This window comes from Castanea sativa, chromosome 5 (genome assembly GCF_040712315.1).
Source record: "Castanea sativa cultivar Marrone di Chiusa Pesio chromosome 5, ASM4071231v1".
Classification (NCBI taxonomy): domain Eukaryota; kingdom Viridiplantae; phylum Streptophyta; class Magnoliopsida; order Fagales; family Fagaceae; genus Castanea; species Castanea sativa.
In genome coordinates, this window is record NC_134017.1 from 47,150,816 (window position 1) to 47,222,904 (window position 72,089).

Below are 72,089 nucleotides of genomic sequence, written 5' to 3' on the forward strand. Positions count from 1 at the left end.
GTTAACACATATAAATCATATCATTGTAAAGTGCGGAAAATAAAAAATAGAACGATATGATAACCCAGGAAAACCAAACTGGTAAAAAACCTGGGGAGGATTTAACATAACTATCCTCAAGGTAAAACAAATCCACTATGAAAGAATTGAAGTTTACATAATAGCGACTTAGACCACTAACATCCTATTGCTACCTCGAGTAGGAAACTTACTACCACAACCACGTGACAGCTCTGAGTTCACGAACTACTTCTTTCTTGGATTCCCAGCAAGCACAATCACTTCTGCTTGTATATCTTTAAGCTCTTGAATCTGCATTTGAATTGATCATCAAGTTCTTGACATCAATCTAGACCTTGATAACCCTAAGTGTATGTGAAGGCAAATACCTCTAGATTTCACAAGAGATTCACACACACAGCATAAAGAGCCACCATAAAATATGGCTAGGGTTTTTTCTTTTATACTTAAGACAAAACATAAAACCCTACACATAAAATGGGCTTGGACTTAGTTGGAAAATTCTGTAGAAAAACAATCTATACGAGCTTCGATCGATTGAGTTTAATTTTCGATCGATCAAGCCAGGCAGATTTACACAGTAAATCCTGCAATTCACTTGATTCCAACTTTACACTTAAACATACTTTGAGCAAGTCTAAAATAAGGATAAACGTTTTGATCATGGTTTGCCAACATTACAAATTAAAGTTCTAATACATTTAAACCTAAAGTCTTAGAACTCAACAAACTCCCCCTTTGACAATCCGTGACAAAACACAAAACTTAAATAAAGTGCTCAAAGTTACAAAAAAAACAGCCCATTACAAAATCATTGCCCAATGTAACAAATTCAACCTACTACTATCCATTAGTTGCAAGTGTAGACAGCAGCACGACTGAATCAACTTGTATATTTCTGTAATACTTAACAAACACATAAACGCATGTGTGGAAAATACAAGCAAACAAAAATTAACTTCTTGATTTCACATAACACAAAATAAAGACATATATCATGAATAACCTCATAAATATAAATCAATAAACAATGTGAAACAAGAGACATATATAATCAAAGTATCTCCCCCTATCATGGACAACCCAACAAAATACATCATGAGCCAAAAAAGGAGGTAAATATAGAATGAAACACCTAGATACAATCTAAAGCTCCATAACTCCAAAACAACAAAATCTCCCCTTAATAACAAAAACTCATTTACATATGTACTACCCCTTTTTGTGACGAATTGCCAAAGGGCACTCACTTATCATCAAAAGGAGGTGGCGGAGGTGATCATATAATACACTCCAAATCCGCTCGCAAAGTACGAAACTCATCAAGCATGTCCATCAAAGGCTGACCATGAGCTGCTTGAACGGTCATGACAGTCTCCAACGTACGACGAATGTCTAAATCATCCGAAGTAGAAGGTGGAGGAACAACAGTAGCAACAGCAGTTGGATCGACAGATGCCTCAACAGAAGTATCACCTGTAGAAGATGGAGGAGGAGGTGTGATACCAGAAGATTTAACCCTATGGCGTTTAAAGCTTGCTCTCATATGAGCAGTCCTCTGCCTAAGAAAGGTGGCACCTATAGGAGCAACTATATAGACAGGCTCAGACACAGGAAAGTCCTCTAAACCTAAATGCAAAAGAATTTGATGAATAAAAACCGGAAAGAAAAGAGCACGAGAAACAGAACTACTCCGATGAACCTCAATCAAAGAACGAATGAAGAGATGAGGAAAGCTCATAGGAGCATCGGTGATAAGAGCATACAAAAACGCAAATCTCTCTATAGGAATGGTGTGCAAATGAGAGATATGCCACAAAGAATGACAAGCAATCCTAAAGAAAAGATAATGAATCAAGGTCAACTCGGCAGGGGTGATCCGAGGATCGAAACCCCACTAGATAGAAGTACTAGTAATGTATGACATGATGTCATCAAGGGATGGAGACTCATCGTAAGGATAAACAGGATGCTGGACCAAAGGCACCCCAAGAGCATTAGCCACTACCGAAGGAGTAATGATGTACTCTTCACCCCGTATCCAAATTCTCACAAGAGTGTTGGAATCATAGGAGTAGACAGAGAGGTTTGAGTATAACTCTTTGATCAAGGTAGCCGGAGGGGGATGAGAAATGTCCAACAACGGTAACCAACCCCTACGCTTAAAGTTTCTCCTAATCTTAGGGTCAAGCTCATCTAAAAGAACCTTTCTCTTAGCCCAAACATTTCTAAAAAGGTTCACAGTCTCATACGTTTCTTGGTTTTTCTCACTCGGAAATCTATCACTCTCAAAGGAAGGAGTAGAGGATGATGAGGCTTTCCTATTAGCTCTAGTCTTTCTAGTCATGATGCTAAAGAGCAGAAATGAGAGACAGACAAGAGACAAAAGACACAAAAAAGAAAAACCCAAGGGGCAGACTGCAAGTTAGCACAAAAATATAGAAAATAACAATCTATATGATGCATGAACAATATCAACATATGATGCATGCTCTAATGCAGTGAGAATAAGTTCAATTTTACTTCGAAATCACAAAATTGGTTTGAGCATAGAGTTTATAACAAAAACCCCAAATTTTGAAAAACTCACTTTCAAAAATCGAACAAATTGACCAAATTAATCATTACACAAGATAGATAACATAAAATAATGATCAAATTAATCAATCTAACAAGCCAATTTCATCAAATTAAGATCAATTGAACAAAAACCCCAAAACGGGTAGTTTCAAGCCCTAGAATTTTCAAATTTTCCCAAAACATCAAATTGATCAAATTAATTCACAAAGATCAGTTTTATATTGTTCCACAACAAAAGCCCATTGATCAATTTCCAAAGAAAAGGCTTAAATCAACAAAATCCCCAAATTTCTTAAGGTTCGAAATATGCCTATGCATGACAAAAATGCATGAAACATGAAAATAAATGAAAAAGGGAGGGCAAAAAGGTCTTATTGGCCTTAGAAGACAAAAACCTTGCAAAAGATTCGAGGGAAAACGACAAAAAATTGATCTGACTCCTTGACCGATCGAAGAGAGAGAGAGAATAGCTTTCGAAAAAGTTGAAAAAGTGATGAACACGTGAAAAGCTAAAGGTTTTAAAAAACTCTCTATGCGATTTTAGATTGATCAAAAATTAGATTCGATCGATCGAAAATTACATTCGATTGATCTAGCATCAATCGAGCATCGATCGATCTAGCATCAATCGAGCATCAATCGAGCAGGACAGATTCAAACCAAAATTTTAAACGCAATTTCGATTGGTCGAGAAACAGGTTCGATCGATCGAAAATCTGGAAAAAAACATTTTTTTTTGTTGAAAAAACAGAGAAATTTTATACAGAAACTCCTTAAAGCATAGAATTTTATGAATAAAATGCATGAGTATGAGATGAAATGCTTTTCAAAAACACTTATATTGAACCCTGATCTCCCAAAATTAAGATTTTCAATCATTTATCCTTAAATTCTCAAACTTCAAACACATTTTGCATTTAAACTCAAGGAAGTTTCAATCTTGGATGGCCAAAACAAAATCACACACAATAACATGTACAAAGTTTAGCAAAGAGTAACTTGTGTAGTGTGTGCAACTAGCAAAAACTTGAGATACATGTGAGGTGATATGTGAATAGTAATCAAGTACAATTTCTACAAAATTCATCGCATAATTTTGAAAGAAACTATCACCTAAAGAGTTGCATTATATAACTCTCACATCTCCTAGAACAAAAGCTTGCAATTATGTAAATTTCTTGATTTGCCTCATAATGTACACATAAATTTTATTTGATCAGAAACTATTTAGAAATAGTCAAGATAATGTACACACCAATTTTATTTGATTGATTTAATTATAGTCCAATAATGTACACACCAATTTTAGCATTTAGACCGAGGCTACACCTTATGTTCTTTTTGTGCATGTGCTATACTTTATTGAACACAAAATCTTACGATATGCACTAAGGTGTTCGTGATTGGCTAGTAAACAGTGGTGAGATGATTATTTATGCCTTTCTCATTAAGATCAATTCCAACAATATAAGGCATGTGACTTTAAGATCAAGACAAAGTGATCAAAAACTATAAATATCTTCCCCACACAACATGCATTACAAAGCTCAAACTAGTAAAGTGCAAAAAAAAAAAAAAAAAGCCCATCCAAGTTAAACAAGGTACATAGACATGTTATGTAAAAGTAAATTGGCTAATCTTGATTTCAAATCCAAGAAAAATAATGCAAAACACATTTTGTTTCCTTTTTTTATATTATATATATTGAAAAGAAACAACAAAGACAATCCTAGAATGGAATGCATGAATGTTATGCAATGCAAGAATGTTATGCAATACAAATCATAGAAAAGCAAAGAAAACAAAAACAACAAAGAACAAAGGTCGCAAAGAGTAGAACGATGAAGCACAAGGACCATGTTAGAAAGACTCAATTAGATCGAGCCTTTTGCATCCAAGACTTTTTAGATGCAACTCTAGCATTGGAGTTATTATTCAAATTAGAATTCTGAGCAACTCTAGGATTGGAATAAAGGTTTAAAGCCTTTACCAACTCACCAATAAGTACCATAGGATCTTGTGCTTGAGGCACAAGTACTTTTGGTTTATTTGCTCGCTTAGCAGCTTGCAACTTGAAATAGTTTGGATGAATGTGCCCAGAATTTCCACAAAAATGACAAACTCATGCAGGTCTATCATGTAGCTTTCCCTTAGGAGGATTAGAAGGCTTAGGTTTAGACTTTTGAAGATCAACTCTAATCTTCCTAGGAGGTGTAACTTCTACAGGTTTGACAACCTCACTCATAGGGGCTCAGAAGAAGGAACAAAGTTTATGGAATGTGTTTCAGGAACAGAGATGCTTTCTACAAAACTTAAGCCAGTTTTGTCTGAAGGAGACTTTTGAACACTCAGCATATGATCAAGTTTGGAACTAGCAAACCTATTAGTTTGTTCTTTAGTAACAGATAATTCATGTTCCAAATTCTTAACTTTATCAAGCAAAAGCATGTTCTCAAGCTTCACATTATTTAGCAATTCATTAGCATCAAACAGTTTCACAAGCAAATTTTTCTTATCAAGTTCAAGAGATGAAATTTTCTTTAAGCCTAAATCAGCACTCATAGCATCCTTTGCAGCAACTTTGCAAAGTTTATTATAGGCTTCTTGCAAATCTGCATCCTCAGAGAGTTTCCCATCAGAAGAGTTCTCCTCAGCAGCAACACTTTTATCAACTACAGCTGTAGCGGTGAAAACAATGAACTTTCCATCCTCATCACTACCAGACTCATTGTCAGAAACTTCTTCATTACTAAGGGTTACAACCATAGCCTTACCCTTAGACCTCAAGAATGTTGGACATTTAGATTTCACATGACCATACCCTCGACAATCAAAACATTGTTGACCCATAGAATTATTAGAAGGTTGACCTACTTTCTCTTTAGGTTTCTCATTATTGTTCACTTTAGTGGGTTCATTCTTCCTAAAATTTCTAGGTTCAGCATTGTTTTTACCTCTTGCCATTCTGTTGTTGTTCCTAAAAGAGTTTCTAAAGTTTTTGGCAAGATAGGCAATTGATTTGGATTGTTTTTACCTCTTGCCCTTCAGCATTGTTTTTACCTCTTGCCCTTCAGCATTGTTTTTACCTCTTGCCCTTCAGCATTGTTTTTACCTCTTGCCTTCTATTGATATTCCACTCACATCAACATCATCAACAGACTTAAGAGCCATTGATTTGGATTTGCTAATCTTAGGTAGGTTCAACTCATAGGACTGAAGAAATCCTACAAGTTCATCAACATGGATGAAGTCCACATCCTTACTTTCAATGATGACATTTACTTTGGGTCTAAAATCTTCAGTTAAAGATCTAAGTATCTTCTTAACAATTTTAGGTTGATCATGGATTTCACCCAAATCATAAGCAAAATTAATAATATCATTAAACTTAGCATAGAATTCATCAAAATTTTCATCATCAGAGATCCTAATACTTTCAAATCTAGTTGTTAACTGCTGCAACTTATTGATCTTAACTGCCTTTGTGCCTTCATGCACAGTTTGGAGAATATTTCATGCAGTGTGAGCAACCTCAATATTAGAGATTCTCTTGAATTCCTCCATAAAAACAGCATTAAAAATAGTATTCATAGCTTTGCTATTAAAAGCGGCTACTTCTTTCTAAGAAGTTTGCCACTCACTCATTGGAGCAGTGGGCTTCTCCCATCCATATTCAACGGAGTTCTAGACTTTCTCATCAATAGATTTCAGGAATGCTTTTATTTTTACTTTCCAATAAGCATAATTATTCCCATCAAAGTGAGGTGGGATCACAAGAGAGTGACCGTGTTCCATGACAAAAGGGGTCAAGGACCAACTCTTAGATCAAAGGATCTAAACACAAGAGCTAACCCGCTCTGATACCATTTGTACAGTTTTTAGACCCCTTAAACACAACCAGATTAACCTAGTTATTTAGCAAAGTGATTAACTTAGATAAATTATGTAGATCTAGGTTAACACATATATATCATATCATTGTAAAGTGCGGAAAATAAAGAACACAACGATATGATAACTCAGGAAAACCAAACCGGTAAAAAACTTGGGGAGGATTCAACCTAGCTATCCTCAAGGTAAAACAAATCCACTATGAAAGAATTGAAATTTACACAATAGCGACTTAGACCACTAACATTCTATTGCTACCTCGAGTAAGAAACTTACTACCATGACCACGTGACAACTCCGAGTCCACGGACTACTTCTTTCTTGGATTCCCAGCAAGCACATTTCTGCTTGTATATCTTGAAGCTCTTGAATCTGTAACTGAATTGATCACCAAGCTCTTGACATCAATCTAGACTTTGATAACCCTAAGTGTATGTGAAGGAAAACACCTCTAGATCTCACAAGAGATTCACACATACAGCATAAAGAGCCACCATAAAACGTGGTAAGGGTTTTTCCTTTTATACTTAAGACAAAACATAAAACCTTACACATAAAACGAGCTTTGGCTTAGTTGGAAAATTCTGCTGAAAAACAATCTGCACGAGCTTCAATCGATTGAGTCTAATTTTTAATCGATCGAGCCAGGCAGATTTACACAATAAATCTTGCAGTACACTTGATTCCAACTTTACACTTAAACATACTTTGAACAAGTCTAAAACAAGGATAAACGTTTTGATCATGGTTTACTAACATTACAAATTGAAGTTTTAATACATTTAAACATAAAGTCTTAGAACCCAACAACATATGTTTGTGATTTCAGATTCACAAGCGCACAACGGCGCGAGAAAGAAGGGGGAGAAAGAGACTAAGCAGACCATAACCATCGCTGGCAACGCCTCTGCCCTCCACTAGAGACGGTGGCATCCTGACTCCAGGGCTGGCCCTAGACATTTTGGGGCCTAAGGCGAGAACTAAAATGGGGCATTTTTTACTTATGCATTAATTAAATTAATATTTATTTAATATTTTTATATTATAATATATTTCATTTAAAATCTATTTTTCTTGCCTTTTGAGATGCAAATTGACTAATTAAATTTTTGTATTCAAATTCTTCTAACATCTCATTTTCAATCGATAATATAGCTAATCCACTTAATCTTTCTTGAGACATCTCTAGATGCATATTTTCTAATAGACATTTCTAATCAAACAAAATATTTATAAAGACTAAAATAAAAAATAACTTTCAAGTGTAGAGCAAATGAGAAATAGAACATGATTTATATAAAAAGTATTGTTGTAATTTCACCGAATAATAACAAGTTTTTAGCAATCTCAACCTGCATAAATAAAGATTTATTCATTAAAACGTCTAGCCCACTGCCCAGAGAAAACTTAAGCCTTTAACAAATCTAAAGAAGAGTATAGAGAAAGGCAGAAAATAAAAAATCCAAGTACCTTAAAAGTCAAAAGTCATTAAGTCATTCTTCAGTTCTGCAGAATCAAAACTGTTGGGTTTTATGCCCTAAAATCCAATTTATTGGCATGTTATTGATAATTAAATTGTTTAATTATATGGGACTATCTGTAAATGATCTAATGAGACATTATCTTAGTCCATGAGATGCATTGTATGTGATTTATGTGATTTAGTCACAGAAGATATAAATCACAAGTTCCTTGTAAACTCAAAATGTAGTTCATAGTCGGTGATGAAATTGGACGTTTCATCTGCGAAGACTATAACATATCAACTAACATGATTTGTCTTGATCATAGAAATGGAGATTTCTAGTTGGTATGTTGATATGTTTTAACAGTTAAGACGTATTGAACTGGACCGCTGTGAGATTTATTATTCACCTAACGACTGTCAAATAAATAATAAATCTCACAACTTTTATTTATATCAACTCTAAATCCTGAGAGAATAATGGACCTGATCATGAGATGTAGGTTGCTTTGAAATATCAGGAGTGAGATCTATTAGTCACGGTCAAAACCTTAGTATGTTGGGCAGCCACATTTAGTGTTGATGGAATATGTATTCTCAAGATGGAATTCATAGTCTCTTAACGGAGATACAAAATATTCCCTTGAGATAAGTTTAATGGGCTTGGTTATTCAGAGAGTTGGGCCCAACCACTTTAGTAAAGAGTTACTAAATTATATATATATATATATATATATATATATATATATGGAATATAATTTATAGATAAGGCCTAGAGGGCAACTATATTTATATAGAGGTATTAAATATAGTTAATGGTAACTTTGGACTTGTCAAGAATTAACAGAAAAGCACAAGGCCCATTAGAGCTAGTGTCTTATTGGTCTCTTTTGGTCCCACTCCAAACCACACACAAGAGCCCAATTGGAATGGCTCAAAAGGTTAGCCCAATTAGATAATCAGTTATATACAAGGAGAGAAACATATAGAATTTCATGAAGGTTTTCAGATGTCTCTTTTCATATGTGTTTTCATGATGAACACACAAGGAATGAAATGGTTTGTATGTAAGTGTTGGACACTCTTCTATTCTCTCATTGGAAACTGATTGAGAGACTACACATCTTGGGCATTAAGTGGAACTGGAGTGAAGATTAAAAGTGTTCCCAAGTTCTTTTGATCTTTGGTTTTTGAATTTCATTGCACCAAGGTACGCTTTCTTGTTCTTAAATTCTGAAACTTACGTATTACATGTTATGAATTGCGAATGAAGTAGATCCGTTAATTTTCCGCTGCGCATGTTTTATATAAGATACAAACACGTATTTTCATGTGTTTTTCCAACAAAAACCCAAACGAAAAGCAGAAAAAAGAAGATGAGATCGGAGGAAGCTTGGTCTAGGGCTGGCCCCGATAGTGGGAGTGGAGAGAAAAAATGAGAGAGGCGGAGAGCAAGAGTTGAGAGAAAAAAGCAGAGCAATAATTAGAAAAAGAAAGGTAAATTTTTTAGGGATTTGAGGTTTTCTATTTTTTTGATTAATGATTGTTTTGTGGTTAATTTTTTAGACCGGATTTGTAGTTTATTTTGTTGAATTTTGGTTTGTCTAGAGGATAATGATGTTATTTTTGGGAAAATTGATTTTATTTAGACCAAATTTTTTTTTTGTGCTACCAATGTTTAACCGGGTATAACAGAAATTTTGTTTTTTGGTTAAACGGATGTGCCAGATTATTTTTGATTCATCTGAAACCAAAATTTTTCCCCCTACTACCCCTTCTTTTCTAAAATTTTGGGGCCTCCCTTCCACTTGGTGACCTTAGGCAATTGACTAATTGGCCTAGTGGAAGGGCCGGCCCTGCTTGACTCCAAGCGACGCCAGCCACTTGTGTCTTCTTGCTCGCACAGCCACCAACACTGCACCGCTCCTCCCCTCTTCAGAAAGCCTCACAGGTATTGCTCTTTTCTCTCGTGTTGTTATGCTCTCAATTTAAACAAATAAGCGTTTCTATTTCTTAATAATTTTGAATGGATATTATCATTCCATTTGAAATTGGGTTTGGAATGTTCAATTATTCTTTGTTGGTTGGGTATGTTTTTTTAATAAAAAAAAAAATCTGGGTACGCACTGACTCACAGCAGAGGACAATATCATACCTATAAAATGGTTTGTACTTACCTTAGTTCTATTTGCATGGCGAAGGACATTTCGGACTTCAATATAAACGAACTTTTCTCAAAGAAAGTATAAACACAAGAAATTTTGGCAGCATTTTGGTATATGCTAACTTAGCGATTTTTTTTGATTGGAAAAGTCTGCACTCATTCAACTAAAAATGGAAGACAACAAGGTCCATATACAAAGCTGGTACAAAGTTGATACACGGCCCAAGTACATAAATGATACACGAGCATTAAGTCTTATCAAGTTGGATAAGGTGTTGCACCATAGGGGGTGGAACTCCTTTCTAGACCTAACATTACAACACACCGGTTAAGACAGAAAATAGCAATACCTGAAAGGGTTTTCAATGAAGGGAGGAGGAGCGGCATTGGTGAGGCCTCGGTGGCTGTGCTAGCATGAAGACACAAAAGTGGCTGAGAAGGAAGCGTCGCTTGGAGGCAAGAGGCCACCGTTGTTAGCAGAAGGAGGTAGCGTCACGATAGGCTAGGGTCTGTCAATCTCTCTCTTCCCTTTCTCTCTCGTGCCGTTGTGCGTTTGTTAAACAAAAATCAGATTTTTTTTTATTGGGTTAGTATGATTTAGATTTGGTTTCAACTGGTTAAGTTTGCTTTAGATTTAATCTAACGTGGAAACTAATTATTTTAATTTTTTAATTAAAAAATGCCACATCATTAAAAAAATACCAAGTCATTGTTTTATTAGCCACGTTAGTAATATCACTAATAGCAGTTAGTACAAGGACTAATACAACTTATTTTTAAACTTGAGAGACCAATTGTGCTCAATTAAAACTTAATGGACTAATTGCGCATACAAGGTAAATTTGAGGGACCAATATTGTAGTTTCACCAATAATAAATTATCTAAAGTTCCATCATTTACAGGTTACTGTAACTCTGATCCCTGCAGGCCAGTTCTCTTGTAAATTTCATTTGGCCTACTAAGATGAGTCCAAATATCTTGAAATAACACAGGGACACCCATCTAAGTGTAGCATATATCATAAAATATTTAGCTCTAGATATATTGTCTATAATTTATAAGGATTCCCACGAGTCAGTAAACTCAATTTTTTCTTGACAGACTTAAGGTCCTAAAAGAAAATTCATTATTCTTTTAATACAAACTCAGTTGCTGCAAATCTTGATTCTAAACTTAAGCCCCACGTGTTAAGTTTCATTATATTTATTTTTACCCTCTAGAATCAACAAATTTGAATTATTGTAGATTTTTAATCATCAACAATACAGAAACTGTAGAAGTGACAACTTTGCCGCATTTTCTTGTAAATTCACAAACAATTATCAAACGATGGTATTTTCACATGAACTGTAATTCTCACATGCTAGACACTATATGATAATCTCCAACAAACATTGTAACCATAATTGTCCTAGAAAAATAAGGATTTCGAATAACCAAACAGGTTAACCATTGAGTGCAAACTTTTAATAAGTTCATGAAATCCCTATTAACTAACTCTCAACAAGCACAAATCATTGAATCAACTACACACTCAGCACCTCAAGTAGAATTCCATAAGTTCATGTAGCCATTTTACTCATTTTAACAATTACCCATTACACATTTTACCTTAGTCCATCATCTAGGAGCACTTGCAACCATATATAATAACTCAATTCACATATGGGCAATCAATAGTCTCTAGAATCCAACACACCTATATGAAAATTCATATAACAATCACTTAAGTTTAAATGAACTATTGAATAAAAGAATTAGATTTTCCCTTATCCTAGACTCGGGTTCTTGGAGGGATGGAGTTAGAATCACTCTAGCTTTAAGTTGGGAATAAGAACTTAAGAAGATTTGAAGGAAATTCCATTCTTTGCTGGTGGACCCAAGAGGAGATATGGAGAGAGCTCGAGAGTATTATAGGCTTTTCCTAGAGAAAGTAAGGCCAAATGAGAAGATTCTTGGCCTTCGCATGGGGCAGGGCGTGGAGCGGTGTGGGGTATTAATTAAGTGGTTGTTAGTGGGCTTGTCACATGTCCCACATGCATGGGCAAGTGGACAAGTGTCCACCCAAAGTTGGCCCACACACATAAGGTCTTTTCTTATCTTATTTTTATATTTAAATTTTTTATCAAAAAAAGAAAAAAAAAGTGCAAAAACCTAAAGAAAGCACCTACAATATTCTCTTTGATAGAATAGAAACTAAACTGTGAGTTTCTCGTAGTAAATCTCGAACTCATGAGAGATTTCTTAAATCTATAAGGTGACAAATCTGGAATCCACCAGAGAAAAAACAATAGAAAAAATATGAAATATAAATCCTAAAAATACAAAACTCTGGGACAAATAGGAAAACTTCCAAACCCTAATTTGCACTAATCATAAGATAAGGTGGCAAAATAACGAATTTTATAAAAAATTGCAAAATTGAGTTAATTGCAAAATCATAAACTGCCAACATTAAGAGTCATCCCAAAACAAGTGGAAACGTATTCGAATTTTGGACAAAAAATTTATTAAAGATATAAAAATTACTTAAAAACAGAAAAATTACTGTTTTTGGGCCTAAAACTAAGGCCATTCGAACAAGAACGAACATCTAATTATGCTGATATATATATATTCTAGTATAATTTATAGCAGTCACCTAATGTTGTCTACTTTATATCAGTCTTAATTAACTTGGGGCATGTTGGGAGCCCCACGTTGGTTCTTACGACTGTTTTGTATTTCTATGCCACTTACAGTGTGCATGCTAGCTAGTTCAACTTTGAGAAAAAGGCATGCATTATAGGCACATTTTTTATAGTACTTTAAGCTTGCTGCCCTATATCCAGTTTAACAAACAAATATAAGTGGGCATAGTTTATAGGAAACCAAAGAAATGCAATGTTTTGTTGCATCTTTATTGCCTGAAAGGAACTTGTAGATTTGTCCACAAAATTATTATTTTCTTTGAATTACCTAGCCTGCGTAAGAGACCATATAGCCCTTGCGCTTACGTATAGGCTTGGACATTAGGGTAGATTATGCAATATGTTACGCATTTTGATGATCTTGCACCCAATTGGTATAGAATCATGGGACTGTCTTATTACATATGGTGCATAATCCAACTTGAGAATGCGTGAGTAGTGAAGCTTTAGAATGTACTGAGGGTTAGAGACCAAGAAGTGGTTGAATTGTAAATCATCTGGCCCTATACTCCCTCTAGTAGAAAGTACACGGATTTCAATTTCTAATGATGGCGAAGGAAAATCCACCAGTTGTCACGTGGTCCTCACTTTACTCGAAACAACACCTGCACAACAACAGACAAGACCAACAAAGGGCATCGGTGTGATGCCGGCCAAAAACCCTCCGAAGGTCAAGTTAGAACTTCTTTTCTTCTTCACAACCCTAAAGTGCTAGAGCTGAAGTGAATTATCCGTACCGTGGCTTATGAGGGTTTTTGGGGTATATATAGTAGTGTGGATCTGAAATAAGCGACTTGGTGATGAAGTACTTTCTTTCTAGGAGAGTAATTTATGGATTTTACGTACAACCTAGAGCCATTTTCCTTATAGGAATCTTCTTGACTAAGGCCAAACGTGTAGCGTAAGAACTTTCTTTATATGCGCGTATGTGGAGGACAAGATAGGTTATGGACGAAGGTAGGCTTATCCCTTTCAGCTTTTACTTCCTAAGGTCGTCAGCCTACGTATGTCTCCGGAAAGGTCGTCAGCTTAGGACCTTCAGCTTTGACTCCGTCAGCTTTCTTTCTTCAGCTCAATGTCGTCAGACAAGAGGCGGAGCCGCAGATGTCGAAAGGAGATGGTTTAGTGATCAGAGCTGACGGGCCTGCTACTCCCATCAGCCTCCTTAAGGTATTAGTAACTTGTAAAATTATCCTCATCAGCTGCCCCCTACTCCATGACCCCGTCAGCTGTAGCTGACGGGTTATGGAGTTGACGTTATTGGGAAACCACTCATGCGTTGTAATTCGTGCCATCTTCATTAAATGGTGGGACACATGGCTTGGACTGATTAGCTCCGTGCCTGGACGAGCGTGTCGCTTCGTCTTCCGTGCCCCCTATATATATATATATATATATATATATATATATATATATATATTTCATTTTCCCTGTTATTTCCAACTTTTCACACCTTGCTGATTTCGAGAGACAGAGAACGTCACCGCTGATCTTTTTACTCCGTCAACCAGATTGCCGTCAACTTCTTGAGACGGTCCTTTTACCCGTAAGTTCTCTTTATCTCAACTTTTTTTTTCCTAGTAATGCCCTTTAGTGAAGTCGTCTGCCTAGGTTCTTAGAATAAAACCCGTCGTTTGTAGGTAGTCAGATGTCTAGGGAGACGACGAGTGATCAATCGTCGATCCGCGATGGGGCAGGTTACGACAAGGTATTCCAATTAGGCCGTGAGCCCGAGGAGGGCCTATCTTGGTCGTCAGAAAGGGAAACGTCAACTCCTTCTTCTGACGAGGAAGTAGGGAGTTCTAGAGAAAGTAAGGTGAGCGAGGACGGTGGAGAGGAGAGGGTAGGTGACGGAGACTAGAGGATCAATGAAGAAAAAGGAAGTACTAGTGACGGGGGTGGGAGTGACGGTGACGAGGAAACCTTAGAGAGTACCTCAGGAGCTTCTGGTGATGATCGTCCTTTCATCCTACCCCCAGAATGGTCCGTTAACAAATTCCTTTCGATGATGTCGAAAATTTTTTCAAAAGTTTGCGGTCTCGTTACCAAATACCAGACGATATCCCAATTCGCCTCCCTGAGGAAGGTGAGAGATGTTATTCGGGACGAACCGCGGATGTCGGCGTGTATGATGCCATGTTTGTTGCCGAATTAAGGCTACCACTGACGGCATTACATCGTCAGCTGGCTAATTTTCTGGGGATATCCGTCAGCCAGATTGCCTCTAACGCCTAGCGAACCTTTATTGGTGCCGAGATCCTGTGGGGTCGTTTGAGTGGTAGGAACCATTAGTTAACCCTGGACGAGTTCTTTTGGTGCTACCGTCCTTAGCATATCTCCTCGTCAAAGGGGGTGTATCATTTCGCAGTGAGGGAAAAAGAGTTAAAGTTGGTATCAGACATGCTCGATTCCAATAGGAAGTGGAAGGGCATATATTTCTTTGTAGAGGGGACGAACTGGGTATGCCGTCAGGAGGAGTGGGAGTCAATGCCTCATGGCTTTTTTGATAACACCTGGGCATATGTTAGAAACTCAGGTTGGTCCCCTCGGCTTTTTTACTTCGTCTACCTGTTCGGTCCTTTAACCCGTCTCCTTTTTGTTTCAGCTAACAACCGTCCATGTATTACCGCGGAACAAGAGGATTTTATCCATCGAGTGACAGTTATCCCCTTAGACGAGCGGAAGTGTCGGGACCTAATCACGCTAGATACTTTACATTTGTATTGTGGCAGTCCCGAGCCGACGGAGGAGGCTTGCAAACTAAACGCTTATTCTCGCCGGCATGAGTATCTCCCAATTTCTTTCGTCTGCATCCTGACGCTGTCTCTTTTCTAACCTTCTCTATCTTTTGCAAAAATGGAGTCAGCTAGGCAAAGAGTACGGGTTGCTGCTGTTGCCAAGAAGAAGGAATAAGAGAAGGCTAGGGGTGAGTTGACACCACCGTCTGCCCCGAAGCCCGTCGGGAGGACAGGAGCCAAGAGGAAACATGAAGGTAAGGATGACCGTCCGGGAAGAGGGTTACCCTGACTGCTGGGGATAAATCTTCAAAGAGGCCGTCACCTCCCAGGTCCGTCCATGGGGTAGGTAAAGGGCCGATGACCTCGTCAGGCCCCGTCACCCAGGGATCCGTACACCACCTTTTAACCCACAAAGACTATGCTGTGGAGGTGACGGAGTCCATTTTAAAGGATGAAGAGATGGACCCTTGTGCTGAGTAGGCCACTGACGAGATAGGGGCGTCAGGCCTGTTTGATCTTACTAGGGTATGCCTCTCTCTTTACTTTGGTGCCCGACCAGTTTTAATATTCTGACGTTATTTTTTCTTTGGCCATGCAGTCTATGGTTCACATGAAGGCTTTGTCAGAGAGGTGCTCTGCCAAGGAGGGGGTGATTGCCCGTCTGTATGAGCGTATCAAGTACTTGGCTGACGGCCAAGCGCAATTCAAGGATGCGAACCGTGTCCTGGGTACAGAGCTGAAGGATTTAAAGGAGAAGCTGGCGGAGGAAAGTCGTCAACGGACACTAGAAGAAGAAGCCAAGCTGACGGCGAAAAAGGAGCTGAAGTCCATCCTAGTCCAGGTGGAAATAGCTAGGAGCGACGCTGTGACGGAGTTTAAGGACTCGTCATCCTTCATAGACGCTTGTGCCGCCTACTATGGTGACGGGTTTGAGGATTGCTTGAAACAAGTAAAATCCGTTCATCTTGACTTGGATTTATCCAAGATTTCCATGGATGAGTCTATCCCGTCAACCCCTGCAGGCGACACCGTCAATGAGGAAGGTGACGATGCTAACCAGAGGGATGACATCGTCGTTTTTGCTTAGCCAACCGCGGACAAGCCCGTCACTTTGATTCCAGCAAATCCTCATGGCGACGATCTAAATGCCGTCAGCCCTTCTATTCCTTGCGCACAGCCCTTTATTGCCAAAGATGACGGAAGGTTTCAAGATCCCCCCACTTCATGAACCTCAGCACTTTTCCCTTTTTTTTTTTATTTTTTTTTTTTTAAAGGTGTAGACGAATTTTAATGCTTGACGCCCGTTTCTCTGGGCTTTTGTAAAGACATTGTTTGTGTTAATCTTAATATGTTTATATTCAAAGTGTGTTTCTCTCTTTTTATATTCTAAGTTAAAACTACTTGCTCGTGATGAACCCGTTAGCCTATGGGTGACGGTGTTGTTTCTCTGTTGTTTATCAAAGTAATAACGGCGTCAGCCTCCCTTTAGCTGAGACCTCGAGCTGTTTTTATCAATCCGTTAGCCTTATGGGCGACGGCGTCGGATCAAAATGTAGCTGTATGCCTGTCAACTTTTAATGGCGTCAGCTTTCTTAGCTGATTCAGTACGACTTATTTGTTTGCCATATATCTGTCACTTTTATGAGCTACATCGTCAGCTTTCTTTTAGCCGATTAATAACTTATTTTAAGATGTTTGCCATATATCCGTCATTTTATATATGACGGCGTCAGCATCTTCGGTTGACGTTGGTAGGTGACGGGTTCAGCTTTTTCTCTTTGCTGACTATTCATCAACTTCATGGATTCTAGTTTAGAGTTTATTTATTTTGTAGGTTTTATAACAAATTTGTCCTCTTTCTGGACGTTATACTGAACCCGTCACTTTGTTGCCCCTGTCCACTTTGTGTACTTAGTGATAAGGTCGTCCACTTTGTGAACTTAGCAATAAGGTCGTCCACTTTGTGAACTTAGCAATAAGGTCGTCCACTTTGTGAACTTAGCAATAAGGTCGTCCACTTTGTGGACTTCGTGGTAGACTCGTCCATTTTGTGGCCTCAAAAGATAGGATCGTCCACTTTGTGGACTTTAGTGATAAGGTCGTCCACTCTGTGGACTTAGTAATAAGGTCGTCCACTTTGTGGACTTAGCAATAAGGTTGTCCACTTTGTGAACTTAGCAATAAGGTCGTCCACTTTGTGGACTTCGTGGTAGATTCGTCCATTTTGTGGACTCAAAAGATAGGGTCGTCCACTTTGTGGACTTTAGTGATAAGGTCGTCCACTCTGTGGACTTAGTAATAAGGTCATCCACTTTGTGGACTTAGCAATAAGGTCGTCCACTTTGTGAACTTAGCAATAAGGTCGTCCACTTTGTGAACTTAGCAATAAGGTCGTCCACTTTGTGGACTTCGTGGTAGATTCGTCCATTTTGTGGATTTGCTGTCTCCTTAAAGACATAACAAGTTTACTAGTCGTTTCTGAATAAAACTCCTCTTATTATGATGAATGCATAAGTAAAACTTTGTTCCAAAAAGAATAAACTTTCAGCCCCTTGGGCTTAAAATATATTGTAGACAAGAATAAACTAGGACAAATAATTAAAAGACATAAACTGGTAATGAGGAGTAGTATTCTGCTTGCTATCTTTTACTGGTAGTACTTCCTGAGATGCTTGGCATTCCATGGGTGTCGTAGCCTCTGCCCGTCAAGTGTTTCTAAGTGATAGGTGCCCTTTCTTAGCCATGATGTAATCTTGTAGGGTCCTTCCCAGTTTGGGCCAAGCTTTCCTTGTGCGAGATCTCTGGCAGCACCTATCACTTTCCTTAAAATGAGGTCTTCGACTTTGAAGTCTCAGTGCTTGACTCGGGAGTTGTAGTGCTTGGCCATGAGGTCCTGGTATCATGTGAGTCTCTGCTTAGCCATTGCCCTTACCTCGTCAACTAGATCCAGCTGTAGACGTAGCTCTTGGTCATTTCTTCCCTCGTCATGATTGTCCACCCTGTAACTCGTGAGTCCTATCTCGGCTAGGATGACCACTTCACTCCCGTATGTTAGCTGGAATGGAGTTTCTCCCGTGGGAGTCCTTATTGTCGTTCTGTATGCCCATAGTACGCTGGGCAACTCCTCAGGCCATATGCCCTTTGCCCCCTCGTGCCAAGTCTTGATGATTCGAAGCAAGGATTGGTTCGTGACTTCAACTTGTTCGTTTGCTTGAGGATGGGCTGGGGAGGAATAGTGGTTCTTGATTCCTAGCTCTGAGCAGAAGGCTCAGAAGGACTCATTGTCAAATTATTTACCGTTGTCCGAGATCAAGACTCTTGGAATTCCATACCTGCAAATAATGTTTTTCCATACGAAACTCCGTACATTCTTTTCAGTGATCGTGGCTAAGGCTTCAACTTCGACCCATTTGGTGAAGTAATCGATGCCGACGATGAGAAACTTCAGCTGCCTTGCTGCTATTGGGAATGGTCCCATGATATCCAACCCCCACTGGGCGAACGGCCATGGGGCGGTTATGGGGGTCAATTCTTCCGCCGGTTGTCTAATGATATTGCTGAACCTTTGATATTTGTCGCAAGTTTTTACATAAACTTGGGCATCATTTTGCATTGTCAGCCAGTAGTATCTGGCCAGAATAAACTTATGTACCAATGACCGTGACCCTGAGTGGTTGCCGCATATCCCCTCGTGTACTTCTTTCATAACGTAGTCTGCTTTTTCGGGGCCTAAACATCTTAAGTACGGTCGAGAGAAGCCCCTCGTATACATGATGTCCTTTATCAAGACGAACCGTGTTGACTGGACCTTCAGCTTCCTTGCGGCCTCCTTCCCATTAGGCAGCGTACCATCTTTTAAGTAGGAGATCAGGGGGGTGGTCCAATTGTTTTCGGAACCAATCTCCTGTATATTGACAACGTATATTAGTGGTGAAGGCTAAATAAAAGAGAGTATCTTGTCGATGGTGATCATAGACTCTGCAGACGTGGTTTTGGCAAGACGGTTGGCCTGCTCGTTTTCTCCCCTTAGGATTTGGACTATCTTGGCCTGCAACCCATCTATCCTCCTCTTCGCTTGCTCCTAGTACTTCTTCATCTTTTCGCCCTTGCACTTGTGCTCTCTGTTCACTTAGCTTGTAACGACCTGGGAGTCATAGTGAATAACTACATTCACGGCCTCTACAGCTTTGGCAAGGTCTAAACTTGCTATCAGGGCTTCATACTCAACTCCATTATTAGTTGTAGGAAAATCGAGACGAATCATACATTCGATCTCGTCGCCTTTTGGAGATTTAAGTACGATCCTTGCTCCACCAGCCTTCTTGTTGGACGACTTATCTGTAAAAACGCTCCATTGGGGATTTTCTACCTCCTCGCCTTCCGCACTGGTGAGCTCCGCAATGAAGTCGGCGACCGCTTGTCCCTTGATGGCGGTGTGGGGGCGATATTGTATGTCAAATTTGCTCAATTCTATTGACCACAATGTTATTCGTCCGGCGGCTCCAGGGCTGCCCATTGCTCACCGTAAAGGTTTGTCAGTTAGGACGACTATCGTATGGGCTTGGAAGTATGGCTTGAGTTTACGGGCCGTCGTGACTAGAGCGAAGGTGAGTTTTTCCATGGGGGATATCTTTCTTCTGCACCATGCAGCGGCTTGCTGGGGTAGTACACTGGCCTTTGGACCCTGTCGTCTTCTCTAACTAAGGCCGCACTAATGGCAGCCGAGGAGACGGCCAGATAGATGAATAGTTCTTCTCCTGGTTGCGAGGGACTTAGCAATGGCGGCGAAGAGAGGTAGACCTTTAAGTCTTCGAACGCTTGTTGACATTCAGCGATCCATTCAAAGGATTTTTTCAGTGTGCGGAAGAATGGTAGACACCTATCCGTTGCCCTCAACACGAATCTATTAAGCGCGGCGACCCTGCCATTAAGGCTTTGTACTTCCTTTATATTTTTAGGAGGTGCCATCCCCATTATGGCCCGAATCTTGTCCGGGTTAGCCTCGATGCCTCTTTGGGATACCATGTACCCTAAGAACTTTCCCGCCGTCACTCCGAAGGCACACTTGCCTGGGTTGAGCTTCATATTGTTGGAGCGAAGAGTATTAAAGGTTTCTTTGAGATCCTCTAAATGATCTTCTTCCCTTCGACTTTTAACTAGCATGTCGTCGACATATACTTGGACGTTTCTTCCAATCTGTCGTGCGAACATCTTGTTCATGAGCCTCTGATCGGTTGCGCCAGTGTTTTTCAAGCCAAAGGGCATGACTTTGTAACAAAAAAGGCCTTGGCTTGTTACGAACGATGTCTTCTCCTGATCAGTTTCGTCCATTCGGATTTGGTTATATCTAGAAAATGCATCCATGAAGCTCAGCAGCTGATGTTGGGCCGTAGAGTCCACTAGGATGTCGACCCGCGGGAGGGGGTAGCTATCCTTGGGGCATGCTTTGTGTAGGTTCATGAAGTCGACACACATCCTCCATTTTCCATTGTTCTTTTTGACCATTACGACGTTTGCCAACCAATCTGGGTAGTAGACTTCCCTGATAAATCTCGCCTCTTGTAGTTTGCGGACTTCTTCTACTACTGCCTGATCTCTCTCTTGGGCGAATATTCTTTTCTTTTTTCGGACGGGTGGGAAAGATGGCGACATGTTCAGCCTGTGTACCATGACTGATGGGTCAATTCCTGGCAGGTCTTCGTGGCTCCATGCGAACACGTCCCAATTTTCTTTTAAGAAGGTCGTGAGTTCTTGACGCACCGTCGGGTCTGCCAGGGTCCCAATTTTGGTCGTCCGCTTCGGGTGGGATTTGTCAAGAAGTACGTCTTCGAGCCTCTCGACGGGCTCTATCGCCACCCGACATTTCTCTATGTTCATGGCCTGAATGTGGTTGTCCATCTCCATCATGGCTACGTAACATTCGTGTACGGCTACTTGATCTCCTTTCAATTCTCCTACTCCACAATCAGTAGGGAATTTTATCATCAAATGGTATGTTGAGGTTACAGCTTTCCACGAGTTGAGGGTTGGTCGTCCTATGATGGCATTGTAGGCTGACGAGCAATCGACTACAAGGAATGCTACATTCTTGGTGATCTGCTACGGGTAGTCTCCAATGGTTACTGCCAAAGTGACGACGCCAAGTGGAAATACCCTCGCTCCTCCAAAGCCAACGAGCGGGGCATTAGTTGGAACTAGTTGTGCCATTTCAATCCCTATCTGTTGGAAAGCGGGGTAGTAGAGGATGTTTGCTGAACTACCATTGTCAACGAGGACTCGGTGTATGTTATAGTCTCCCGCCTGTATAGTGACGACCAGTGCATCATCATGGGGATGGTGAAGATGCTGTGCGTCTTCTTCTGAGAATCCAATGAGGGGATTGTCAATCCGTGACATTTTGGGCGCGGAACTTGTCATCTGGATGTTCTGAACCATTCTGAGGTATGTCTTTCGGGCTTTCTTTGATGACTCGGCGGTCATGGTCCCCCCTACAATCATCCTTATGTCTCCTATGGGTTGCTTGGGGCGATCGTTGTCTCGTCGAGGAGCTTGATTTTGTGGCCGGGTCTACCCTCTCCTTGCTGACGAATCTCTGTAGCCTTCCTCGTCTAATAAGGGTTTCTATTTGCTGCTTCAAGTTGTAGCAATCAGCGGTGTCATGGCTATGATCTTGATGAAAACGATAGTATTTGTCCCTTGGCCTCCTGTTGGGATCTCCCTTCAGCTTGCCAGGAAAAGTCAAAGCTCCTTCATCTTTAATCTACATTAGTACCTGGTCAATAGGAGCGTTTAGGGGAGTGAAGCTTGTGAATCTCCCTGCGGGTGGTCTGTGGCGTTGATCATCCCGTCGTTCTTCAGTTCTAGCCTTCTTTTGCCCCTTATTTGAGTGTGTGTCTTCCTGTTTTCCCCTTTTTCTAGGCTTTTCTTCTCTAGCTAGTAACGCATTTTCCGCGTTCATGTACTTGGTTGCCCTGTAAAATACTTCGGACATAGTCTTTGGGTCGTTCTTATACAGAGAAAACAGGAACTTACCCATCCGCAGCCCGTTTGTGAATGCTGCTACAAGTATCTTATCATCCGCCTTGTCTATTGAGAGAGCCTCCTTGTTAAAGCGAGTTATGTATGATCTTAGAGTCTTGTCTTCTCGTTGTCTAATGTTCATCAGACACGCGGTAGACTTCTTATGCTGGTGACTCCCGATAAAGTGTGATACGAATTGCGCGCCTAATTCCTTGAAGGTGCCGATGGAATTAGGCATCAGTCTACTGTACCAGTCCCTTGCAGGACCTTTCAACGTGGTAGGAAAAGCCCTACACATGATCTCATCCGGTACACCCTGAAGATGCATTAGGGTCTTGAAGGATTCCAAGTGATCCAATGGGTCCTTGGATCCATCGTAATTCTCCATCTGAGGCATGCGAAATTTTGGAGGAAAGGGACATGAACTTATGAGCACCGTGAAAGGTGAATCAGTTCTCTGGACTAGGTCATCCAAGTCGCTGGAGATTCGACCTCTGAGGGCGTTCATCATCACATCCATCCGTTCCCTCATCTCCTGCATCTCAGCTGCTACATGAGGTGGTAGGGTGTCCGAGATGGATGGCTAGTTAGTGTCTTGCCACTCTGGTCTACTCGGAGAGTTGCTACCCTCCGACCCTTCTGGACTTCTCCCATCCGCGCTTGCACCTTTCTGGTCTTCCTCCGGTGCGCTAGGGTGCGTATTCCTTTGTCGTAGTTGCTCCTTTAGATCATGATTCTGTTTGGTCAGGTGCTCAACTGCCGCCGCAAGCGTTTGGACTTGCCTTTCCAAGGCGGTCGTGTGCGGTTTGTCGCCTTGATTGTTAGTTGTTGCCATCGATTGAGTGAGTACCATGCAACTTTTGTCTTAGGGGTAGAGCAAAGGTTGATTACTCTCGAGTGCTGATGTTGAGTTTCCCACAGACGGCGCCAACTAATGGCGAAGGAAAATCCACCAGTTGTCACATGGTCCTCACTTTACTCGAAACAACACTTGCACAACAACAAATAAGACCAACAAAGGGCACCAGTGTGGTGCCGGCCAAAAACCCTCCAAAGGTCAAGTTAGAACTTCTTTTCTTCTTCACAACTCTAAAGTGCTAGAGCTGAAGTGAATTATGCGTACCATGGTTTATGAGGGTTTTTGGGGTATATATAGTAGTGTGGATCCGAAATAAGCGCTTTGGTGAGGAAGTATTTTCCTTCTACGAGAGTAATTTATGGATTTTACGTATCACTTAGAGCCATTTTCCTTATAGGAATCTTCTTGACTAAGGCCAAACGTGTAGCGCAAGAACTTTCTTTATATGCGCGTATGTGGAGGACAAGATAGGTTATGGATAAAGGTCGGTTTATCCCCTTCAGCTTTTACTTCCTAAGGTCGTCAGCCTACGTATATCTCCGGGAAGGTCGTTAGTTTAGGACCTTCAGCTTTGACTCCGTCAGCTTTCTTCCTTCAACTCAATGTCATCAGATAAGAGGCGGAGCCGCAAATGTCGAAAGGAGATGGTTTAGTGATCAGAGCTAACGGGCTTGCTACTCTCGTCAGCCTCCTTAAGGTATTAGTAACTTGTAAAATTACCCTCATCATCTAACATACCTCATGTTTACCTTTCCTAGCGATAAGAGAAAATAAAAGAGGCAGAACATGAATTGGAAGCTTTTATCTATTTATTTTTGATTTTTTAAATCTTTTCCTGCATATATGCTAGGAGTAAAGCTGATTGTCCAGTGCCTGAGGTTTATATTTTCTTGATCACTTGCTGGCATTTGTTCTTTAATGATGGTCAGCTTATCTGAGTTAGGCTACATTACTTAACTTTGCAGGAAATGGTTAATGTCAGTGTTGATGGTTCTTCAGTGATAGATCGCGCAGCTAAAGTTATGTCATATCTTCGTCTTGGCTCTTTTGGGAAGCTCCTTAAGAAGAAGAAAAAGGAGAGAGATGTAAAAGGTAGTTGCTACATACTGCTAAGAGATATAAGAGATAAGCATTACAGTTCATTGAAATTATTGTTATAGAAGAAACATAATATTGGTGTTGTGCATAAACACCTGAGAATGTGGCCTTCTAAGCTTCATAGTGACATTTATGTGCTTAGTGGAATTTTGATATATGTATACATGCCTCACCAAGTTGCATCTTGATTATGATTTTAGATAAGTGATAGATTCCAAGAATTTTTGTGATGGGTAAAGACTAAAGAGATCTAATTCTATGGTCCATTTTGATACTACTCCACATGTGCATTTTCATCCATTTTTTCATAAACATAGTTTTTGGTGTAGCATTTGATCACGTTACGTTGGCCATTAAGTCTATGAACGTAGTTCTTCCTGTTTCTAATCTTTTTCGTTTTCTTCGAACACCGCTTAACCAATTAATTAATTAATTAATTTATGCGAGACATTGCTTGGTTTGCTTCAGTTTTTTATAGAGGGAATCGATGTGGCGCCGTTTTAGTTCTATTCTACTACAAATAAAATATGCATGTAACAGGCAAGCCCTCTATCACATATATCAATGATCAAGACCACACACTGCATCTAACGTGTTAGGACATAAGAGCACAGAAGCTTCCTCCACTAATTTGAGTATGCAAAATAGTTTTACCTGAGAAATACACTTGTTTGATTTCTTCCTCCTCGTTTTCTTATTTTCCTTCAGGGTACACCACTCTTATTTTATTTTATTTAAAAATAAAATATAATTTAAAGTTATTAGATCTATTTTATAATGATTGTTCTTATTGTCAGACTAAAAACTAATTACTAATTATTTTTTTGTATAATAGAATTTAGAACCCAAATCTTTTATTTGATTTGGAATTTGGAATGTAAATATAAAGTGGATGCTTAAGCACAAAAATTACCATACCCATATTTGTGGACAGATTTTTTTAAGTGACAGCACGCACACACTAGCATACTGCAATACTTTATTTTGATAAAATATACTGCAATACTTGAACAATACTAGCATTTAACCAAACCCGAAACCAACACATTTATCAGATTATCCATATTTGCATGACACACTACATTAGCCATGCTCATTAATCTTGTTAAAACTTCCTCTCCCATGGCTAAGATCCCTCCTTTTACCCCACTCATGAACACATAGGTGAAGCTTCTTACCAGCTGCAAGAAACTCCACAGCTTGCAAAGGCGTCAATATCCCTATCAGCTCCTTGAGCATGCTCAACCTCAACCTATCAGCCTCTTCCAAAACACCAGCCATGGCTTTCTCATGTTGATCCAGAGCCTTGTCAACTTCTTTATTTATCTCACCGACATGGAACAACCCCTTTGCAATCATTGCAATGGGCTGATCTGCTACGTCCTCTTGCAAACTCGCCAACTGGGTTGTCAATTTTTCCTCAGCTCTGATCGTTTGGCTGTGCAAACTGTCGAGTTGGTGAAGTTGTTTGGAACAAAGGTCGCCAAGTTTCCCAGTGCTTGTGCCCTGAAGGAACTCGTTGAGTTGAGCCTCAATTTCCAACCCACTCAGCGCATAAATGAGTCTGATATATTGGGAAGGTCTGCAACCAGCGATCCAAAGCAGCGAGTTTTCCCAGTTGGTGCACCAGGTTGGAGCAAAGAAAGCAGAAACGTCGTTTTGGGCTAGTCGGCTTCGCTTGTCAGCGTAGTCTTGGAAGTGTTTGATGCACTTTTCTACGAGTTGGATTAGGTCGTTTCCATTGTTGATGTTGTTGTGGTGGTGGGCGTGTAGGGCTAGAGCTTGGTGGAGCTCTAAGAGCTCTTCTTGTTGGAGATTCATCCATTTGAGGAAACAGCATTGGGAGCGCTCTTGATCATCACTTGCCATTGATGAAGTGGGTAAAGCAGATTGGGAAATTTTTTTTTTTTTTTTTGAGAAAGCAGATTGGGATATGTGAGTGATATCAACGTGCCATTATATATGCTTTACACGTGAGGCCAAGTGTCTAAAACGGGACAAAAGAAGTAGATCATCAATTTCAGCAGTCGGTTGCAGAAAATTTTTGGACTTTTGTCCTGATACATTAGTAGATGTAGAAACAGATAAAATCCTCGATCAATCTGCTAGCATTAATTCATGTGCAATATTTTTCTTTTCGTTTTTGTTTTTTCCTTTGCCTTGGACCTGCAAAAGCTTTACATATAGAATTTTTTTTTTAAAATTTTTTTAAAATAATATGTTTTTATTTATTTATAACTGAAACCGTGATTTAATTTCAAGTTATAAAAACACAATACGTACTGTCTAAAACAAATACTGCCCTTACATATATGCGGCTATTTTTCTAATAAACTTTGTACACATCTTTCTTATTTTAGGCATAATAAATCATAACTTTAACAGTTTTTTTTAATCGATACCCACATTTACAACATGAATAATGCGTAGGAGGGATGTACAATAAGGAACGCATGAGAATTAATATCATTAAATAATGCCAACATTTTTGTTTTTCCTTTGGTTTAAGAAGTCCAATATGCTTATGTATTAAATATAATACCTTAAGTGCCATATATTAGATTTCTTAATTGAAAATTCGCGAATAAATAATCGAAAATACACTTTATACATATCAAAGGCATCGTCCAAAAAAACGATTTTAATATATTCACTCAAAAAGAAAAAAAAAAATTCTACAATTCATAATCAAATGAGTCACAACTCGTCCATAAAATTAAAACATATAATTGAATTATATTCAATTTTCATTTTCACGCAAAAGAAAATTGAAAATAATAAAAGTTGTCAATATAACCAAGTATTTCAATTTCATTGAAAATTTTAATATATTGCACTTGAAGTATGGTACCAATAAGGATGGAGAAGATAACAACGGTGAATGGAATGAAATTAGTGAATCAATGAATAGAATTGGAACCATTTCAAAAAGAGAAGTGTCACATTTATAACATTTTCATAACACTTTCTCAGCAAATTCTATGTGACAAGTTGTTACTGACTTCAATTAAAATTTACTACTGAAATTATTTTTTTGCTTACCAATATTAGTTAATAACAACTTGACACTTATTATTTGTTGTGAACTTTTTATGGACATAGCGTTCCTCTTCCAGAAAAATATTGGTGCTATAATGAAAAGGATATGTATTATAGAACCAAAAATATATCTAAGTATCAATTTTCATAGTACCAAAAATATTTATAGATGGGATGAACATAAAGAATTTACTTTTCATTTTTTTCATGTGCCGGAAAAAGAAGTGTATGTTTATGTACATGATTATTTACTTTAAGAAAAATATTTTGAAATCTCATTTTCTTTATATACAATATTATATTCTACACATGTGTTAGAAATTTTTATATTTAATTCTCAATGAATATGTCTCTTTATTATAAAAACTATTCAATAAAATTTAAAAATAATTGGCTATCATTTTTAGAAAATTTGTCAAATATTATAATAAATGATCAACTTATATTATATAGAACTTAAAATATTACAAAACAAAATCAAACTATAAAAGTATCAACATTTACTTAAGCGTTTTTTAATCTTAATGAATTTAATAAACTTTTTCTTATAACGTAAACATGTACGTAAACATAAACTTGTATTTTAAATATATAAAAGAAATTAAATGGTTTTTTTTTTATGGTCATCTCATATATGCAAATTACTTTTATATATACATAAAAGAGAAAATATTTACACCTTTTATGATAAAACCCACAATTGAGATATAAAATATTTTTAAATTTTAATTAACATGTAAATAAAAAAAGTAAGAAGAAACTAAACATAAATTTTCATTAAAATTTATGAAATAACTTGAATTTTGTTTGACATTTATTTCACATTAGCATTATTTTGTCCTATGATATTGCACATAAAAGAGAAAATATTTGAGATCTTTTATGACGAGGTTGGCTTTGAATCATGTTAAGAATGTGTGAAGTTCAAGTAATATGAGTATATTACAAGAAAAGAATGAAAGAGACTGCATAAACTGCTAATAAAGAACAATTAAAAAAATTCCTAACACAATAAATTATAGATTTAAATAAAATTGGAGCAAGGTGACCCTAGTGAAAACTGGAGGATCAGCAATATGTAGGTATTACGATGGCTTGGCGTTTCAGCCTTCATAACATCAAACATTACATATATTGTTCCAGGTTCTCGAACTTAATTATGGTAGGCATTGGTTGCTTGTAAATGTTAAAGTTTAATTTTTTTTTTTTTTTTGGAGAAACCAGTCGGTGCTTTATATTAGATGGATAGAAAACTTCTGTCAATTATTACAAGATTTTTTGCATTACAATGTATGTCTTCAATCCAAATCTGCGGATCAGACGAGAACTTAGCTAATCGGGCAAGCTTATCAGCTACAACATTACCACTACGTTTTATATGGGAAAAAGAGGCAGCTCGCATATTCGAAGCTAGAGCGCGAACCTTATCAGTTATGTGACCAAAAGAAGCCCAGCTTGACTCGGCAGTAGTGAGGTGCTTGAAAACCACCTCGCAATCACCCTCAAACACTACACCTTGCAGTCCAAGCTCACTAGCAAGTGTCCACGCCATTGCTTCCACATCCTCAACTGATGGAGGCAGAGGGACCTGTTCAGCTAAAGCTGCCATAACCAAGCCTTCATGGTTTCGGATAACCACTCCTAGGCTAGCATAGTTTATGTCATGGAACAAAGCTCCATCACAATTTTCTTTGAACTGCTGAGGCAGTGGTGGAAGCCAATAAGCCGGGTGTGATTCTGCAGGTATGTGAAATGGCAGATCGATGGCAACTTGGAAATCTTGGAGTCGCTCCAAAGCGTCCCGATGGATCTGTGTTGTTGGCAACGTTGGCCTGCCCACTCTCGATGCATTGCGGTTAAACCAAATGCTCCACGCAATGAAAGCCACTTTTTCAGCAAGGTTGTGGATTTTTAGTAGCATTACTCCCTCAAATAAGTCCCTAAAATTTACAAATCTTTCAGACAAGAACATCCTACACGGCTCCACTTCCCACCATAATTCCTTTAGCTAGCATTTGGCAACCCCATAGCGCATGCACTGAATCTTCAATCTCACCGCCACACCACTCACAAATAGCATTTGGAATTGGGATTTGCTTGCTTAAATTCTGTTTGGTTGGAAGGGAATCGTTACAAGCCCTCCAAATGAAGTGCTGAATCTTGCTTGGAACATTCAGTGACCATACCTTCTGCCAGAAATTTTTGTGAGCATTCCTATTTGAAGGACCTGTTGTAGCTGACTTTACCGTGTCATTGAGGAACTGATATGCTGATTTTGTTGAGTAAATGCCATTTTTTGTGGGAGCCCAAATCAGTTTATCTTCAGTACAGAGGTGGCTTAGAGGCAGACTAAGGATGGAAGTTGCTTCATGAGGGAGGAAATCATCTTGAACCCGATCTTCCAGCCAACATGAGTTGTTTTCATCAATGAGAGCACAAACCCGAGTGTTGCATGGAAAGTTTTTTGTGTGGAGATATGATGCAGCTTGAATGTTGATTTGGGAGCCATTTATCCTTCCAAATGAAAACCTTTCTTCCATTGCCAATTCTCCACCTAGCACCCAAACTCACAACCCGCCTAGCTTTCATGATACTTTGCCAAGCATAGGACCCATTTAGCTTCACTTCCTCATCCATGACCGAGCAGTTAGGGAAGAATCTTGGCTTAAACACCTTCTAAAAGAGTGAATCAGTGTTGTGAAGGAGCTTCCATAACTGTTTTCCCAACAATGCTAGATTAAAATTCTCCACATCTTTGAATCCCAATCCTCCTTGGCATTTTGGAAGGCAAAGTTTGTCCCACCCAAGCCAATGAATTTTCCTTGTTTCTCCCTTGCACCCCCACCAGAATCTGTGAATTAGAGACTCAATATCCTTGAACAAAGACTTGGGCAGCAAAAGACATTCCATGGTGTAGGTTGGCATGGCATGGAGAACCGCCTTTATCAAAACTTCCTTACCCCCTTGTGATAGCAATTTTTCCTTCCATCCTTGAATCTTGTGCCAAATCCGTTCTCTTAAGTAACAGAAGCTCTTTTTTTTTCCCTCTTCCAACAAAAGATGGTAAGCCAAGGTATGACTCGATGTGATGGGTGACTGATACTCCTATCTTGGATTTGATGTGCTCTTGCATGGCTTGATTTGTGTCGGTGCTAAAAAATAGTTTTTTCTCTATTTATTTGTTGGCCCAATGCTCTCTCATATTGATGTAGTATCTCCAGAATGGTATTGCTATCTTGCTGGTTAGCTCTACAAAATAGCAAGCTATCATCGACAAAAAAGAGGTGAGACACCTTTGGGCCTGCCTTACAAAGAGACACACCCTGAAGTGAACCGGAACATTTAGCTTGCTGGATAAGGGAGTGTAAGCCTTCTGCATATAAGAGAAATAAATAAGGGGATAAGGGGTCCCCTTGGCAGAGTCCTCTATTGGGGGTAAAGTGACCATGGGGTTCACCATTAATCAAAACCGAGAATGAAACTGATCGCATACATGAGCTTATGAGAGAAATCCACTTGCTATCAAAACCCAATTTTTCCATAAGTTTTTCTAAAAAGATCTATTCTACTTGGTCATATGCTTTGCTCATGTCAAGTTTAAGAGCCATAAACCTGATTTTCCTTTCCGCTTATTTTTAATGTGGTGGAGTGTTTCAAAGGCAACATGGATATTATCAGATATTAATCTATTGGACATGAAGGCACTTTGTGATTCAGAAACCACTTTGGGTAGGAGTTTTTTTAGGCGGTTGGCAATGGTCTTGGAGATGATTTTGTATAGGACATTACAAAGGCTTATAGGTCTAAAATCTTTTGCTTGTTCTGGTGATTTGGTCTTCGGAATGAGGGCTATGTAAGTGAGGTTTAAGTTGTCTGGCATTGTACCCGAATTAAGGACAGAAAGGGCAGCAGCAATTACATCTTGGCTTATTAAATTCCAACAAGATTTATAAAAAATATGAGACATACCATCGGGTCCAGGTGCTGACAATGGTTTCATTTGTTTCAAGGCTTGCTCAACCTCCAAATCCGTGAAATCTCGGATCAAGTCTGCATTCATACCAGGGGTTATCTTTGATTCAATACCTTGGAGAATCGGCTCAAAATCTGATGGGGATGTTGAAGTGAAAAGATTTCTGAAATAGTTCACCATGGCTTCTCCAATCATTTTTTCATCCTCAGCAACCGAGTTATCCTCCAAGACCAACTTTGAAATAAAGTTTCTTTTATTTCGTTGAGTTGCTCTGCTGTGGAAATAGGTAGTGTTCATGTCACCATTTTTCAGCCACTCAACCCTTGCCCTTTGGTGCCACATAGCATCTTCCTTAACCATAAGATCGTATACTTCCCCCTTTAGAATCCGAACCTGATCATGGCTGCCCCCTCTCATTGACAAAGCTTCTGCTTGAACCAACTGCTTCTTCTTTTTTTCCAGCAGTTGTCTTATGTTGCCGAAGGACAATCTGCTCCAGTGCTGCAGACTTGTACAACATGTCTCAATCTTGGACATTACCCTTTCCATATGCTTTCCTGGACAATGTTTCTGCCATGCATGTTTAATTACCCCTTCACAACCCTCATCCTTTAACCATGCAGCTTCAAAACGAAATGGTCTATTCCGCTTGTAGAAACGCTTGTTCTCATCATCTGAACTTAGCCATAATGGGCAATGATCTGATAAGGAACCAGCTATGTGATGTACTCGGACCGTTGGGAATAATTGGGACCACGATGGTGTAGCCACCCCCTATCTAGCCGAATCCAGATCACCCCCTCATCAGGTTGGTTATTGCACCAAGTGAACAGTGAACCCACAAAACCCAAGTCTTGAAAGCCACAGAAATCCAACGCTTCCTGGAATTCCCTCATTTGTCTTTCCCGCCTAAGGGCACCTCCCATTTTTTCTTCTGCTTTAACAATTTCATTGAAATCTCCTATGCACATCCATGGTAAGTCCATCTTTAGACATAAATGCTTGAGTAGCGCCCAAGAGTGTTCCCGATTGGCTGTTACCGGATTTTCGTAGAAACCTGTGAACCGCCAGGCGTCATCCACTCCTGGGTTAACCACAGCGTCAATGTAAGTTGGTGAGGAATCCACTACGTTAAGATCAATGCTATTCCTCCAGTAGAGAGCTAAACCACCTCCTATGTTTGGTCGTGGAACAATAAAAACATTGTCTGTCTGTAGTTTCAAACATAGGTTTTTTAAGAAGCCTTCCTTTGATCTGGTTTCCATAAGGAAAATGATGGACAGAGAATATTTTTTGACCATCTCTGTGAGTTCTAGAACTGCTCGTGGTTGGCCCAATCCACGACAGTTCCAACTGAGGCAGTTCATCATGGTTGGCGGGGCTGCCTACCAGCCTCCACCACTTCGAATAGTTCCTCTGTTTCAACTTGAAAGTACTGCTGACGCTTAAGAACTGGTTCATCCTCTCTGTACGCTGGTGTTGCTTCTCTTTTGTTGCCTGAGATGTGTTTGGACTTTTGGCCGTGGCTTGAGGTATCAGGACGAGGTCTACGGGTCCACGAAGGGAGTTTGCGATATTGAGTGTGAGGGCCTTCAACCCTACCTGACTCTTGTGTGACATGTGATTCACTAAACCTGGTGATGTTTGAGATAAGTGAGACACGTGTTGTGCTAAGGTTCTTTTCCAGCTCATCCTTTTCGTTCTCCACTTTTGACGCCTCAACATCAATACAATTTACTTTTGTCTCAAAGTCTTCATGGTGGTTATCAATAACGGCTCCTGAATTAAAACCCTTATTATATGCGGCTTCAGAGTTTAAAACCCTATTGACAGCACATTTAACCCCTGGCAGCACTTCAGGTAACGCTTCACCATATTCATTAATTGGATTTTTACTGTTGCAAACCGTTTCATGACTTCCCTGAGTTGTTTGAACATCCTTGCCTAAATCGCTCTGACCATCGGGAGGCATCTGATCTCTGCCGTGCTTGGTAGAGGTGGTTTGAGCATTGTGATCCATGGTTGAAGAAGGATTGGTTGCTTCAGTCTTCTTTCTTGCTGTGTAGAACCCTGGCATAGTCACACTAGTGTTCCTTGACGGCACAAAGGCAGGGGCACGTAGAGTTGGGCCAAATTGACGTTCCTCAGGGCGAAGAGTGCCCTCACTATTAATCCACGTCTCACAGTCCTTGTCATCGTGTGTAAGACGCCCACACCAGTAACATAGGTTTGGGAGTCGTTCATATTTGAAGCTTATCCAAGTTTGTTTTCCATTGTCCAAAGAAATAAGGCGCCCTCGGCACAATGGGAGAGATAGATCAATGGAGATCCTGAGGCGTAGAAATTTTCCCCCATCTATGTCTTTTGGAACAATTGGTTGGGCCACTTCTCCTATGACGGAACTGATCTTCACTGCAGCTTCTGCTGTTCTGTAGCGGAATGGAATACCATGCAATTGGACCCAAAAGCAAGCTCGGTTAAAAGAAAGTTCTTCAATGGATGTGTCATGCTCATACCTTTGCAAGACAACCAGGTGTTTATCGAAACTCCATGGTTCACTTGCAAGGACACGATCCACATCAGATTTGTTATCAAAAGTAAAGAGTATAATGTGATCACCGAGGTTTTGGATCTTAAAACCGTTACGAGATCTCCACAATGGATTGAAAGTTTTTGCAATGACATCAATGTTAAAGTTTAATTGATTGTCGTTCAAGAAGAGTAATATAAATTAATCACAAGCGAGATATAAAAAAAAAACTAATATATAGTCTATACCAGATTAATAAGGCGTAAAACTTGTCAAAAATTCATATTGGATGAATACTACATTGTGACATTAAATACACTCCCATTTGAGTTTAAGATATCATATGCTTTGAGGGAAAAAGAAGGAATAAATTGTAACTATAAGTTCATATACCTCCGGTTGTAACTATTTTTGTCGTAGGCAACAACACATGTATAATTGATTGATTTGGAAGTAGAAAAAAATATAATTTTTTTTTTAAATTTATTTTTTCACCGAATGCTCTACACATGCATTAGAGACCTTAGCCTTTATTCGAAAAATGAAAAAAAAGAACCTAAAAAAAAGAAGAAGAAATTATTGGCTGCCAATTTTAGAAATTCAAACAAATATTATAACAAATGATGTTCGAATAATATACAAAAGATTTAATCTTTAATAGTAACATGTAAATCAAACTATAAAAATCAACTTGCATTTAACTATTTCTTAATTATTTTAGCAAACATTATTAACTTAAACATGTACTTAAACATAAACATGTGTTTGTATTTTTGTGCCATAGAATAGATATAATAGAGAATAATAAGTCCTTCTATTCTGGAATAAAAATTTGTTCTAAAAAAATATATTATGATGCATCCTTCCTAGTCCTCTTGTACTAAGGAAAGGTCATCTCAATACTCTTAACTCACATAGGTTATATAGATTATATAACACTTTCATGGGTGAACAATGCAATCCTTGGAACATAGTAGAACCCAAGCAATGCCATTCAATCATTATCAAATTGAAATTTAAAAATCTAACATGTAAAGATATATGTTCTAAGAAGAAGAAAACCATATATATATATATATATATATATATATATATATATTAGATTTAAGAGGATTTGTTATTAATGGGATTTTTATTCAAAATATTTCTTTGCCAATATATGTAGCGAACTATTCTTTAGGTATAATATATATAAGAATTTGGATTTAGTTTGGAGGTAATTTTATTTTGTGTATTTTCAAAACCGTAAAGAAATAAAACTGAAACTAAAAAGAGAGAAGAGAAAAGAAAAAGAAAAGAGCGAGGATGCATTTCTTTAGGTTTTATATTAAGGATTCATGCTATCTCAAGTGGATTTTTAAAGATACATTTGTTGAATAGCAAATAGTTATCCATACATCCAAACTTTGGAATATGGATAATATGTGATAAGAATATCCATACTATGCTTTCTTAAAAGCAAATTATAAGTTTATTAATATTCAATTATGTCTCAATTTCGTTTTGAGATTTATTTAAGTTATTGATATAAGAAAATATAAATTACTCATATTTAAAATGGAAGAATAGGATTTTAGGAAATTTATTGTAGAGTTACCTAGGAATTATAGTTGTCTGTTTAGGAGAGAGAGAGAAATGAATGAAATGGAATGAATTGGATTTAAATGAATTTTTTATTTTTTGAAAAAAATATTACATTGATTCATTTATTTATTTAAAATTTTAATAAGAATATATGATTAATTAAGAAATTGCTATGAGGGAATACTTATTCCATTTCATCCCTCCTAAAAAAATCCTCCTAAAAGTGAAAAGAACACTTATTTATTTCTTACACTCTATTTAGAAGTTTTTAAAAGAATGGAATAGAATGAAATATATGATTCATAAAGCAATAAATGGAATGGAAAGGGATTTGATGCACTTGCTTGATGGAATATTCTCAGTTCAAGATACTCGATTGGTTTCTATACAGGAAGAAGGATTTCAAGGATGGTAAATATTCTTAGGTTGTCTCCAATGCTTTGGACATGAAACTCGGGGATGATCTTGATTCAAAGCACTAAATAATGGTATCTGGTAATATAGTTGGTTCATGGACACTTTTTTTCGTTAACCATGTTTTGGACAGAGAATTTACTACTAACCAGCTATTCATGGCAGTTTCCTTGGATCACCTTCCTGGGAGCATGTGAAGGAGATACTGAAACCTAAAACTTTTGGTTTAGAGCCTTGGGTTTACTATACAATACATGCGTTTTTTGTCTTCTTATTTAATATATTTGACATTGTAAGTTTCTTCTTAACTTTATGTTCTACTATCCATTTATGTGGTATGTGCTACTAGACAGTATTTCTATAATATATTGTTTTCATGATTTTCCTCTCATCCAGGTTATTAATCTTCTTTGGCAATTACTACTTAGTTACATGACACAAAATTATAAAGCAAGATGATCCATTTTTATTAATCTTCTTAACTATTGCTGCTGTTATATTGTTTAAGCTTTTGTCATTTTTTCTTTGATTGGATTGATAGAAACATTAACATCCCCAATTCTAGATAATTGTGTGTAAATTTATAAGCTTCTTGTTTGGTAATTGTGAGCATGCTTATGGTTGGTCTGGTTTATAAGTCAACTAAGGCTTATAGGATCACATCCTATGTAATATCATAAGCCTAATTAAATTACATTACATGCTAGCTAGTGCAACCAATTGCCTAGAATGGAACTCCGTAGAGAATTTCCCTGACTTTGCATCAAATTGGTTGTATTGTATCTCATATCCCCAACTTGAAATTTGGAGGATTTCATTCATTTTATTTGACATTTTGGTTAACATATAGATATGTATGTTGTATGCCTAATTTTTTGAAACGAGAAAGAAAAAAGAAAGGAACTTTTTTTATACCTATTGGTTTTGTATCATAGTGTGGTCTTGTTGAGGTGAATTCTTTTGAGGTGTGAAACGATTGGTGCATGTATCATTGGACTTTTTGAAGTTTATGCAGCACTGAGGAGGTATGCACTCTCTAAATTATTCAACCTTGAATTGGCAGAGTCCATAACTGTATGTGATGATAGAGTTTTGTTAGCACATTCAATTAGTATATCATGTTTAATAATTTTTCAAGATTTGACTTCAGATGTCGGTCTAATTATAGTGTCTATAAAATGGTAAAGAAGCTATGTTTTTAAGACCTTAGTCAGGTTGGTACAACACTCAATCATTTGTAATCACCTTGTGGAGGTTAATTGGGTAGTGTTGTTACTCTAGTTCAGGACTAAAGAGTATGCATATACATGTTTGTGAAAATGCCAAAAAGGGCTATTTTTTTTGTTTTTTGTGTATAATTTTTCATTTCCTTAGTTATTTAATTAGATCTTTATTATTGTAATAATATACCTCTTGTATTGTTGAGAAATGTAATTTGATCTTTATTATTGTAATAATTAATGAGTGTACCTCCCATATTATTGAGAAATGACTATAATGAATCTAGAGCTTTTAAGGACATAGTGATCACAGTTGCTTTCTAACTTGTAGAATTTTCTTTTCTTCTGTTTGCAGGTTAAGCATTATTTGTTTGTGTTCACTTTGGATTTCTTTTCTTTGGTAGAGGTATGTGCTGGCTTGAGCATAGTAAGTAATTTCTTATTAATTTCTTGTAAAATTCTATAGTATAATGTTGATAATTGGTATTGTAGTGGGTTTTTGAGTTGGAGCAAGCGAGTGGCTTGCATGGTGTTATAAGGTGATATAATTTGATATTGGGAGTGTTTCTTATGTTTAGAAATTGTGAATGAATATTATTGAGTTACTGTTGTTTGATTATTTCAATTTTTTTTCAATACTTGTAAGCGTTTTATATTGTGATGATGATTGGTATAAGGTATGTTACTACATAAATTAGTTTCCCTAAACATTTGACAATTAGGTTCCATTACATGCTACACTAATTTTTATTTTTTATTTTTTTATTGTTGTAAAGACTACACTACTTAACATATAACCACATCTACTTATTAACATATAACCACATCCATTACATGCTACACTACACTGTTTTCTCCACCTAATGAACCACCACATTGGATGACTAACTCAACGCCCCTTTCAAATGAGCAAGGAGGCCTTAGTGTATCTTGCAAGTGCAAGTGTAATTTTTCATGTAGATATCTCTTTCATCGTATAGACTTAGAACAAATTGCATGTCTAATGGCTAGAGATAGTAGCTAGTTTATGGAGATAATTTTTTAAGTATTTCACATAACATGTCTACATATAGTTACATATTGGCTAAAATTTTGTGATGGACACTAAGTTATGTTTTACTGTTAAGGTGGTGTTCGGTTGTATTTTTTTGAAATTTAGACTTATTGCTTTTGGAAAATTAGTCTTCATGTAGATTAATTTTGATGGACATAGCCTGGTGATAAATATTTATTATGTAGACCAAAACCTCTCTCTTTCTATCTTTTTTTATTTTTATTTTTTGGTTACAAGGGAATTCATTCAACTAAAAAAGAATAGCAACAACATCAGAGTTAGGACATAGGAGTGGCAGCCCAACCCTATTTATATATACTGGGTTTGTTCACTCTTCAATGAATTTATATATTGGGTTGTTCATGCCTTTTGTTGGGACTAAGTTTCTGATCTCAATATGACAGAATTTGAATTGTTTGGTGATCATTTTGCATGAGAAATTAAAAATGAGTTTTGGAGTTTTTTAACAACTTGTAACTGTTTTCTAGGAAATTGGTTTTTGTTAAATTCAGTCATCCTATTTATGAAAATCTAATTTAAGCAATTCAAACTTTTAAATTTTTTTTTTAAATAGATACAATACAAGCTCTAGTACTACTAATTTGCTATTTTTACAAGCTTCTGCTTTAAAAGTTGTGTAACTGTTTGTCTCAAAGTTCAGGTCTACACATATGGCTTATGTTAATATACTATGTAGCTTTATGGGTTTGTTTTGCTATATTTTGTTGCATTTTGGTCATTGTTGTGCTTCTAGGTTCATTTCATCACCTAACCTGAGTTGTTCACAACTTATTTTTACTTGGAGCTGAGCTTAGTTAGGAAAACAAATTTGGAAATTTTATTTAGGAATAAGTTTTAGGAACTTATAATTTGGAAAAAGTTTGGGATATTTACTTGTCCTTTAAAATCCTTCTACCATTCTCAATTGAGATATTATGCAAATAAGCCAAGACTCTAGAGAGCTTGTGGCTTCTAGGAGCAGTGATTGGATTAGATTTTTTTGGGTTAGGAGGTGTTTTAACACCTTGAGTTTCCAAGTTATTCTTTTTAGTATTTGGTTTGCCTAGGGTAGCACATATCCATTGTATCTTCTACTTTGCCATTTTCTCTAACTATTCTCACAGTTTTTAAAGAAGCAAACAAGATTCTCATAAAAAGTTATCTAATCTCTAATATAGGATGAATGGCATTATATGAAGACTTGAACTTTTTACTTTTCATTAATAATTATGTCTTTAGAACCAAGACACTTTTTTGGGACATGAAGAGCCTATGTCATACTACATGCTAATGGTGTTGCAGTGGAGAAATAGCTGATAAAATTAAATGTAGAAGCCCAATTAAATACATAGAACCATATCAAGCCCAAACAAAATCATGGAAAAGTCCCAACAGGCTTGATGAGCAATATTTATATGCACTTGTTGAATAATCTTGGTTTGTATGCACTTATTGAATGAGCAAGATGAAAATTCCTAAATCTCTAAGATTTTCTTGTCATTCTATTCGATCCATTTATATGCACTTATTGAGTAATCTTGGTTTGTATGTAGGACGTTCCTCCGGTCCAACAATCTCCAGCTCTTCAAAAATCATCAGTTGCATCCCATCAACCAAGCAGCTTATAAGTTTTATGTTGGTGTTCAAGGAATTTCTGTGTACAAAGAACTACATTTGAACAATGACATTATTTGCAAGTGTTGAAGGATATTTTTAAACACTTTGGAAATTTGATTATGGTATTAGCTTAATTTAAGCGGTTGTTTTATTCAAAGGACCACATTTTTTTTGTTAATCTTATTATGATGGCTATAGACAATGTTATGTATTTGATAATATATTTCTATGTTTGTATAATGTTAGTTTGGAGACATTTGTGGTATTGTTAATTAGTTACATTTGTGGTAATGTCTCAGTAGAGCTAGAATTATTACAGGTTCTTTCCAATAGGTCTGTGGTTTTAAAACCCAAGAAAAAAAAAACAAGTTAACCTATAGCGGGAGGCAAAAAGCGCCACTAAAGGTCTAAAATTATATTTTAAATGAAGCCCTATAGCATTGTTTATAGCCTGCTGCTAAAGCTTCACACATATAGCGGCGGTCATCTCCGCCGCTAAAAGGTGCTTGTGTTCTATTTTACATGAAACCCTATAGTGGCGCTTATCGCCCACCGCTAAAGGTCAATTGACCCAAATTATAACCTCATATGGCGGCGGTTTTTTGTCCGCCATAATAAACCGCCACTAAAAGGTGTATTTACAACGGTGCTTTTTGTTACCGCCGCAATAGATCTATTACGGCACTGCAACAGTGACGGGATGAACTGCCACAATAGCACCCGCTGCTAAAGTTCAAATGTACCTTTAGTAGCGCTTTTGGCTTGCCACAATAGCCCTTTTTCTTGTAGTGCAATATAAAAGGAATTTGCATAAGGTATTATGCTATAAGCATCAAGCAATCACCACATCATTATAAACTAACCAAATTAATAAGCATTATATATATACTAATTTATAAACCTTCCCAGAAGATCAATCCAAGATTGTTAATTTTGTCATAAGTCTTCCATTGATATATGAAAATCTCAATTTCAAAGCCTAAATCATGGAAAGTAGAAAACTTGTACAGATGACTCTTTGCGTGAAACATTATCAGAAAAAAAAAAAAAAAAATCCTAACCAAATGTATATCTCATGAGATGAAGAATTCACTGGTATCTAGGTTTGAAACTAACGAATAGGCCTTCACAAAAATATGAGCAGCTCCGCTCTATATAATGCTTATATATGATGTTATAGCAGGGCCACTATGTGTTTGCAATGAATAATACTGTAGAAATTTTAAAGCTATCCTTTAACTCCAGTCGATGGAGGGATTTTATTCCTAAAACCAAGGTAGTGTTCCACAATATTAGGAATAGAATATTATTCGAATCTTAGACTTTCTATACCGCTTACTAGGATTTTTCCGTATGATATACCACTTCTTTGGAGCATTTGGATGAATTTCTGAAAGGTGAGCTACAAAATTGGTTGCTCAAACAGCTAATTACTTTGAATTTGATATTAAAAGGTAGCCAAATGAAAAAAGAAAAAGAAAAAAAGATGTTGTTAAGAACAAAAGACCTGTAAATTAAAAACCTTTTAAAAAAAGTCAATACTATTTTTTAAGGTAAAAATATATACATAATTGTTGGAAAATTTAGACCCCAGTTGATAGAATTAACAAGTTTAAATCCAAGTTGTTAATTAGATTGATTATGTATAAAACTTGTTAAAACAAACAAACATCAATATCATGTACAACGAAAAATTAAATAAGACAAGATATGATGATCCAGGAAAACTAACGAAACAAACTAATTTCACAGTAAAAAACCTGGGGGGAAACCTTCTCAAAAAACAATTCACTATAGTAGAGAAAAATTTCAAATCTAGTACAAAAACTTTTGCCTTTAGACTCTGCAATTCCCGTAAATGAACTTACAACAGAATCCTTTTACCGTTTCAGAATCTTTGAACTCTTTAATATATGAACGCCACCCTTTTGCATAGATCCCAGTATGTGATTAACTTCACCAACTTGAAGAAGATGTTGGCTGCAAAGTTCTTCACTTCATTAACAATGAAGATCAAAAAGTACTTGGTTACAAAACCCTAAGGCGCAAAAGACGCAGTAACTTCTTTCAGAGAAAATAAGGCATCGGTCACCTTTTGTATATGTTCTGTATGTGCATACACACTGTGACGGCCTTTAAAATAAGTCTTATATATGTCTAGGGTTGTGAGAAAAGAAACCCTATACATACATGTCAGCATGAGCCGAAAATCAAATTTGAAAATCTGAATTTCGTAATTCTCGATAGATACAGCTGTCGAGCTATTTATCGAGAATTTTGATAGATATATTTGTCGAGTTATCTGTCGAGATTTATTAATCCTTGATAGATATTATTAGTTGACAACTGTTGGGAATTTGTCTAGCTTTAATGAACAATTTTTCTTCACTTGTTTCTTGATCCAATCTTTATTGCTTTAATACTAGACATGAACTTTTGTTCTTTGAAGTATTAAACGTATCCTAGATCTACCCAATTACAAGTAAAATACATTTTGTTAAAGGATTAGCCAATTCTATATGACATATGTTCATAACATGTTCCACATATGTCCTAACAATAACAAGAATAAATTTTAATTTAGTTGAAAAAATAATTAAATTGTTGTTTTTATCTAAACAATTGCAGGAATTTGGTGCAACAAATTGACAATTAAATAGGATATACATTTTACACAACTACGGGTTCTAGGCTCGATTTTTATTATATAAAATATAATTTGATCAATTTTAAATGATTCAAATTATAAATGTACTTTCACATAGCTAAACATATATAATTCAAAGTAAAAAAGCCTTATTTTGTAAAAACATTTAACTCCTAACCACAAAAACCACAATTACCCGTTTCTCCTAAGAATAATAACATAGTGTTACTAATCTTTAATTCTCAAATGCAAAAAAAAAAAATATATATATATATTTTTATATTTGTTTTAGAAAATAAAGCAGGTTTCAATTGAAGTAATTCACTTTAATTTTTTTTTGTATACATATATGTTGAATACGCTCTGATTTAACATGCTACTAATGGTTATAAGAGTAATAAAAAATAATGCATTAATTATTTACATAAACTTATTTATTCTTAGGAATATAGATATCTTGAATACACTTTGTTAAATTACCAATTGTTTTAAAAGTTTAAGCTATTAGGAAATGGTGAGTTTAATCACTTAATCGTTAACCATAATTCTAACACTCCCCCTCACTTGTAGACCTAAACCTACCCTTTATAAGTAGGGGTCCAACAAGTGAAAATTTAACATTTTAAATGAGTGGTAGAGTGAAGACTGAAGACAGAGATCGAACTCAAGATCTCTTGCTCTGATACCATGTTAAATTACTAATTGTACCAAAAACTTAAGTTATTAGAAAATGGTAAATTTAATCACTTAATCATAATTCTAACACTTTTTGATTTACCATGCTAGCTATGGCATAAGAATAATAAAAGTGAAAAGTAATGTATTATTTAAATATATGTAGAACATTTTTTTAAATATATTTAAGAGGTTAGTCCTAAAAAAAAGATCAGTAGTTTTTTATATCTAATTTTTTTTCAAAGAAAAATATTAGAGGAGAGGGACAGCCACAAAGTATGGGGAAGAATACATGAATAATTTTTATTCCACAAAATACACGGTGGGAAAAAATTGTGAAGGAATCTTTAGAAAATGAATTTGTCGCTGAACCATGACGAGAGAGAGAGAGAGAGAGAAATCACAATGAGAACATGATACTATCCAACACCTGTAAAGATGAAGAACAGAATAATAAGGCTGAAGTAAACATGTACACTTCAAGTCACTGGCCAAACCCACCACTTGCATCGTTTGTTCATTCTCTCACCATGTCCAACATTTGTGGCTAAATAGGCCATGTCTGTCCCACTTCACCCACATGGCAATCACATTACAATGCAACTTGGCACAATAGAATTGGAGAGTAACTAGGTTGCAGCATGTGAGACATGCATCTTATTTATCGTCTCTGTAATCTTTGACTAAAAAGCAAGCCAAATATAGAGATTTTCTGCACTGACAGAATAGACTTTTGTAATTGCCTAGGCAATTTGTTTATCTTCCTCTTTTTCTTTTTCTTTTTCCTTTTCTTTTTGTTTTGGGGTGGCAGATTAACCATTTGCCAAATTTTTTGTGTTTGACATTTTTTTTTTGTTATTGGATTACGTCATACGTGGCAGCTGCGGGTAGACGATGGCCAAGCCCAAAACAGAGAAAGAATGCGTATCCCATAGACGCGTGAATGAGGTCTGTGAGCCCATAAGAGATGCAGCATCTATACCACACTCGCTAAAGACTAGAGCAGTTGGTAAGACTAAGCTATACCCGTGTAAGTTTGTAAAAATTTTGCTACGTCGAATTCGGCACGCGGTAAGTTGTGAATGATAAATATATTTTCACGTAAATTCATGATTACACTTTTACCACTCATAACTCATCACATGACAAGTTGTGGCAAAGTCACATTTTTATTGTTGATATCAGCCAAAGACCTAACCCAAGACTAGCCTTAGGCCTACGTCACTTAGGCCATCACCTAGTGCCCCCTAATAGAGAAAGACTCCCAAATTGTAGTACAAAAATTGATTCATTTAAAAAAAAAAATTGTAGATATGGATTTTTTTTTTGTAGTGTTTTACATTTTTCCCACTACTTTTAAGAAGTTAAAAAGAATAGAGTAATCTTAGAAATAAGACAACTTTAAATGTCTTATAAAATATACGTTACTAATCATAAGAAGTAATTCAGATAAGATAATTCTATAAATATTATAAATTTTACTTCATAGCATTTACAATTTGATATGATAATAATATGCTTTATGGACTTCAACAACCTATTAAATGCATTTTAATTACATTTTGTGATTGGTGATACATCTTTGTAAGTTTCATGTTGTAAAATTTATAATATCCTTAGCATCATTCTTTCAAATACTTATTTATTATTTATTTAATGTGTCATTGATCACATTTGTTGCTGCATCGTTTGAAAGTTTTTTTTAAGTAAAATTTGTTATTCCTTTAGCATTTTTCTAAAAAAAATCATATTATAAATTAAAAGAAATGGATTTATATATATATATATAAAGAATTATGGTATTAAATTGTATAGTTAGTAAAATATGATAAGAGTATAAAAAGGTAAGTATATAGATGGATATAATTTGGCATCTTTAAGATAAGTACGTTTCAAATATTTGGCATAAAAATACAGAAACATAAAAATAACGGTATATATATAGTACGTGTATAAAACGTTTATAACTTAAAATTTCGCAACAAAAATACAGAAAAGCAATCCTAAGCCGCCCCCCTCCCCCCCCCCCCCCACAGAGAAAGAGAATTATGCAATTATAATTATATATAAGTACGTTTGAAATAAGAAAGTCATTAGATAAAATAATATAATAAACTTGTCTGTTACTTTTTTAACAACAAATTCACAATTGTTGATAGTTGAATGTGAATCGTAAATACAATTGATACTTGGGCTTACTATTTTTTTTTTTTATGATGCGAAGAAAATCAGTAAACTAGATGATTCGGATTTCAAAAGTGCGGTGACTATCTTGAAAGCCTGAAAAAGAAAGAACAACAATCAAAGGTGACCGGAGTTGCTTGCCAAGAACCCTTCGATGGCAAAGTTAGTTTTCTCTTTCTAGTTTTGGAGTTCCAACTTTTCAGGAAATGTAAAGCGTACCTTTGTCTGATTTGAATGAGTGTTTATATAGTGTCCTGGAAACAGTTATTAGGCTTGTAACCTCCCCTGGATTTGAGGAGGTGTGAAGGTTCAAGGATAACTTCCACAACCGTTTAGGAGTTATATTTTTTTCATATAACGGTCACTGGAAGTTATGTGTATGTTACGGAATGGTGATACGCACTCAGGAATTTTCCTAAGCGTCAAGGGCTCGTCCAGGGGTCCTTTTGTTACATGTACCTTGCTTCTAAAGGAGGTTGTTCCTCTTACGGACGAGGTTGATAGCTTCCCTAGGACGTGTAGATGCGGTTGTGCCAAATTTGACTACGAGCGTGCTTTTGTCTATGGACGACCATGGACGTTAGCCTCGCCTTTGTTCTTTCTTATGGATGACCGTTGGTGTGGATGACCATGGACGGTCTGGAGTACTTTATTTTTCTTCATTCCTCATCATTTTTCACCACTTACTGCTTATTCACTACAAAAAAGATTGCTATTTGCGACAAAACTTTTTCGATGACTACAGAAAGCCGTTGGAAAAACTAGCTTTTTCGACAGCAAGTCTCTTTTGTCGACAATTACTCGTCAAATATTAAAACATTTGTGATGGCAAAATAAGTCTGTTGAAAATGCCTATTATTTTTGTCGAAAATATGATTTTTTTTGGAGGAAAGTGTTCCCGTCTTACCTTTTGCGACGGAATAAAAATATCCGTCGCTAATAAAGTATTATTTACGACGACTTAAGAAAAACTGTCAGAACTATTAACACTTGTGACAGTTTTCAAGCGTTGAAAATACCAAAAATTTTTTTTTTATGGTGTTAGTATTTGTGACAAACATTCCTCCATCGTAAATATAAAAGAGAATATTAGTGATAGACATAAAGCCATTAAAAATGGTATAATATTTTGGAGGGAAAATTCCCCCCTTAGTTTTCACATTTGTGATGACATTCATCCATCACAGTTATTATTATTTATTTTTCAAATTGAGTTTGCATTTGCGACGAACATGTTGACCATCGTAAATACTTAATTTATTTTATAGGAAAGAATGTATTAGTGATGGACTTGGATCCCTCGCAATAAATAAGATTTGCGATGGACCTAAGCCATCGACAATGGTAATTTTTTTCAAAGGGGGGAATTCATGCCCTTATTTTTCATGTGTTTAACTTTTTTTCTTCCCATCACTATGTATTGCATTTGTTATTTGCAACAAACATGTTGGTTGCCGTTAATAGTTAAAATTTTCTTAAGAAAAGAAAGTATTAGTGACAATAAAGGTGATTTCCAACATACATATGGCCCTAAAAAATGGTTATTTTCTTTGAATGGTAAATTTTCCTCAATCTTAATTTTAAAAGCTGCACAAAAACATCTTTCAAGACCCTCTACGTACTTAAGGGCTATTTTGGTCATTTTAGAGGTAAAAAGTATTTTGATTATCTCAAAGCTTTGAGGGGCAATTTGGTCATTTTGTAGGTTTTGGGTTGTGTTTTGGTTATTTCAGAAGTTCATGAGTATTTCGGTCATCTCCTAGCTTTGATGGCGTATGTCAGCCATTTTGGATGGTCAGGTGGGTACAACAATACGTGTCCATCATGCAACCAGATAATGATCCAAAATCTAACCGTTGGATTGGAAGAATGTGGTGAAATATTTGTGTTTGTAAATTACAGTGACAATCAGACGGCTAGATTGTGAGAACAGAGTAATCAAATCTTGCAAAAATTCGTCAAAGTCTTTTAAACTTGTTCAATCTTTGGTCAAACTTCAAAGTTGGTTCCAAGACCACTAGATTTTGTCAAATTAGTTTGATCGGGGAGGTTTTAAGTGGGTTTTGGGTATTAGTCAGTATTTTAAGGAGTTCTTGATTTTCATGTTTTTATTAGTTTCAATTTTTAAAATAGCAAAACAAGGTAGTCAAAAGTCACATACAAATCCTTTATGGTCATTTTGTAGATTTTGCATTGTGTTTTTTAGATCATTTTCTCAATTCTTAGTAATGTTTATATGGTATATAACTCTCTTGAAAGAGCATTGAATTTTTTTAGTGATTGAAGTTTCATGATAGGTGGATACAACAAGACGCTTCCATCTTATGCCATATTTGATTTAAAATTTGACCATTAGATTGAAAGAGTGTGATAAAATATTTGTTTTGATGAACTTTGAGCTCAATTAAACGGTTGGATTGTGAGAATGTGACCAATCAAAATTTCTTCATGTGTTGGTACAATGACACATGTCCATAATGTTCTAGGCTTAAATCTAAAATCTAACCGTTGGATTGGAAGAACGTGGTGATATATTGGTATCTGTAAAGTATGACAAAAATCAGACGGTCGGATTGTGAAAAATGAGAAGTCAAAGTTTACAAAACTTGGTCAAAATTGGTCAAAATTTGGTCAAATATGATCAACATTGAAGTTGGGTCTAGGACCCATTGGAAAACTAAAAAATTGTGGGTACATAATAAGTAATCCCTTCACTACATCCACATCTTCATTTCTTAAATCATTCACAAGTCACATTCACATTCAAGCTTTGGCCGATGTGAAGAATGTCTCTCATCTCTCTTTCCTATTTTAAATTGAGATATTGAATAACTAAACAATCTATCTTTTTTTTATCAAAAAAGAAAACTTGATGTAAAAAAAAAAAATTGCAAGAAGTGAGATTTCACAGTGTTTCTATCTTTTATTAATAATAATAATTAATAAAAATTGATATTTAAAAGTGACAAAAAAAAAAAGTGGCGTAGTTGTCATAAATGAAATACATAGTTTTGTTATAAAAATAAATAAATAAATAAAGTTACATTGATTTAAAACAAACCCAGCCATGCCTTATTATTATTATTATTTTTATAAAAAAAGAAAACCCCACAATATCATTTTTATCTTTTCATAAAAAAAAATAATAATAAAATAAAAAGGAAAAGACAAAACCCTAGTTCCCTAGCACTCTCCCTCTCCCTTTCACTAAAAACAAGCGCCCCCACCTATTTTTTTTCAATCCCCCGCCCTCCCTTGCCCCTCACTAAATTAACACTCATATTTCTCAACAAAAAAGAAAAAAGAAAAAAGGTCCTTATCTCCAGCCATTGTTCATTCTTTCTCTTTCTCCCAATCACAATCAAACCCAAAAGGTTGGTCTTCTTTGATCCTTATCTTTTGATTTTTTTTTTTTGTTAATGTATTGTGGTTTAGTAAATGTATTTGCTTGTTTATTTCATTTATCTAAATTTAGGGTTTGGTTTAAATATACCTCTTTCATAATATATCATCTAGTATTGTAGGCAAAGTTCTTGATAGTTTGGTACTAGCCCATAGTGTAATGTTTGTGTGTATTGGTGGCCTCAACCAATCTGTTGATTCATGGGAAGCGTTTTTCACTTGATTATAGTGCTTTGTTCAATTTGTGTTTTAGCCTTTTAGAGTTTGTCCTGTTTGAGTTTGCCTCTTCTTTGTTAGTAAAGTTCCAAGTAAAGACAAAAGTAGCTTATAGTTATATAATAGGATTGGTGATTATATTATTCTCTTATTATTTATATGCAATATATATTGATAGATCATATTAGACTAACGAATATATGTAGTTCAGAAATAAATAAATAAATATATATATATATATATATAGAAGGCTTATTAACTTTAACAATCTCTAAAGTTATATTATTTTATTTATATTTATATTAAAAATGAAAAATACTAAAGTTCTAAACATTTTTTTTCCAATATTTTCGATAAACTTATGATATGATAACTAGTTATTAGAGGGAACAATCAGTCAATTGAAAGAGGTGATAGCTTTTATTATAAAAAATGTTTTGAAATCGATGGGCTTTAATTATACGCAAGCAACTACTACACATATATATTTACTCAGTATAATCAACATTAAAATTTTTTTGCTATTTTATTTAGGTTGTCGAAATAAGTGATAAATTTGCTCATTATAATTTTCAATTAATTGCTATTGTTGGTACATATGTGATTTTGTGTGACTTGTTGTGGTGATAGATATATTGTTAAGGGTGATGGAGATGTACTATTAATATGGTTATTGGAGGTAGATGTATTCTTTTAAGCTCTCATTAACTGGAGTACTACAATGTTCTTATATATTTATTCAGTTTAATTTAAAATATTGCAGACCAATGCTAGAGGAGGAGATCACAATGTAAATAATGACACAAGATGACTATGAGGAGGAAGATGACTCTTAGATGGAGGACGACACTGACTCAAATGATAATTGATCTTCCAATATTTATGCTTTCAAGTTTTGTACAGGATATAATATAGCCTTTGTGTATTATTGAACAACGTGCTATTTTGTAGACCTTTTAATATTTGCATTTTTAATGCACTTATTAGTTTTGAACAATTATGGATTTGTGTTTGTAATTTATATATTAATTATTCCATATACAAAAATATTTGATATTATCAAATAAAATAAAATTATCATAATTTTTTTTTCGACGAAGCTATTTTTTTTTTGCAAATAATGTATGAGTGACGAGAAAAATGGATTTTAGTAACGGCTAAAGTTCGTCAAAAAAAAGTAATTGGTTGCATTGATGTTATATTTTTGATGAAAAATTAGGTATTTACAATGGTTTTTAGTCGTTGAAAAAATACATTAACGATGGTCATTGTTCATCGCAAAAGGTCTTTGGTCGACCAACTTCCTCGTTTGAAGTTCTATTTTAGACGACAAGGCAAGTATTTATGATAATTTTAGTTGTCGAAAAAAATACATTAACGACAGCCTTAGTTCGTCGCAAACTCTATTTGGTCGTCCAACTTCCTCGTATGAAGTTGAATTTGCGACAGCACTTATTAAGTACTTACGACGGAGTTTTGTTGTCGAAAATAAGTGTTAGCGATGGCCTTGTCGGCAATATAGTATTACCGACAAGGCTTTTGCCGACGGACGTCGACGGCTTTTTGCCGTCGGTAATACGAATTTGTGACAGCTTTTTGTGTTTTTGTGACAAACTTTGACCATCGCAAATAAGCTAATTTTTTATAGTGATTGCTGCATCAACAATTTTAAAGTTTGTTATAAAAATATTGTTTATACATATTATTTCTCTTAAATATATTGAATATCAATTATTAAATTTATAAGATAGATACTAATAACAAATTAATAATATTCAACAAAAAAAATGCTAACAATTTATAATAAAAATATAAATCATGAGGAGGAAAGCTAGTAAGCTACTATAATTGTATTAGATAAGAAATATTTTTAAAAAGTAAAAGAAAAAGTAAAAAATGAGTAAATTTTATTGCAAAGATTTGGCTTCGAAATTGTAAAAGTAGACTGCATAAACTATATAAGGCAGGCTTAGCAGCTTTTTGAGCTTATATCACCATACTCATAAACTAATAAGTAGTTTATTCTAGGATTGGCTAGGATTGGGATATGTTGCAAGCCTATTTCACCGTGCAATTTCTATTACATGATTTTTCGCTTTTTTTTTTTTAAATGGGAAATGTTAACAAGTACAGTGCTTGTTAAGATTTTATTTTTTGTGTTTCACTTAAAAAGAGGAAAAAAGTTGTTAAAAAGATTGCTAAAAGAGATTAAAAAAATTGTCAAAAACTAAAAAACTGTCAAAAACTAAAAAAGTTACCAAAAATGTGTTGTTAACGGACACCTTACAGTTTCCATTAACACAACCCTTTTAAAATTATTAACTTTTTTCAACTCTTAACTTTTTTAGCTTTTTTGATTCAATGGTTGTTATTAGAGCATCCGCAACCGGAATTCTAATCCTATTCTATTTTACCATCTCAAAAAGCCACTTTATCATTAATACCATACCATTTTACAATACCTCTAGCAACTTAACTTTTATTTTCATATTCTACTCATTAAAATAATATATCTACACAATAAAATATATTTTTTATTTTTTATTTTTTTCCAATTTTTTCCTCCACCTTCCCTCAACCTCTATCAATGTGCCTCTACTGCCCAGTCACCACCACCGCGCCTCCACCATGCCCACCACGGCCCACTGCCCACCAAAATCCCACCGGAACAAAAACCCATATTAAAAAAAAGAAAAACCAACGTCACAACAGAAACCTAGCAACACTGGACTCGCCAACAAAACCCAGCCTCACAACAGAAACCTAGAAACATTGACCTCGCTGTGACCCACGCCGATCTCCGTGACCCACTTTAGCCATACCCTCAACCCATTTCAACCCACTTCGATCTTTGATCTCTGATCTCCGTGACTTGCAACCCACTTCAGCCATACCCACCTCTTCCTTTAAGCACCGGTCACAGCAAAAAAAAAAAAAAAAAAAAACCACAGAACCCGCCGGATCGCAACTCACCATAAAAAAATGAACCACTATGATGTGTGATGTTGATGTTGGGAGGAGGATGGTGTTTGGGTTTGAAGAGAGGAGAGATCAGATGAGAAAGAGAGAAAGAAGAGAGAGAAGAGAACAAAAATAATGAGGGAGAGGAGAGAGAAAGTTCGGCCATGGGTAGAATTAAATATTATTTTTCTTTTTACAATACTACCACAGTGCAATTCTAAAGGTAGAATTGCACTGTAGCAATATTGCAAATTTTTTTGCAATTCTTGCTTTTTACAACCCTAGCTGTGGGGGTTTGTAGTGCCTTTATTGCTAAATTCATCTTGTATTTGGCATACCCATGCCCGGTTGTGGATGCTCTTAAAAGGTAACTTTTTAACTTTTGATCTGAACTATTAAGAAGATATTACATGGTGAAATAGTTATTAGATCTCAATTCGCCGATTCTAACGTTTTAAATAAAGAACGTGTACAGTACTTTAATTAGTTCCAATAGTTTGCATATATCAACGTACATTTGGAAGCCACAAAAACAGAAAGTTAAAAAAAAATATATATTATATATGTATGAATATAATACGTGTATTGTAAACGTAATTACTCATTATAATATAAAAACTAATTAAATATTATTTAAATGATATTCATCAAAAAAAGGCCTTAGCTCCAAATCTGTTGGTCGAACCCTGACCTCTACACATCACCCCATGACATCCCAACGTGTTGCCCAGCTAGCTTAGGAAGGGAATCTTCTATATTTGGGCAAGACGGCCAAGACCAATGGTGCTTTCACAATTCCAAGTGCCAAAATGCTTAAAGGGAGCTAAGAGACAAAGGTCATTGGAAGCCTTGCCCCGACAAAAGGAAAGTTAGCAGAACCAAGACAATGGCAAAAACGTAACTTCCATCCCTCACCACTAGTATAAAAGGGAGACATGGCACAAGGGCCAAGGCGAAACCATTAAAAGAAGGAGCACAATAGCAAAATACTGTAATAGTTGAGATTTGCTCTTTTTAGAATGTTTTCTTGAGTAAACCTGCCCATATTCTCATAGGCACATCGAACTAATTCTAAATCTCTCAAGATTTATGAGGTTTGAGCTGAAAGCATAAGTCTCTGAAAGTTTGGAGTCCAAGCTCTGGTGGTTCCAGAAAGGTTCCAGAAAGTTTTTTCAAGTGGCCATTAAAAACACTTAATTTAAAAAAAAATATTAATAATAAAACTTGAATATATTAATATCACAAAATAAAAACATATTCAAATACATAAAGTTTTAGAATTTTCTTTCAGAAGTTTTCATATTTTAAAATTGTTGTATGATAGCGGTGCAGTTTTGTTTTGCCCTCCCAAAAAAAATTGTTGTGTGACATGATAGTTTTACTATTAATATTATCAATTACATCTTTTTCAATACACACAACTAAGCAATTATTAAGCTACTGATCTCTTATTCAATTACTAACATATTGTCTAAATAAGTACTAATATAAACAAAATACATTATCTTTTTGAAAAACTATATCACATAAATCCAACAAATTCGGCTAAAGACTAAAGCAAATACTAATAGACTAGATATTTGAAAATTGTGCATTTTTTTATATAAAAAATAGCAATATTAAAATATGCCAGTTGAAACACAATTTTAAAAATTATAATTAAACGTTTGAGAGATTTTAGGCTAATATGTTTGTTTGAGCAATTTTTGAGAAGTGCTATTTTATTAGCATTTTTGCAATACTTTCACAACAAACATAGGTTGTAAGTTTTTGCTGGTTCTAATTTGAACTTACCATTGAAATTATTTTCTATTTATCGATAACAACCTATTGTGAACATAGCATTTCTAGCAATTTTTTTTTCAACATTCAATGGACAAAAATTTTGGAGAGGTTGAATTTTATCTTTAATGGGCTCAATTGTTATTAAGGGTGTTCAAGTGTTTTTTTTTTTTTAGGGTGGTCATTTTTTTTTTCTAGAGTGGTCAAAAGACTCATATTAATTTAAAACTCATAATTTTTTAAGTTATATTAAATAAATAAAAAAATTTCAGGGTGGTCCTATGACCACCCTGATTAACACTTGGTGCCGCTAGTGAATCCAAGGCTTTTTGAATCTCTCTCTCTCTCTCTCTCTCTCTCTCTCTCTCTCTCTCTCTATATATATATATATATATATATATATATATATATATATATATATACACACACACTTGCAACAAGTAGTTAATAGGTTATTACAATAGAAATTGTATATACACAGAAATTTACTTTTTTAACAAGGTAAGTCGAGTCAAATATTAAAATTTTAATTTTATTTTGAACCCACTAAACTTAAACTCATTACTATACTAGATTATATATTCAAGGTTAGTTCATTTTTTTTTTGAACCAATTCACAAATGCCAATAATTATTTTTATACATTAATACACACACACACACACACACATATATATATATATTCAAAAAAATTGAGTCTTATACTCATGATCATGTGCACACAGACTTATTTATTTGCTAAATGAATAAGTATATAAAAAAAAATTTATATATCCTTTCTTTAAGAGATATTTTTTTTTTTTTTGGGTGGAGAAAGAGCCGCGTACATAGTTACATACCATAAAAAACAAAGAAAAATGCAAGGAATGCCCACACATCTATATATATAATAATAGGTACAGCAGAGAGAAAATCCAATTAAATTTCAAATTGGAATTCAATTAAAGTCTAATTTTGCGCCATGTGTCTCATCTAATCTAAATTTTAGAATTTTATGCCAAGTGAGTTAATTTAGTGTAAAAATTGAATTTCAATTAGAATTTAACTTGCGCCACGTATTCCATCTAATCTAAATTTTTAACTTTTTGTGTCAAATTAGTTAATTTAGTGTATGATGATGCGAAGAAAATCAGTAGGCTGGATGCTTCGGACTTGAAAGGACTACTGGTTCTTTCTGCGGCCTGAAGAAAGAAAGAAAAGCAAATCAAAGGCGACCGGGGCTGCCGGCCGAAAGCCCTCCGATGGTGAAGTTAGTTTTTCTCTCCATGTTATGAGTTCCAACTTTTTTGGTGTCAAAATGAACGTACCTTGGCCTTGTCTGAGACAGCCCCTTTTATAGTATTCTTACAGGCGGTTATCAAGATTGGAACTTCTCCTAGATTCGAGGAGAGGTAGGAATCAAGTGTAACTTGCATAACCGTTTGGGAGTTATGCTTCTGTTGCTCAACGGATATCTGGCGGTTATGCGTGGGATAAGGGATTGTCACGCCATGCTCGGAGATTTTCCGAAGTATAGTACCCTCGTCCTGGGACCCCTTGAATGCGTGCTGGTATGCGCAGGGGCAGTTTCGTCTAACCGACGAATTCCTTCAGGACGAGGTTATTGGCGTTCTGGACGAGTGTATCCTTCTGGTGATGCTTACCTCGTCCAGAACTCTTCTTACAAGGACGAGGTAATTCTGGGTAAGTTCCTGAGGGTGTTTACGATGGTAGCCGGGTTATGGACGACCTTTATGGACGACTTGGAGATAGGCTAAATCAGCACCCTATCAGTTGCCCCCTGTTCATAGGTCGTCCAAAACGCTTTGGTTTCTGGACTCGCTTCAATATATTACTCCACGTGTCTCAAGGTAAAGGGTACCCCAATTATGCCACGCGTCATTATTTACTCGGATCAACCGTTGTGTCGATTTGGGTTTTTGAGGAGGCTGCCACGCGGCTCTTCCTGATTGGATATTTCGTTTCAGGCCTTACTTTTCAACGCCTATAAATAGTGGATTTCCTCCCATACCCTCTCCATTTTTCAAATTTCCTTGATTGACATCTCTCGTCTGTTGCCTCGTCTAGGAGTATTCCAGCGTCCCTAGTTTCCGTCGTCTAGAGCCAGGTATTTTCTCTACGCTCGTCTTTAGGTTTCCCTTGCATTTCCACAATGTCCGAGATTTTTTCTTCGTCTAGCAATAGCGTTGATAGGGAGATAGACGAGTATTGCAATACAACCAGCTATAGTGGCTCTAGTAGTGATAGCAGTAGTAGCGGTCATACTTCAGACGAGTATGTTTCTGGGGTTCCTGGGGTTCCCTTAGAAGTTGTCCAGGAAGAGTTTAGGACGAGAGTGTTGTTAGGGTCTAAGGCTGGCCCTTCTAGTGCCTCTTCGCCCATTAAGGGGGACGAAGTTGTTGAGACTGTTTATAGCTGTGCTGTAAGGACTCCGGCCAGGACGGATGAGAGAAAATTAGCATCCCTACGAAGCTGGTACCAAATTCCGGACGAGCTAAATCCCAGATTGGCCGTCCGTAATGAATGGTGTTGCCAACCTCATTTTGGTGTTGGGGTTTATGAAGCCTATCTTCTAGGGGGTCTTAGGCTTCCTCTCAATGCTTTCGCTAGGGAGTTACTTTCTAGGTTAGGTATAGGTTTGTGTCAACTAAATCCTACTGCATGGAGGCTAGTTGTTTCTATGCAAGTTTTGTGGAGAGAGGTTTTTGAAGGGGATCGTCCTCTCACCGTGGACGAGTTCCTTTTTTGCTATAAACCCTCTGAAATTAGTCAATCTCGTGGCTTTTATCAGTTCACGGCCAGGAGAAAGGACTATAGGATAATAAAATCTTTGGTTACCTCAGATAGGAGTTGGAAGACGGAGTTTTTCTTCGTCTCAGGTCCTTGGGCAGGACGTCCTGCTGAGGTGGGCAGGGATTCGTTTCCCCCATATACAGGAGAATTAGGGAACCTTCGTCCTGAAGGTATGCTTACCACTACCGTAGCACTACCTTTATTATATATCTTTCTGAGCTAATATCCTCGTCCTTATTGCAGGTGTTAGGAGGCCGTTGTTGAGCAAATTCCATCTAGGACGCGTCCAGAAAGCTCGTCTTCATCCAGAGAGGGACTTCCACTCTTTGGTCACTTTGCAGCGTCTTGCGACTTGGGGACTTGGCCCCGAGCCCTCTCCTAAAGCCTTAGCCCACGAAATTACAGTCCGTCGACGTGAGTTCTCGTCTTGCACTTCTTTTTCCTTTTTTTTTTTTATTATTTATTTTAGGGATGGCTACAATGAAGGAAAATAAAGACAAGGGAGTCGTAGACGAGCGTCCTAAGCAAGACACCGAGATTAGGGCTCGTCCTGCTGCTGGCGACAAGAGGAGCCTGTCAAAGGCCATCAATCTTGAAAACCTCCCCAGTCGGAGGGCCAAGCACAGGAAGTCGTCTAAGTCTGGGGTCGTCTCTCCTGCTGTCCCTGTTCCTCCTTCTCAACCACCGTCCGTCCAGATCTTCGACGTGGAGTCGTCTGAGCCTGCTCCCACTCCACTGTCCAAGACCAGCGTTCCTGCCTCGTCCCAACCTCCCGTTGATGTTGTGCCTAACCTTCTTGAGAGTGAGGGCTTGGCTTGGGAGAGGTTCCAACAGGCAGTGTCTGACGAGGACGTGGCTGCATGCTACAACATGTCCTTGAAAGATTTTGAGCACTCGGGTGTCCACGATCTTTTCAAGGTAACTGATACAAATTTGTTCCCGTCGTTAGCTTTTTATGCTTGTTTACTTTGCTTGATACAAAAATTCTTATTTGTTTGTGCAGGCCATGTCCAAGTTTATAGCTGCGTCCAGGCAGGCATGCGAGTTGGACAGGACGAGGCTGCTGTTGGAGAGGAGGATCAAGGAAGTCAAGGATGAGTGCAAGAGCTGGGCTGAGATGGCTGCTGAGGCTAAGGACGCGGCCAAGGATTTGCTAAACCTCGTCGAGGAATTAAAGGCTAATGTAGTGGAAAAGGACTCTCGTCTTGACCACTTTCAGAAGAAGACCGACGAGCTAAGCAATTCCCTTGTGAGGGCTAAGGACGAGGCCGTGGAGGAGTTCAGGGCTTCGAAGCAGTTTACGGACCTTCTGGACGCCAACTATGCGGCTGGATTTGAAGACTTTTGCATGGAGGCGAAAGAAAAGTTTCCAGAAGTTGATTTCAGTCCTATCGTCCTTCAACTTGGAGGTGCTGCAAGTTCTTTTCTTCAGACTAGCTCTGAAGATGTCAATGTTGAAGACGATGCCTCTACTCAGCCTGCTGAAGACGACCCTAATGCCTGATGCCTGTTGTTTGAAAATTTTCATCATTTGTTCAAGTGTTTTCTTCCTGTCTTTTTTTTTTTTTTTTTTAAAATGTATAAGAGTACATTTGTTTCGTCCTGAGTACTTTTGACGGCTTTATAAACAATGCCTTTCAAGGCTTACTTCTCAAGGGTTTTTGGACGGTGGTCGTTCACCCTTTTATTGTTTAATGAATGTTTATTTTCAGTTATCATTATTGTTGTTCCATGGACGAGTGTGTGTATTATTATTTTTATTCAATTGCCTTTTAAGCAATGTTGCCCAGTGTTGGGTGATTGTTCACACGATGCCCTTATGGACGATTAGCTTAGGACGATCATGACCGTCTCGACCATATGCTCGTCGTTAGAACGCAGGTGTTAATGCCTACTTCCCTTCTTAGACGAGTAAGCCCTAGCTAAGGAAAACTTGGACAAGCATGCCTTAGCATTGTTGCTTTATCCTCATTCTTTTCTAAGGAAAGCCTGGACGAGCATGCCTTTGCATTTTTTTTTTCTTTGCTTTATCCTCATTCTTTTCTAAGGAAAGCCTGGACGAGCATGCCTTTGCATTTTTTTTCTTTGCTTTATCCTCATTCTTTTCTAAGGAAAGCCTGGACGAGCATGTCTTAGCATTTTTTTCTTTGCTTTATCCTCGTTTTAAAGGAAAGCTTGGACGAGGTAGTCTTCGTCCAGAGATTTTAATTGCCTAAGGCTTTTGCCTCGTCCGTGGGTATTATCAGGGAAACTGGAATTCAAACATATAAGAAAACCATATTATTACATGAACATTGTTCACAAACTTGGCGCATGCTTATAAGCTAGTGCCTTATTAAGATAAGTACATAGCATCGTCTTTCATAAGCTAGTTTGTAGGTAGTGCAAAAGTTCGAGAACTAGTGCACTTTTATTCATAACACACCATAACGGTAGTAAAAGCAAAAGCAAGTATAGGTAAACACGCAAATCACAACTGTAATTTTGCCACTGACTTCCCTCGTCCTTGCTCATCACTGATAGTACCTTCACAAATGTTCCATGTTCCAAGGATGTTCTAACTTCCGCCCATCCAGGGCTTCCAGGTAGTAGGATCCCTGCCTTTTGCAGTTGATTACCCTGTAGGGTCCTTCCCAATTGGGTCCCAGTTTTCCATGAGCTGGGTTCCTGGTCGCCAAGGAGACCCTTTTGAGGACAAGGTCCCCGACACTGAACCGTCTGGGTTTTACCATGGCGTCATGCTGTCTGGCCATGAGATTTTTGTACCTTGCCGTCCTTTGCTCCGCATCCATTCTTACCTCATCAATAAGATCGAGGTCAAGGCGAAGCTGTTCCCCGTTGTCTTTCTCCTGGTACTTCATCACTCGGTGACTCGCCATATGGACCTCCGCTGGTATAACAGCTTCACTCTTATAGGCTAGTTTAAAAGGGGTTTCTCCTGTCGGAGTTCATGTAGTCGTCCTATAGGCCCAAAGAACACTTGGCAGCTCGTCTGGCCATATCCCTTTTGCCCCTTCAAGCCGAGTCTTGATGATTTTTAGCAGGGATCGGTTTGCTATTTCTGCTTGCCCATTTGCCTGCGGATGGGAGGGTGAAGAATAGTGATTCTTGATGCCAAAATGATTGCAGAAGTCCCTGAAGGGTGCGTTGTCAAATTGACGTCCATTGTCAGATACTAATACCCTGGGTACTCCGAACCTGCATAGGATATTCTTCCATACAAAATTCTTCACGTTCTGCTGAGTGATTGCTGCAAGAGGCTCGGCTTCTACCCACTTGGTAAAGTAATCTATCCCTACCACCAAAAACTTCATTTGTCGGACTCCTATGGGAAAAGGACCCAGGATATCCACCCCCACCGTGCGAAGGGCCATGGGCCGTCATCGGGGTCCGATACTCGACGGCCGCTCGGGCACATTGCTATAACGCTGGCATTGGTCACATACCTTGACATAGGCTTTAGCGTCTGCCTGCATTGTTGGCCAATAGTAGCCGGCACGGACGATCTTATGGACAAGGGACCTTGCCCCTGAGTGATTTCCACACGATCCTTCATGAACTTCCCTCAGAACATAGTTTGACTCGTCAGGAGCCAGGCATCTTAAGTAGGGTTGGGAAAAGCCTCGCTTGTACAACACCTTATTTATGAGGACATACTTAGCCGACCTGACCCTTAACTTTCTCGTTTCATCCTTGTCTTCTGGAAGCCTCCCATCTTTGAGGTAGATTATTATCGGATTCATCCAATTTTCTCCTCCTCCTATCTGCTGTATGTCAGGGATGTCTATGCTCGGCATGTACTGGATGTCGCGGAACTCGTCTACGACCCCTGCCGAGGCGGCTTTTGCCAAGGCGTCTGCTTCAGCATTCTCCTCCCTGGGAAGTTGAATAAAACTTATGGCTGAAAATTTCCGGGCAAGGCATTTCACTTTGTTGAGGTACTTCTTCATTCGATCCTCTTTGACATCACACATCCCATTTACTTGGTTAATGACTAGTTGAGAGTCTCCTCTGATTGTTAACGATTCCGCCCCTAAGGACTTGGCCAATTCCAACCCCTTGAGTAGAGCTTCGTATTCAGCCTCGTTGTTGGTAGTTGGATATTGCAGACGGACCGCATACTCCAACTTGTCGCCTTCAGGGGACTTCAGTACAATTCCAATCCCTCCTGCATACAGTGTGGACGATCCGTCCACATTAACCACCCACATTTCATTTCCTTCGTCCTTGTTCAGGTCGTCCTGACTGGGGGTGAATTCTGCAATGAAATCTACCAACGCCTGCGCTTTTATCACGCTCCTCGGGAGGTACCTGACATCAAACTCGCTAAGCTCAACGGCCCACTGTACCAGCCGTCCAGCAGCTTCCAACTTGCTCATCGCCTTTTTTATGGGATGGTCTGTCAAGACGTTGATGACATGTGCCTGAAAATAATGTCTTAGCTTCCTGGAAGCCGTGATTAGTGCGAAGGCTAGTTTCTCCATCATCGGGTATCGTCCTTCTGCCCCTCTCATCGCGTGGCTTGTGTAATAGACCGGCTTCTGGATTCTCCCATCTTCTCTGACTAACGCTGAGCTTACTGCGTGTGGGGACACTGCCAAGTACAAGTACAACTCTTCCCCAGGTACAGACGGACTCAACAGTGGTGCAGTCATCAGATATGTCTTCAAGTCTTGGAAGGCCTTCTGACACTCGTCCGTCCATTCAAAAGCCTTCCTAAGGATTTTAAAGAATGGTAAGTATTTGTCAGTAGCTTTCAATACGAACCTGTTGAGGGCGGCGACTCGTCCAGTAAGAGACTGGACTTCCTTGATATTTTTCGGTGGCTCCATGTTTAGTATCGCCTGGATTTTATCCGGATTCGCCTCAATTCCTCTGTGCGACACCATAAACCCCAAGAATTTACCCGATGAAACCCCGAAAGCACACTTGCTCGGATTTAGTTTCATGTGGTACCGTCGCAATGTATCAAAAGTTTCTTGAAGGTTGTCAAGATGTTTATCCTCGTCCTGGCTCTTCACCAGCATGTCGTCCACATAAAGGTCGTCCATAAAGGTCGCCCCCGCGTTCTTCAAACCGAAAGGCATAACCTTGTAGCAATACAACCCTTGGCTCGTGACAAATGAGGTCTTCTCCTGATCCGCTTCATTCATCTGAATCTGGTTATACCCCGAGAAAGCGTCCATAAAGCTAAGTATTCTGTGACCTACCGTCGAGTCCACTAACTGGTCAATGCGCGGCAATGGGTAGCTATCCTTGGGGCAAGCTTTGTTTAGATCAGTGAAGTCCACGCACATCCGCCACTTGCCATTGGCTTTCTTGACCATGACTACGTTCGCCAACCAGTCTGGGTAATGAACTTCTCAGATAAACTTCGCGGCGACCAACTTCTGCACCTCTTCCTTAATGGCATTGTCTCGCTCAGGAGCAAAAACTCTTCTCTTCTGACGCACTGGTTTCAAATAGGGGCACACGTTCTGGCTATGGGTAATGACGCTTGGATCGATGCCAGGCATGTCCTCATGACTCCATGCAAAGACATCGAGGTTTTTCTTCAGAAACCGAATCAAAGCGTGTTGTGCCCCCTCTTCCATGCTCGCCCCAACTCTGGTAGACTTCTCGGGCTGGTTATCGTCCAAAGGGACGTCTTCCAGTGCTTCAGTGGGCTCAGCCACAACCCTCCTTCCGTCTATACTCATCGCCTGCATGTGCTCGTCCATGGCCAGCATAGCTAAGTAGCATTCCCTGGCAGCCAACTGGTCTCCTTGTACCTGGCCTACTCCGTGCTCGGTCGGGAATTTGATGGACAGGTGGTAGGTAGAGGTTACCGCTTTCCAGCTGTTCAAAGTTGGCCTTCCAATAATCGCATTGTATGACGATGCACAATCAACAACAAGGAAATTCACCTCCTTGGCTATCTGCTGCGGATATGTTCCGACGACCACTGGCAACGTGATGGTGCCTACAGGTTGCACCTTCATTCCTCCGAATCCTACCAACGGCGAGTTCACTAGTCGAAGCTGATCTCGTCCTACTCTCATTTGTTGGAATGCGGGGTAGTAAAGAATGTCTGCAGAGTTGCCATTGTCTATCAGTACCCTCCTGGTCGTGTAGTCAGAGATGAGTAGGGTGATGACTATCGCGTCATCGTGTGGGTGGTGAATTCGTCCTACCTCCTCGTCCGTGAAAGTAATGTACCGCCGGTCCACTTCCCTCGTCCTTGAAGGTCGTCCAGACTGTTGGATGTTCTGCACCACCTTCAGGTATGTCTTTCTTGACCTAGACGACTGCGCCGTCGAGCTTCCTCCTATAATTACCCTTATTTCTCCTAGTGGGGGGCGTGATGATTCTTCCACCTTGGCCTTCATTTTCTCATCTCTCTGGTCTCGTCCAAGGAAGTTCCTCAATTTCCCCTGTCTAATAAGATTTTCTATCTGCTGCTTTAAGTCAAAGCACTCGTCTGTATCATGTCCATGGTCCCTGTGAAAACGGCAGTACTTGCTCCTATTACGCTTGTTGGGGTCCCCCTTCAATTTGTCCGGCCACTTCAAGGACGGATCATCCTTGATCTGCATAAGAACCTGCTCTAACGGCATAGTCAAGGGCGTATATTGCTGATTCCTCGTGGAGGAACTGGCCTTCTTACCATCCTTATCTTTTCTCTCGTCTACTCGAACTTTCTTTGGACGAGGTCCCTGGTCCGGATAGCGAAGGTGGCCCATTTCCGAGCGCTCTGCCCTTTTTCTTTTCTTGGCTATGATAGCGTCTTCAGCATTCATAAAATTCTGGGCTGAATGGACAAGCTCAGCCATAGTCTGTGGTTCCTGCTCGTAGAGCTTATGAATGAACAAGTCAGAATTAACCCCATTGTGGAAAGCAGCCAGCAATAACTTGTCATCCATCTCGTCCACCGTTAAGGCTTCTCTGTTAAACTGGGTGATAAAAGACCGCAAACTCTCATTGTCCCCTTGCTCTATGGTCAGCAGGCTAGAGGAGGAACGCTTGTGATGCTGTCCTCCAATGAAGTTGTTGACAAACAGCTTACTTAGTTCTTCAAATGATCCCACTGAGTTTGGGGGAATCTTGCTGAACCACACTCGCGCTGGTCCCTTGAGTGTGGTGGGAAAAGCTCTGCACATGATCTCGTCTGGGACCCCCTGTAGGTGCATGGTTGTCTTGAAAGTTGCAATGTGATCGCAAGGGTCACGATTTCCATCGTACGAGTCTAGAGAAGGCATTTTGAACTTCGGGGGTAGAGGGTGACTGTTGATGGAAGCTGTGAAAGGGGAGTCCGTTCGGTGGACCATATCATCTACTGGGTTTGCTCGCCTCATATTTTCCCTCATTTCCTCCATGGCTTTTCTCATCTGGTCCATTTCTTTTTCCAAGTGTGGCACCCTTCTTGAAGCAGTACCCCTTGTTTGATCTTCGGACTCTACATTTTCCCCTCCTCCTTCCTGACTTGGGGCCCTTCCCTCCGTATGTCCTTGACGCCTCCTGAGGTTGATCTCCTTATTCAACTCCTGGTTCTAACGCGTCGCCCAGTTCTGCCATAGCGGCAGCCATGGATTGTATGTGCTGAATAGAAGGCGGTTGCATTACAGGCGCTGATCTGCGATCGCGAAGGGGATTGCTGGAGGCATCCCTACTCTCCTGATGGCCTGGGCTGGTAGCCCTTGATCTTGTTCGAACCATTCAGCCTTTTGTCTGGGATAGAATAACAGTTTTCCCACAGACGGCGCCAACTGATGATGCGAAGAAAATCAGTAGGCTGGATGCTTCGGACTTGAAAGGACTACTGGTTCTTTCTGCGGCCTGAAGAAAGAAAGAAAAGCAAATCAAAGGCGACCGGGGCTGCCGGCCGAAAGCCCTCCGATGGTGAAGTTAGTTTTTCTCTCCATGTTATGAGTTCCAACTTTTTTGGTGTCAAAATGAACGTACCTTGGCCTTGTCTGAGACAGCCCCTTTTATAGTGTTCTTACAGGCGGTTATCAAGATTGGAACTTCTCCTAGATTCGAGGAGAGGTAGGAATCAAGTGTAACTTGCATAACCGTTTGGGAGTTATGCTTCTGTTGCTCAACGGATACCTGGCGGTTATGCGTGGGATAAGGGATTGTCACGCCATGCTCGGAGATTTTCCTAAGTATGGTACCCTCGTCCTGGCCGAAGTATAGTACCCTCGTCCTGGGACCCCTTGAATGCGTGCTGGTATGCGCAGGGGCAGTTTCGTCTAACCGACGAATTCCTTCAGGACGACGTTATTGGCGTTCTGGACGAGTGTATCCTTCTGGTGATGCTTACCTTGTCCAGAACTCTTCTTACAAGGACGAGGTAATTCTGGGTAAGTTCCTGAGGGTGTTTACGATGGTAGCCGGGTTATGGACGACCTTTATGGACGACTTGGAGATAGGCTAAATCAGCACCCTATCAGTGTAGAAAACGAGGAGTCTAATATAATAAACCATAAAAAACATAATCATATAACTAAAAAAAATTCAAATTTATAAGTCATATATATATATATATATATATATAATAATAATAATAATAATAATAAGTAAAACTGAAAGAAAATCCAATTAGATTTAGGTCTTTTAGTTAGATACATGTGTAATGTATGTCCTTAACTTTTAAGGACTGTAAAATTAATCACATAGCCTTGCTTTTTTTTATCAAAGTTTTAACACTTAATCAAAAATAAGTGAAAATTCAAAATTCAGTGCCTTCGATCAGTCGAAAGGAATTCTCAATCGATCGAAACTCGCAAAACTGAATTTTTTCAGAATTTTCAGGTAACCGTTTTTGACATCTTCATTGTTCTTCCATCAAAAACACTTTTGATTAAATTAAAGGTTTTTAAGATCAAGAACCATAATAATGCTAAACACTTTGAAAACATAATCCTAATCTCATTAGGAATAAATTTCATTAAACTAGCATTAATATATATATATAAAACCTTCAGATTGTTAAAATCCTTGGTGTACAACATGAAAGATGGCCAATACGTTGAAATTAAATTCAAGCCATGCAATCAAAATTCAAGCCATGCATTAAACTCCAAGCCATGAAACAAAGACTAAGCCATCCAAGAATACACCATTTACATACTTGATAGTTATTGAAAGTAAATTCAATAACCATATCTTCCAGGACATTAAGATCTATTGGTTTGGCATGGTTCCAATAAAGGCACGGCTTCACACAAATAACTACCCTTGTAATGGTAGTTACACAAATAACTACCTGTGCCTTTATTGTAATGGTCAAGAGAAATTCTTTTCACATCAATGCAATCCGTACATAACATAACAATCAATATATCGAGGCAATGTATCAATACATTAACACTCAATTATATTCATCTATTAATGGTTATTGAATCAATGACCAATCCGTAAACATGCAGAACAATATATCACATATATTGATCAATGTACACAAGTTTTATGGAACAATATCTTTATACAAAAATTTGAAAACACAAAGATAACGGTTTTTTGAAATTTTAAAATTCAATCACACGCTATAAAATCATGATATGAAAACTTGGCTCTGATACCAATTGTTGGAAAAACTGGTTTTGTATCTCATACAAAACACATAGCAGAAGCAACAAACAAGGATCTATTTTATTCATGATTGATAATGTGCACTATGTAAATTTCAGAATTTAAAAACAAGATAGCGTACCTTGGTGTGGTGAAATTCAAAACCAAAGATTGAAGTACTCGGGAATACTTTTAATCTTCACTCCAATTCCACTTTATGCCCAAGATGTGTGGTCTCTCAATCAGTTTTCAAAATGGAGAATGAAAGTGTATCTCACTCTCACATACACACTATTTCTTATTATCACTAATAAAAATTCTGTATGTTTCTCCCTTTATAACTAACTGATTATCTAATTGGGCTGGCCTATTGGGCCTTTCTAATTGGGCTTTAGTGTGTGGCTTGGAGTGGGACCAAAAGGGACAAATAAGACACTAGCTCCAATAGGCCTTGGGTTTTTCCGTCAACTCTTGACAAGTCTAAAGTTACCCTTAATTATATTTAATATCACTATATAAATATAATTGCACTCTAGCCCTTATTAATAAATTATATCCCAAGACTTTATTATACATGCAACCCCTTCATTAAAATATTTGTAGTAATACAAAGTCATGAATATAGACTGCCACTTTGAAGATTACTACATCTTAATCATTGGGTACCCGATTTAATCCTTTATGTTATTCATCATATATTTATGAAATCTAATTTCATAAATATATATTTTAGTAACTTCTTACTAAAGTGGTTAGGCCCAACACTCTGAATAACTAAACCCATTAAACTTATCTCAAGGGAATATTTTATATCTCCGTTAAGAGATTATGAATTCCATCTTGAAAATATATGTTCCATAAACACTAAATGCGGCTGCCCAACATACTGAGGTTTTGATCGTAACTAATAGATCTCACTCCTAATATATCAAAGCAACTTACATCTCATGATCAGGTCCATTATTCTCTCAGGATTTAAAGTTGATGTAAATAGAAGTCGTGAGATTTATTATTCATTTGACAGTCGTTATGAAAATAATAAATCTCACAGCGATCCAGTTCAATATGTTTTAACTCTTAAAACATATCAACATACTAACTAGAAGTCTCCACTTCCATGATCAAGACAAATCATCTTAGTTGATATGTTATAGTCTTTGCAGATGAAACGCCTAATTTCATCACCAACTACGAACTACATTTTGAGTTACAAGGAACTTGTGATTTACATCTTCTGTGACTAAATCACATAAATCACATACAATGCATCTCATGGACTATGATAATGTCTCATTAGTTCATTTATAGATAGTCTCATATAATTAAACAATTTAATTATTTATGACATACCAATAAATTGGATTTTAGGGCATAAACCCCAACACTGACTTGATTACTCATATGCATATTAAATTATTTATTAGATGAATGAATACTCATTCATATTGGTAGTATCTGAGAAGAGCACTAAAGATTCATAATCATATCACTTAACTTTTTAATATTGTTATTGTTGATGTAATGCTACTTTAAAGTAGTGAGAATGAGAATTTGAATTGCGCATGATGATCTATAGAACAGATGGGGTTTGATGGAAGGTTGAATAATCAAAACACTTTAAAATGCATATCATTTATGCCAATGGTGTGAGACCACTCCATAAACATTTTCATGCATGATAGCTTAGTGATTGACCTTGTGTGGATAGTAGAAAAGATTCACGTCTAAGATAGATGTGAAAGCATTTTTTTTAACTCTTTGCTTTCTCTTTGCCCATTAAATAATAAGTTTAGGGATATATTTAAAAAAAATATATTAAATTCTTATTTTGCAAATTTTAATATTGAAGTTAGATAGAAGAGCTGCACTTATCAAGTTAAAAAAAGGACCAAGTTTTTACATTTCATGTTAAGTGTGTGCTCAATGCTTGATATATTCTTTTTCTTATTTGACATGGCAATGCTTTAGATGATGATTTGCAAACCACATGCTCGTATCTTTTGATTTTCATGATGGATTGATAAACTGTATGTAATTTAAATTTTTTGGTGTTATCTTTAATGTGACTTACTAATTTCAATTGTGGATTAGTGAAACTAAATAATATGATCTTTATTCTATTAAGTGGACATTTTCATGTGGAGGTCTTTGTTACTGTCAAGGAAGTTAAAAAGTTATTTTCTTTTTCAAGGCATATAAGTTGCACTTTTGATGTTATATTATTGCAATTTAAATGTGGAAATTGTTAATATAAACCTTGATTTATTTGTTCAAATATGCATTTTATTTATTAGTGCTTAATAAAGAAAAAATATATGTATTATATATTAAAATAAATTTCCTGAACTTTCCCGTGCATAGCATGGGTTAGTGACTAGTAAATAAGATAAAAACAAAAAAAGAGGTGAAAAACATATAAGGTAAAAACTCTCTACTAGATATTAGATGGAAAAAGTTTCCCTCCAAACTAGTTTGGAGAAAAATATTTCAAACTTCTCTTATATTTTTTTATTAAATGTGAATTTCAAAAAAAAAAAAAAAAAGTAACTGTTGGATTGCATGTTCTTATTATATCCTTCATGCTTGCAAAATTTCAAGAAAATAAAAAGTCAATAACAATGTCATCAATCACATGTTTACAAGTTTTTGTAGTCTAAAATTATACATGGAAAATAAGTTTATCGATTGAATAGTGAATAACATCCGATTTAAATTAAATTTAACATGCATGTTAAGAATATAAAAAACTTGTAATCCAACAATTATATTTCAAAATTCATGTCTGATAACATAATATAGGAGGGGTTTGAAGGATTTCTCTCCAAACGAGTTTAGAGAGAGACATTGTCCAACTTGGGATATTTTTTTTTTTTTTTTTTTTTTTTTAATAGGAAATGAGGGTAATTTTTTTTAGAAGGTGGGGTAGTTTTTTTCTTTTTGATAGAAATTGAGACAGGTTTTTTTTTTTTTTTTTGGATAAACATTGGTTTGCAACTTTGTATCTTTTTCCTCCCAAGTACTTTAAAAAAAAACCCATGTAACATTAAATAAATAAAAGTATGTATTTTTTTAGAACTTAGGATAGTGTCTTTTTTTTTTTTTTTAATGAAACCTAGGTGGTTTTTTTTAGAAGGCCCTCAGTAATTCGTAAGTAAAAAATGTAATAACTCACTTAATTGCAATGAAGTAATTTCCAAAAAAAAACTTTACTACAATGAAGTAATTTCTCACTACTGTTTTAAATATTTTAATAGTAATAAAGGAATGAGAGTAATACATCTACCATGTTAGAGATAAAAATTGTGATTTTTTTTTTCTCGATCACTGCTGCATTACTGTTTGTAAACAATCAATTATTCTTAGAGTTGTAAGGTTAAAAATAAATCAATGAATTATTGTAAAGATACATAATAAATAAGATACGGGTAAATATAATAAATAAGGGGCATTACAAAGAATAAACTTCCATGGTGATAATTCACACCTACAAACAACCCCGTGTTTGGTTCATTAGATGAAAGAGAAATCCTTCATGGGTCCACAAACATTTATTTTCTCTTTACCTCTTCTTCCTAACCAAACAAGGGAAATGAAAACATCCTCTTTCTCTCTTGACTGAAGAAGAGAAAACATCATCAGCATCCCACTTATCTAATAAACCTTTCAGTACTGTTCCACCAAAACCCCCAGTGAAAAAATGTAAACCCTCCATGAACTGAACAATTTGTGACATCGTGGGGCGTATCTCATGATAGACCACGCAACGAAATATCAACTTTGTAATTGCTACTCCATCAAAAACATGAAATCCAGGTTCTCTCTTCAGGCTCTCATGCACAAGTGGACAGTCAACTGGTTGGAAGCCAGAATGCTTGTATTTTGTCCAAGCCCATAACTCAGGTAGTTCATCATCATATTTCCACTTCTCCCCACCGAAGGCATGCTTACATATGAGTTCAAGAAGTACAATAGCAAATGAAAACTGATCTGCTCTCGGCCCCCAATCTCCTGTTACAAATGTTTTTGGTAAGTACTATACTAAAATTAACAGAGTTGGGGGGGGGGGGGGGGGGGGGAGAACAATCGGAATGCCAAAAGACTAATGGGTCCATGCTATTATACTACTGTAAAACATAACAGGCAGAAACATTTAAGCAGTCTAGGTTTAATCAAACAACAAACAGGGACAATATCAAGGAGGAAAGCCTAGGAGGTTTGGCATGTGTATTCAGATTATAATCAACATTGTCATGTGCACAGATTCTGTTAGATTATAGTGACCAGGAATAATGCATATTTCTTCCAAATATCAACACAACCAAAAGAGGCAATGCCTGAAGGTTGTGAGTTCTCTAAAATCTTATATAAGGTTCACAATAGCTTCCCCCCTTCTTTTTCTGCTTCTCTTGTAGTGATGGTTAGCAGAAACAACTCCGAAATAAATACAAATAAAAATAAAAAAGAAGAAAGAAAGGCTGCAACTTCTAACAAATTATACTTTTTGATTAAAATGAATTATAGGGTTTGTCAGAGAAACAGAACTGAAAGACTTAGCCACTTAGGTGAAGAAATTTTTGCAACTTAGCAACTTAAATGCCCATTAACTTGAACTTTAGGGAGGGTGGCAACTTTAAGCACTTATGCACATTACCCAAAATTCTTTTTTGACCTCTTATTATTTATTTGTATTGCTCAGTTATATAAGCACCCAGTAGGTATTGAAACCACAACCTAACCCTCAACCAGTGTTTATTGGACTGAAAACACTTTCGGCTTAAGCAGCTATATGGGACTACTGCCAAAAACAAGGCAGGGGCAATTTGCTTTGGGCATTAACACTGAGGACAGTTAGTTTGACAATCATTTCACAGTGAACATATACATACACAATGTAGAGTTGTGGCTCTATCCTAAGTTCAGACCACTGCAATACATCAAAACTGGAACTCAACCATCATTCACAACAAATTCAAGCCACCCTTTTGGTTTGGCCATATAAAAATGGCATTATGATTCTAACTCTCAATTATGCCTAAAACAACTTGTAAAAATGTGAAAATCAAAATGGACACAAATTAAGAAGCTCTTAACAATGCTGATAAAAGCAATCTACTACTGCGCACATATGTGCTCCAAATGACCTGCAAGTGCCCTTACAACTCCTGGGGGAAACGATACACTAAATGCAATTGGATCAAATGCAGTAGTTATGACTAAAATAACTACGATTAATTATCATGTCTTTACTCTTTAGGCTTTAATTAGTCTTGGTCAGATTCACATGGTTTTAATTAATTCTCAAGTGTCAGGGACAGTTCTATAATTTTCTGGCTTCTGGACATAGGCTGTACTAATTGTCCATTGGGTCTTATTGTGGTTATCTATGAATTTAATTCTAGTTTAGGCCTAGTAGTAAAAACCCAAGAGTCCGAATCTTATTATGGTTTCAGGAAGTCCAAGTTCTACAAGCTATAGAGGTTAGCCACCTACTAGTAAATAAATTCATTAAAAATCAAAATAAGAAGTGCACTGCCCAAGTACAGTGGCTGTACAAGCAGCAATGCAAAACATAAAGAACTAGAGTAAAAATAAAATTAAAGATATACAGAAACTAATGAAAGTTCTAGGAAACCAGAAAAACTAGAAATCCTTCTGCAGAAAACATATAAGTAACAGACACTCAAACAAAGTCTTCAAAAACTAGTATTTCAACTTAACCACGATGAAATCAGCTCACTTGAAACACATACCGTTCTGCTCTCTCCCAATGCATCACATAAGACACAACAGAACAACATGCTACATCATCCCAAATCCTTTCTCACCAGGCAACTCCTCTTTCCATGCTAACAACATATCTCACATTGAAATGGGTATCAGCCAAGAGACCAAATAAAGAAAGAAAGATTAAAAACAAAAA

General features: G+C 37.2%; 4 protein-coding genes and 1 long non-coding RNA gene across 6 annotated transcripts in view; 1 reads left to right on the plus strand and 4 right to left on the minus strand.

Moving 5' to 3' along the window:
* Positions 1–25,610: 25,610 nt before the first annotated feature.
* On the minus strand, positions 25,611–26,396 carry LOC142635305 (protein DELAY OF GERMINATION 1). Its single transcript, XM_075809488.1, has one exon. The coding sequence runs from the start codon at positions 26,394–26,396 to the stop codon at positions 25,611–25,613; it is 786 nt and encodes a 261-aa protein (XP_075665603.1).
* Positions 26,397–28,803: 2,407 nt separating this feature from the next.
* Positions 28,804–29,487, minus strand: LOC142635306 (uncharacterized). The gene has a single exon (XM_075809489.1). The coding sequence runs from the start codon at positions 29,485–29,487 to the stop codon at positions 28,804–28,806; it is 684 nt and encodes a 227-aa protein (XP_075665604.1).
* Positions 29,488–31,152: 1,665 nt separating this feature from the next.
* On the minus strand, positions 31,153–32,840 carry LOC142635307 (uncharacterized). Its single transcript, XM_075809490.1, has 2 exons — positions 32,311–32,840; positions 31,153–32,218 (listed from the first exon to the last, which is right to left on the minus strand). Exons 1-2 carry the CDS (start codon positions 32,838–32,840, stop codon positions 31,153–31,155), a joined length of 1,596 nt encoding a protein of 531 aa, XP_075665605.1.
* Positions 32,841–36,967: 4,127 nt separating this feature from the next.
* Positions 36,968–40,114, plus strand: LOC142634273 (uncharacterized). 2 transcript variants are annotated; one of them, XR_012844098.1, is made up of 2 exons: positions 36,968–37,693; positions 39,895–40,114. It is a non-coding gene; the product is annotated as an uncharacterized LOC142634273 (long non-coding RNA). The 2 variants fall into 2 exon arrangements; XR_012844099.1 differs by having other exon boundaries at positions 37,032–37,714.
* A 29,414-nt stretch (positions 40,115–69,528) lies between these two features.
* Positions 69,529–72,089, minus strand: part of LOC142633540 (putative serine/threonine-protein kinase PBL21) — a 7,284-nt gene continuing 4,723 nt past the window's right edge. The window contains exon 6 of the mRNA XM_075807778.1: positions 69,529–70,177. Coding sequence (XP_075663893.1) covers positions 69,729–70,177 — 449 coding nt within the window. The 3' untranslated portion in view covers positions 69,529–69,728. The remainder of the gene's footprint in view (positions 70,178–72,089) is intronic.

What these genes read in the sequence shown, in the direction of transcription:
- LOC142635306 (XM_075809489.1), bottom strand. Translation starts at nt 29,487, where the DNA reads ATGCTACTAAAAATCCACAACCTTGCTGAAAAAGTGGCTTTCATTGCG.
- LOC142635307 (XM_075809490.1), bottom strand. Translation starts at nt 32,840, where the DNA reads ATGGTCAAAAAATATTCTCTGTCCATCATTTTCCTTATGGAAACCAGA. An exon ending in TGGATTCGGCTAGATAGGGG is followed by an intron (nt 32,219 to 32,310) that starts GTGGCTACACCA and finishes ATTATGGCTAAG; the next exon opens with TTCAGATGATGAGAACAAGC.
- LOC142635305 (XM_075809488.1), bottom strand. Translation starts at nt 26,396, where the DNA reads ATGGCAAGTGATGATCAAGAGCGCTCCCAATGCTGTTTCCTCAAATGG.